The sequence below is a fragment of the Mercenaria mercenaria genome, chromosome 5, assembly GCF_021730395.1.
Source record: "Mercenaria mercenaria strain notata chromosome 5, MADL_Memer_1, whole genome shotgun sequence".
Lineage (NCBI taxonomy): Eukaryota > Metazoa > Mollusca > Bivalvia > Venerida > Veneridae > Mercenaria > Mercenaria mercenaria.
The window spans coordinates 18,301,849-18,373,937 of NC_069365.1; the positions used below are offsets into that span (position 1 = coordinate 18,301,849).

The 72,089-nt window shown below is 34.0% G+C and overlaps 1 protein-coding gene across 1 annotated transcript; it reads left to right on the forward strand.

Annotated features, from left to right (window-relative positions):
• Nucleotides 1-29,676: 29,676 nt before the first annotated feature.
• LOC123558166 (G-protein coupled receptor GRL101-like) lies at nt 29,677-60,147 on the forward strand. The gene is made up of 7 exons (XM_053544462.1): nt 29,677-29,947; nt 31,984-32,100; nt 33,975-34,484; nt 35,462-36,509; nt 39,483-40,012; nt 56,065-56,312; nt 60,085-60,147. The coding sequence occupies exons 1-7, from the start codon at nt 29,677-29,679 to the stop codon at nt 60,145-60,147; spliced, it is 2,787 nt and encodes a 928-aa protein (XP_053400437.1).
• The last annotated feature ends 11,942 nt before the right edge of the window (nt 60,148-72,089 follow it).

Here is a 72,089-nt window from a genome sequence, read left to right on the forward strand (position 1 = left end):
CGTTCTATTTTATATTTTTGTATGTAACTTAATGGGGCATGATCAGTCTGGAGAATAAATTCATTGCCGTACAAATACTTTTAAAATTTCTTGACTTATTGATAAACATTCTCTTTCAGTTACCGAAAAGTTCTTCTTTCTTTGGAGTAATTTCTTACTGACATAAGCTGTGCGGAATTGCCCGTCTTCATACCTCTGTAGAAGTGCTCCAACACCAGGATCTGAAGCATTACGTTGTAATATAAAAAGGTTGTGAAAAGTCTGGTAACCGTAGAATAGGTGCTTGTGTAAGCAAGGTTTTCATGAAGCTTTGGCATTTTGTTCCCATAATACGTTATAAGGTTTACCTTTCCTGATTAAGTCAGTCAGTGGTGCAGCAACTTCGGAGTACGATGCTATGGACTTTCCCTAATAATCAGTAAGACCAAGGAAACTCCGTACTTGTCTCATAGTCTTGTTGTTCTTCTACTATCTTTATGCGATCAAATTTATCAATTTCCATTTGCAGCTGATCATTTCCGAATTAATGCCCAGACAATAAAATATTATTACATGTATATCATATGAGACATATTGATGGTCTTAGTGTGAGTTTTGCATCTCTAACTCTATTAAAAATATGAGTGTCCCATGTGCTTGTGTCACCTAAAATATCGTCCACGTAATTGTCAGCATGTTTGCACCCTATCAATAATTTTCGCATCATTTTATTACATGTAGCATATGAATTTATCATACAAAATGGCATTTTCATGAATTGAAAACTTAATTCAGGTATTGAGAATGCTGACAAGTGCCTAGATTGCTTCTCGATAGGAATTTGCCGGTAACCTTTGCTGAGGTCTAATTTAATGAAGAATTTATTCCCATGAAGATTTGACAGAATATCTTCATTTCCCATAGGCTCCGTATCATATTTCGTTACATAATTCAATCGCCTAAAATCAATACAATATCTGTTTGTGATATCTTCTTCCTTCCCACCACGATATGAGAGTTGTATGCAGAGTGGCCAGGCTCAATAATACCAGCCTTTAACATGTGCTGAAACTCTTGATTAACATTGTTTCTTTTTGCATATGGTATGGGGTATTGTCTGTGGTTGTTAGTTCGACCTTAATTTCTGTGAGATTCGTAGTTCAATGACCTTCTGTGAAAATGTGTTGATATTGTTTCACAAGAGGTTTTATTTGACTGGTTTGTTTTTTATAAGATTTCGACCTTCCTATTCTTACACGATCATGCAAAGTTTCGTCATCAACCACCCCTCTCTCTGTACTTTCATATGCCTGCTTCACTGCAACACTTCCGGCAAAAATGTCTTTCCTCATAATTCTTAAATAAATTGATCTGGTAAAGCAATATTTTGTCACTGACCTTTACTTTATGATCCATTTTATTGACCACATCAATTACTTCGTAAGGTCCTTTCCACTGAAGCATCAGCTTATTTTTGCTAGTTGGCAAAAGTAACAGCACTTAATCCCCGACCTTGAAATTTCTGTTTCTGGCACTCTTGTAATGATTGTGTTTATACGTTTCTTGTGCTACATGCAGACGTTCTCTAACTACCTTACATGTTTCATCAAGCCGATTCCGAAAGTCTAATACATTTTCATACGTGTTTCTTGTTTCTGGTGTTTAAGCTTCAGTCCAAAGTTCTGCAAGTACTTGCATAGGTGCTCTGATTGTCCTGCCATAGAGCAGTTCAAATGGTGATGATCTGGTACTTGCTTGTTGAATCTCTCGATATGCAAACAATACTGCTGACAAATATCTATCCCAGGTATTGGCTTCTCTAGACACATACTATTTAATACACTATCATACGCTCATAAAAAACATTGAACATTGAATTATACGAAGTTATTAACATTTGTTTCAGACTGATCAGCTGTGAGGTAAACTGACTTCCTCTGTCACTCAAAATCTCGGATGGAAATCCAGCTCTAGAAAAAATATCTAGCAGAGCTTCGGCTACGTGACTGTTCTTTTTCAATCCTAGGTAATACAACTGCGTCAAGATATATTGTGGCATCGTCAACCACAGTAAGAATATATCGATTTCCTTTTTCTTAAACCGGAGCAATAGGTCCTATCAAATCCACAGCCACACGATGAAATGGTGTCTCCATTACTGGCATATCTACAATTTGAACATTACTAACTTTTCCTTTTGGGATCATTTCCTGACATATATCACACGATCTACAAAACTTTGTGACATCACTAGTTAACCCAGGCCAGTAAAAACTTGTTTCTTTCCTATCAATTGTCTTTCGTATTGATAGTTGTCCTGCAACTATTGATTAATGAGCTAAAACATAACCCTCTTTCTGAACTGAGTTAGAACTACAATTTGTTTCATCTCTTTAATTATATAATATTTTCTTTTTTATGAAGACTGCTTTCCGCCACTGCTTTTCCAGTTAATATCTGGTCTGTCGGAAGCCCCTTTTATATTTTCTTTAACTAAGTCGCAGATCAAAGTTTAAAAAAAAAATGGCTTCAACTTCTCCTATATAAAATGGTAAGTCAACCTGAATTTTGCTGAAGGAACTATCCTGGTAAGTCCATCAATTGCAACCAGTTGCAACTTTAAGATACTTCTTATCTACCATCTGATTCTCTGGTACGAAATCTTTCCTGACAGCTGCCGACTTACAACCTGTATTTTTCAAAACCTGAACTTCTTTATCTACTATATATCTTTTCTTTAACACGAAATTCCTTTCACTAGTTGTTGAATCAATGGTACAGATGTTTGCTATGACCAAAACGGATTGTCCATCTGCTAACGTAAGCCGTCCCTTTTCTATGTTGTATTTTACCTTTTTGTCATCTAATGGCACAGCTGTGCATGAAGCTGACATTCTACTGTCTTAATACTGTCTTTCGTATGCTCCTGCCAACTAAAACGCATTGTCAAATTCTGCCATCTCTGTCCATCGACTGATATACCTGTCAAACCTTGCCATGAACTGAAAAACAGTTCCACCTCGCTCTGGCTTGCATTCTCTAAACTTCAATCTATAACCTTCCTCTGTAGGATAGTCTTTGGCTTGGTCTGGAGATATACTAGTATATACGTCTAGGTATTTCCCTGCCAGTAAAGTCATTCTTACTTTCCTCAAACTTAGAGAATCTCGGCCGTAGTGTTTTACAACTTAGTTGCTCTGTACTTTTATCAGCCCCCAAAGCTCCTGTATCAGCCTATATCCTAAGTATTTCCACCTCATACTCTTTCACAATCCGTTCTTTCTCTAAACTTTCCATCTCGAACAATATTTTCTTTTCTGCATGTTGTTCCTCGTACAGCCGTAACTACTCGGTCTGTTCAAGCTCAAAATGTCGTTTGTTCTCAGCTTCTTTAGCCTCAAACCTACGTTGTTCATCATCTTGACGCCGCCTTTCCTCATCTCGTCTCAACATACGCTCTTCGCGTTCAGTGTATTCCTTCTCTTTCCTATCCACAAATTCTATGAACTCTGTACATGATAAACCCATGCTTTGCCCATCTCAATCCATTTATCCTATTTGACCCAAATTTGACCCTATTATTAACAGCAATTCAACAATAATTATAGCAATGATTGCAGGAAAAACGAGTCAAGCTCTGTAAGTACTTATGTGTAATACGTTATCAATATATAAGATATAAAAATTATTCTGACCGTTACGCTTTAAGTTTAAATCCAAAAGATACCGTAACATATACACGTCTTAATAGACATTTGCGAATTAATCCGATGCCGAATCCGAATCTGACATTGGGTAAATTTTAGGGACTTTCTCAAACCATTTAGCGGTTCAAATGATAAAAAATGGTTATTCGCTAACATTTTAGCGTTGAGCTGTTTTTTTGTCGATTGACTATGTATTTTACTAAACTGACTACCATACTTACTAAGCTGGCGTTCGAATAAATCCGAACCTTTTACTTTTTACGTTAATCATTCCGAAGCTAACAAATAGCTAGTAAATATGATTTCAATACATGTTATATAGGTATATATCTATTCTTAAAGTGTTGTTCAATGCATATGAAACTCAAGCTGTCACAATATTTATTTCATAATACATGGTGAATATACTTTTATTGCCATGATAATAAACATGTTGCTGATTTTGGTTAGACCCACCTACCATATAGACAAAATATTCCATTGCAGTAAATAAGTTTGACTTTAAATAAAGTAAAGAATACGAATTCCATTAATAATTTTGCAGTGTCTGAAGGTTTGATTTAACGTTATGGATTCATTCATACCAACATATTCACTTGTGAAGTAATTGATTGAAAACAATAGATATCGCTCAATATAGTTAGCACTATTCTGACAAAAGAATGGATGCGATCCGTTAAATGTTTACAGTATGATCTGCTGAGCTCATAAGTTATAAAAATGAACTTATAAAAAAGCTGTTTACTGCATTAACATGCTTTAAACTATAGATAGACATCAGGAGATCTGAAGTACATGATGCATGAAAATAGCCGTAGTATAGCTGAATCATTTTCCCATATCGAATAATCTATATGTTCTCTTAATATTTATCGTGTATGGTACCTAGCAGAAAAAATATATGAAAAGATTTAGTACTCTTTTTCATACCTTTGTTTCTTGAAATTATATATTTTATAATGAAATACCGTCTGAATTCTTTCGGACTTACTTACTTGTATAAAAATATATACTCATGAAGTTCGCCAAAACTCCACATTTTCCATAGCCCAAACAGGTAAAAAAAATGAAAGACATATTTCTGCCAAATAATTTTGAAAACTGGACAGTAGATGCAGAGTATAATATTTGTGCCGTTCTGCTTATGACAAAAAGGACCTCAAAATTTTCCGCTCTTGCTGTATTAGGAAATCCTGTTCAGCTCCCTGGCAGTCGCATTCTTTAATGTACCAAATGATATGAATGAATGTGGCAGAGGCTTACCGAAGAAATATTTCCGTGGAATCATATTTAAATCAGTTAAGCAGTCTTGGAAAAGGCGATTCTCAAAAGTTCCGTAATAGTTATAGTCTACATGGAAACCTTCTTTGCCCCTCACGGCGATGTTTAACATGGCCATCCAATGAAACTTTATGCACAATAGCCTAAAATATCTAAAAGATTCGACCATTCTATACAAGTAACTTGCGGTCGGTTTTCGTGTTATGCAAAATTCTCCACTGAACCTTTTAAGAAAATTAAATCTTAATTATTTGATGACGTAAAATTCCGAAGGAAATTCAAAAGAAACACCTCTTATTTGCCCAAGAAAACAACTAAGGTATTTGGATAATATGCAGCCCTTAGTTCAAGCTTTACAAGGAACTAACTTGATAACGTACGACATGATGCCAGAAATAGGAAGGAAGATGTCTACTGTCTGCCCTTTGTGTTTCCTCAGATAATAAGTCATAGCGTCGGAAACAGAATTTCTATCTGATGTGGCTTTTTCTTAACACTTAACAGAATAGTATTAAGTAGATTTCATTGTTGTATAAAACAGTTATGACTAAACATTATGAGGCATAAAAAAGTTGTTTGTTTCCGGTATCCCGACATACCCGAAATTTTTGGCCCGACCCTAAATGTTTTGTGGCCTTGGAGATTTTTTTCAACTTTTTTAGCAAAAAGTTGCAACACTGCACTTTTTACGCTTTAAACATGGCCAGTGATGTTAGAAATCAACTTACTGATACTCTAAAGGCATAATACCCTCTTTTGTACATGTGCTCATTTTTTGACACAAAAATAATTTCCAAAAGGTCCAACTCGATAAAAAAAATCAAAAGCATAAAAAATTACTGACCTACCTACCCTATGTTTAGCATGTTACCGGAAACAAACATTTTTGTTAGGTCTGATGTAGTTTTAGAAAACAAAACATTGAATCAAATAGACCAATACTTAGCGAATATTTCCGATGCACATAAATGTTTTGAGATTATCCCTTAAAATACAGTATGAACATCGGATTACAATCTCGGATTCGGTATCGGATTAATTCGCAATAGTTAGCTGCATAGAACTCGTAATCAATATTTTCGAAGTCGAAAAGGACCATACGCTGATATTTCAATTACACATTACACGTAACCAAGGTGTAACAACGAGACCGACGTGAACAAGGCGCCAACACCTGGGTGATAAAGATTATGTTGAACTTTATTTTCATGAAAAGTAAAGGACCGGCTATCATACGGCAATTTGACATGACATCATATTTGTCTCTCATGGTTCCTTTCCTCAGCATCTGTTTAATGTACGTCGTTTTATATTCTTCTTTATTTAGCCGGCAAACAAATCGAGCCATATTACAAAAGCAAAGTCAAATTATTACGTTTTTGTGTTTTGTTTCAATTTGTGAAAATAAAAAATAACATTATTGCATGAGAACATAGGATATATTCCAAACCTATTAGATGATAAAGAAATCCTTTTTCCATTATAGCAAATTTTTATACATGTATATAATGCAATACCGGCATTTGTTTAGCTCACGAAAATGTGAACATCCAAATATTATGTAAGACCGACTTACGAAATCTCATTTTACATTATAAGAGTCTTTCACTGGTTGTATGTGCAGATTGGAATTGCCGGTCTCGAGGGTTATTGTTTAGGCGGTTACGAGGCTCCATAGGAGTGACCGCGCGAACAGTTACCCGAGAGACGGATATTCCCATCTGCACCTTCAGCCAGTGATAAAATATTTTTCTTGCATACCATATTCAACAAAGAAGAGTAAAAAATAAATTCAAACAAATGATTTTCTTATAGCATTTTTTTCTTAAAGTAGCGTATTAACAAAGCGCGGGAACTTTACATCTGTAAACAGGAAGTACGTTATGGCGTTACAGAGACGAAAACAACGTAAGAGTTCCGGTTTTCTTTTATCATCTGCAATGAAACGTTATATTATTTCCTTAAAATAACGTTTTTCGAATCGAGAAATATGTTATAAGGAACAAAGAGGAACTATCAAGGTATTTAATTTTTATCCCGTTTTACGAAAAACATTATTATTACTACACACATCTTCTGTACACATGTAGTTCGTTATACGTCATTTACAGCACGAGAGTCCCAGTGAAATCACCAGAAGTCCCCGTCTGGTATGCAAGAAGGACATTTCATAGCCATCAGTGAAACAGTAGGAAAAACTCTGTAAAGGCTGAAATATTCATAAGGCAAATAAAAGGTAAATTTTATTTACCGACGCTTAGTGAAACAATGAACATAAGCGCTGTAGAACTGTTTGAGCGACCTTATTTTAAAAACAGTTAAAACTAATTTTATCCTACCTTCATGCAAAATAAAGGCAAAAATCAAGGGGTCAGATAAATTTTGCTTTATCTGGTCAGTGACTAGATAAAGCTTGGCGGACTACTTTTTGGATTATTTTTTAAAACGAGTCCATCTTGTTTATGAGATTAACTGTTCAAAGACATATTTATGCAATTATTTTTATAAACGCGCTTTATTAGGTACGTGAGACCATGTAACAAATGTATAGTGTATGCATACCGTATTTGCAATTACTACAAAAAGTTATTATAACAGAAACGCTCGGAGAAACGAAAAGTGACGTATGCACAGTGTTTGTTCAGGATCTTCAGTCTAGGAATATATTGCATCTGGAATGGAGTGTTATTGAATTAAATCATCAAGGAAGCGGTTTGCCTATTTGTTCTGTCAAGCGGCGTTACGGCGTTTGTATAGGTCACATCAACATTTGCTTGGTGAGGATGGGTATTCCGACATGCAAGTGAACTTCAGACAAATCTTCACTTGGCAGCAAATTAATATTACTCTTTAATGTTCAGCAGAGCAGAAATGTCAGACACAAAGCAAAACAAAGTTAGTCTTCGCTTTTCAGATGTTATTATATAATATATTTATTTTAAAGACCTATTTGTGTAATGGTGGGGTGTATTAATTTTAATTTATGTGCAAGACAGACTCAGATCTAGTTGGTGGTAAATTTTGAATTTTAATTAAATAATGATTTTAGATCAGAAGGTGGAATAAATAGAACATTAGGTTAGTGTCTTATAAATTTAAATTTATTAAGATCGTCTACGAAAAAATAAAAGTCTCGGCAGAGCCTCGGCTTTTATATTTTCTCCGAAACATTTGATAAATTTAAATTTATAATACAGTAACCTAATATTCTCTATATACCTTACCCCCAGCATTTTGTTGGTAATCATTTACAGCTGGGTCCACTGAGGCAATCGTGATAAAGTGCCTTGCCCAAGGCCGCACCGCGATGGGAGCAGCCAAGAACCAAACACGGGCCTTCACCTTCATAGGAAAGCGTCTTAGTCTCTCGATCAATGCGTCACTCAGTTAGGAAACTAAATGTCATTCATTTCGTGGTTGATCCAAGAAACCAGATTCCAGCGAAGAAATAAAATTGCGAGCAATTCTTCGTTATCTTTAACCGTGGAATTTCAAAATTCTAGTGTTCAAATTGTTAGCATCATTCATGGCTTTCAAAGAAAGGAAGAAAAATAAATGAGCACCCATATATTTAAGAACGGAAAAGATACATTGCTTTATTTAGGATATTAACTCCTATTCAGATATAAAATCAAGTAAGATTTAATAATTCAAAAATGATTTCATTTACATTGTCAATCTGATAATTCGTCTAAATCACTTATCAAAGTTGAATTTCACAATAATTGTAGGTATTAAATTTTATTGTATCTTTAAACATTTATTGCACAGTATACTTTAAATTGACTGCATAGATAAAACGCTGCTAGGACGGGATTGGGAGCAGGGTTGAGAAGGAACAAGTTTATAAGAATACACGGAATACTTTGACTATATTCTGAATCTGATTGCATGCATTTATCTAGCCTACATCAAAAGCACATCTGCATATTATTTGACTTTCAAACATTTGTATAAACCTAACATTGAGATGTTGAATATTTTATGTGCTTGTAAAATTTATGATTAAATTAGTTGAAGTACTGTAAAGTGATTCTTATTTGTGTGGACTAGTTTTCTTTCATCTACATGATCCAATACCATCGAAGGTAGTTCTGAACACCTAACTAACGGTACGTTGCGATGTACATTTTTTTACATTTTTTTTATCTGGAAAACTGTTTATAATGCCTAAGTTGTTACAGGGGTAGCAGTGCTAATGTTGAGACTGTATTAAGTGTGAAATAGTCCGACGTACAACATGTAATTTAATTCTGACAATAAATGGATTTAATATAAGATAACTCAAGATGATAAAATAAGAAATAAGCAGCAATGTAAGCACTACAATTAATAGCTTGCAACTTGTGGAAAATTTAATACACGGAACTGTCTATTTTATTGGCTGTGTAAGTGACAAAAGTGACATACAGTTTAAGGGTGTGTCTGACCTTTAATGAATTATATGGTTACGCGCTTTATATACTAAATATGTCTTTGACTAAAATATGCGTGTTGCATCTATTTTTCCAGAGAAATGAAGCCTTGTTTAATTACTACGTATACAAACATAAAAAAAAATTTACTAATGCTTACCAACTTTTGTACGCTACCACAACAGATGATACAATTTTATTTTGTGTGTCTTTGAAGAATTTATCTAAAGATACTTACGAGTACTTACAAAAGCTTTAAGTGACTAGTATTGCTATTCCATTTAGTTGTGTAAATTGTACTTATTACTATTACATTAACTTGTATAAATTGTACTTATATTGTTCTCAAGGTTTTATCGTATGATCTACATTGTTACATATAGTACGTACTTACATTTAGCAAAATTTATACATTTCAATCACCTCCAAAGAAAATAGTAATTTTTCATTTATCCATTTTGTTTCATTAAATACGCAGATCCTAGAGACAAATTGAAACGATGTAGATTGTTACAATGGCTTAAGCATCAAAAATCTTATATTGCATTTTTACGTGGAACTCATTTTCCGCAATAGTTTAAAAATGACATAGGGAATGAATTTCAGAATTTGGATTTGTATCACTCTATTGGTAATACAAATAGTCGAGGTTGCGCAATTTTGATCAGTAAGTCGCTAGATTATAACAAACTAGATGAAATATACAATACAGATGGTAGATACTGAATTGTATGAGAATTATTTTACACTTTTAAATATTTATTCACCAAACGATAAAAAGAACAGAAATTCATTATACAAAGAAATGACCGATTTATTGATAAATTCATACCAAGGAGTTAAAATAATAGGAGGCGACCATAATGATGTCTTATCTCTTAATGGACGTATCTATAAATCATATAATAACAAAAAACAAACAATGTTCCTGTAACAAATTTGATAAAAAATACTTTCAAACGAATTGGGAGCAAAATAGAGATACGCGAAAAATCAATAAACTAGAAATCGAGATTGAATCATCATACAACCTGAAAACTCAGGGTGCTCAAGAAAGATCAAAAGTGAAATTCTTTGAGGAAGGTGAACGAAATTCAAAATATTTTAAAGCTTAGAAAAATCTAGACAAACGAAAAGGTAATAACATCACTTAAAATTAATAATAATTCAATAACTAAAACAGAAGACATAAAAAAATGCAGAGTTTAACTTTTATAATCTGGAAAGTAGATCCCTCGGAAGTACCGAGTACAATGCAAACAGTGAGTCATTATATGAATAAATAACAAGTGTTAAAGATAACGACACTGATATTTACTTGCAAAATGCAATGTCTGATAATGTCTTGAAAGATTAACAAGCTAAAATATGTGATTGTAAATTTTGTCACGAAGAATGGTATCGCTTTGAAAGATATGAAGCTTAATAAAAGTCCAGGTTTAGATGGGTTAACCGTCGAATTTTATCTAAAATTTTGGCACTTAATTGGAAATTTAGTAACTCATTCATTATTCATAGGATACTACAATAGACGACTATGTAATACTTAAAGACAACGTGTTTTCTTGTTTAAAATTGATAGGATTGATACCATCTGTAGAAATTTCTGGTTAGCTAAGGTGATCTCAGGTTATTAACTCTCTCCGGATGTGCAACAATGTTGTGAGAAGAAATGAATCAGAATAAACGAACCATACATCAGGACTGTTCTATTAATATAACAGATGATAATTACTTTTCAAATTCATACATGTTAAGGATATCGTAGTGAAACACTACCCTTTTGCAGGCACACAAATAGTGTTTTTAAACGACGTGTAACAATGCTTTTACATTCACCAATTTTTGTACGTTTAGGATTTAGTAGAACCCATTACCCATAGCTGGGTAAGTCCGTTACTTTCTTTCTATCTGCCTTCCAAATTATGAGAGAGGTTGCAAGTTAGAAATTGAAATTGAAAGACTGTGGACAGGTATCTTCAAAGGTCGAACCTAAATGCAGTTCTGTTGAGTTACAGTGCGTGTTAAATAATAGAAAAGGATTCTGTCGAATGGTACCAATGCTTGAAAAACCAGATTTTCCATATTACCCCATGAAAAAAAAATGATTCCAGGATATCTGACACTACAACACAAAAAATCGAAATTTAGACATTTGTTTGCCTTTTATTGGCCGGAGTTTCGAAAAAAATCCGGCTTGTAGATTGGGTCTGTCCGGGCGGATAGGTGGGTGGATGGAAGGAAATAATGAATCTCATGTTAACCTTTTTTCACACAATATCTAGACAAGTATTTCACCTAGGACCTTGACACTTCATAGATATGTTGGCTTGATGTGTATATGAGTCCTTTGATTACTGCGTAAAAGGTCAAGGTCCGAGGGACCTGAAAATTGAAAATGGTTTCCGCTAAATATCTGGACAAGCGTTTCTTCTAGGTCCTTGAAACTTCATAGGTTTGTTGGTCTTAGCGTCATTTTGCGATTACTAGGCCAAAGGTCAATGGTCACAGGGACCTGAACATTTAAAATGGTTTCTGCCCAATATCTTGAAAAGTATTTCACCTAGGACCTTGAAACTTCATGAACTTCATAAATATGTTGGTATTGATGTGTACATGACCCCTATTGGATTCAGCGTCAAAGCTCAAGGTCACAGACATAAAAACATTAAAAAACAGTGTTTTCTTACTTTTTTACACACATTTATTTTTTTTTAATTTCATTTTCTACCTGTCCATTTCTTTTTTTCCCCTTTTTCTTTCAATAGTGCTTACTAATTTGGAGGTTATTTATTGTATGCATTTATTACAGCTTTAACTAATTATCACCTAATTCAAAAAACACGCCTAAAACGTTATCAGGTGTCAGCTGCTTGTGTACGAAAGTAGAGTAATAAGGCATATTTCAATGCAAGCCATTTTATTTTCTCAATTATGTAAGGACAATCCATCAAAACATATTTATTATTATAATTTACCGATTTCTATCGCTTTTGTTTGAAGTTAAGGTAACACAACCAAACCATAAGAAAAAGGTGGATATTCAAAAGGCATACATACAGACACTTTAACCGAAGTAACAACCTTCACTAAATTATACTGATTGTATATAGTTTAGCATTTAATTTGGACATATTTTGATATCTTAAAAATATTATACAAAAGCATTATTGAAAAGAAAACAATTTTAGCTAAGCAAAGCAATTTTACATACTATGTTGTTTTAGGAAATTGAACACAACTGCTTCAAAACATTATAGTAGACTATGAGAACAAAATACCTTTAATACAAGTTTTACCTCTAGAAATGGGACAATCATGCATCAGTACAACTTATATAATCTAAAAGAACCTTTTGTTTCATCGGACATCAATGTTTGTAAAGATACGGCCATATATTATTTTGTATGTAGTTTTGACAAACACTATTTGTACATATGATACAATGATTGAAAAAGCAGTATATGGAATTAGAATAAAAATATGATTTATTCATAACGTTTACGTGTTATATCTGAAATTTTATATACTTTTGTAAGTAATTTTAACAGCCAGTTATGGTTTCCTTCATCTATTTTTACCAGAATAAAACTATTGTGAGCACATTGACATAATTGCATTTTCTTGATGTTTGTATTTAATTAAGTTGTTAAGAATTAAAATGTTACGAGTCTAATAAATTTATCATATTTTCACTACGTTCATATAATTTTGTTTTCATATACTGGATACAACGCCAAATTTAAGATATCGTGCCAATTAATAAACATTCTATTTGAACAGCTACAATTGTAATAACATCTAAAATACTCTATCATCATTATTTGTACCAAGTAGCGGTTTTGTCTTATTTCACTTACTTTGATGGTAATAATAATATAATCTACAAAATATGATTACTGAGAAAGGTCATTTGATGTTTGTCCTGGTGTGTACATCAACTCGCCATAAGATGAAGTTTGATCTGCTGTTTGGGTTTGAGTACCAGCCTGACAATACGTAACGCCACAGAGATATATTGAACACAACACCAAGAAACGTCTAACTTCGAACGCCCTAATTTGCGACTTGGTACGCTCGCAGATAAAATGTTGCCATGTCTTGTTGCTCCATGAGCTAAAACAAAATGTGTGAAACTTGGTGAAGAAAATGCCCTATAAAATTAAAACGAGTAAGGTGATCTGTGCTTTTTTCTTATTTTTCTTAGAAACAAATGTTCTTCAAGCTCAGAGTATGAAAAAAGTATTAACGTTACAAATAAAAACGATCCTACATCCTTAAACTTATTAGCTTGAGATACAATGTAAATAGTTAATGCAGTCAACTATTTTAGACCAGGTGGTGTCTCTGTGAATGTCAGTTATATTCCGCCAAAATGCATTAAAGATGGCTGACAGTACTCATTCTTCCAAATGTAATTTTCAGACATGACGGAATGACCATTTATCAGTTGTAACTTTCAGCTGTATATTTTAACAGCTGTATTTTTGAGACCTGTACGTTTTACACCCGTTATACAGCTGATACACATGTCCTGTGTTCGTACAGGATGAGCTTATAATAAGAAAAATAACACTATAAAGTCTTCTAATTTTGCTTAGACACAAGAGGTTTAAATATACATTATACTATATATATTTCAGGTATTTAAATTATTATGAGTACAACCTAAAGAAGTTTTCAATACGACACTGTAATAATATTACGGAACCAGCAGGAGTAGACTTAAACAAATATTACACTATTGAAGATGGAAGTAAATTTAATGTTTCCGAAATACTGGTACAAAATGTCGTTCCGGTAGACATTACAGCTGGGCCTATTACATGCAGTTCAGGTAGGACTTTTTTTCTGTTTCATTTTGTAAGACTGTACAGGATCTGTTATTAATAAATTTACCTATAAACATTTGCTCGTACATTCGAATTGCGGAAAACTTACAGTTGTCCTGATTGGTCTTCGTTTTCAGTAGATGCCTGTTCAATCCTTTGATGTATGTCCTTGAGGTATCAACGATCTCATTACTAAATAAACCGGAAATCAACAAATAATCTAAAACAGGCTTTTTTTGTAACCCTCCCAACAAAACGAACAGTTTTTCCTGCCCAGATGTTTCGATAATATGCCTAAGTTGGGCGTTAACGAATTTCTTTATATTGACGAGAGTACAGTATGATACATACCGATCATTTGATGTTTGAATGATTTTGAAACAGAATGCTTTATAATGCACAGAGTGTTTGATTATTAAATTCTCCATCAACCCATTGTGACCGCGTCAAGTAAAGACTAAATTGGCTACCATATTCATAGTGATAGGAAAATAGAAGCATTCTTTTATTGTAATTAAAATAAAGTTAAACATATTACTGTTTAAACACTCAAAATTATTGCAGACAATGAAATATTCAGGCGAGGTAGAAAGAACGTGGAATTTGATTTACAGTAATTATGCCAATTTTATTACGTTTCCTTATGTATATTTTGACGACAAAAGATTAAATTTTAGGTATTTTGTATACAATTTATAGGTAAAAACCTTTTATTGTACCCCACGAGAACAACGTTGCAAGGGGGACCACAAAAGGGCAGTCTCCATAAGGCTGTTTTCCTGGTACAAACAGATTTTGATATAGTTTTGCTAACAGTTAGCCTTATGAATGGGCCTTGCATCCCGGAAATAGTTTGCCAATCGGAGCTTTAGTTTTGAGAGAATTATGTCTTAAGGGTGGGTAGGGGTAATTCCATACTTGTCCTGCCTTACGTAACACATAGGTGGATTTTAATGTTTTTATATCAGCTGAACTAAAAGTAAAGGGGTATAATGTGTACACTATAAACACATACTGACATTATTTTGTGATATGCAAAATAAAAAAAAATAAATGCATAATTCATTAAATATTGGTGCAAAAGTTATGCACCTTTTGTCATATGATGTGGGTGACGATGTGGAACAACTATTTAAAGTTTACATTAAATATGCATTTCATAATAACTCAGCTATAGTGAAAATGCACCAAAATTAACCTTAAATTCTAAGTAACAGGGGGCTTAATTCATGAAAATATTGTGCCAGAGTTATGCACCTTGTGTCATATGATGTGGGTAATGATGTTGAACAATTATTTTAAGTTTAAATCAGATCCATGCAGTAATAACAGAGATAGAGTGAAAGTACATCAAAACTTTAACCTGAAATTCTAAGTAAAAAGGGGGAACAATTTATGAAAAATTTGTGCCAGAGTTATGCATCTTGTGTCATATGATGTGGATGATGATGTTGAACAACTACTTTAAGTTTGAATCAAATCAATTCAGTAATAATAGAGTTAGAGTGAAAGTTCATGAAAACTTTAACCTGACATTCTAAGTATAAATAGGGAATAATTCATGAAAATAAAATTGTGCCAGAGTTATGCATCTTGCTTCATATGATGAGGGTGATGATGTTGAACAACTGTTTAAAGTTTGAATCGAATCGATTCAGTAATTACATAGATAGAGTGGAAGTGCATCAAAACTTTAACGTGAAAATCTAAATGAAAAGGGGGGGGGGGGGGGGAGGAGTATAAATAATGAAAAAATTGTACCAGAGTTATGGCCATTAGGTCAGATGATGCGGGTGATGATGAGGAATAACTATTTTAAGTTTGAATCAAATCCATCAAGTAATTACAGAGATAAGTAGTAAAAAAGAGAGATTTTAAAAATAACTTTAACAAAGATGAGGACGCGGAAAGACGCCGACGCTGACACCAGGTCGAGTAGGATAGCTGTCCTTATACTTCGTATAGTGGAGCTAAAAATGATATTTAGTTAAATACGGTATGATTCGTTCAGCCAGAATTATTTTTACACATGAATGGATTGAAATTCTGAAATAAGAAAATTTGGTATTTTCTGCATTTTTCTCATATCTTTTTTCTGCAGTCAAGGGCAAATAAGTCACTTCATAGGCAAATCACAGAAAAATCCCCATAATTCTGCAATGTCTAGTCATTAACAAGTATTCTCAATAAATGGGATTTGTCTCTCTTCTTGTATCAAGAAATGTTGTGGTTTTCCACAAAGATGGTAGATGCAAAATGTATAAGATTCTACAAAGTGCATATGAAGTGGCATATTTTTGTAAAGGTATGCTGCAGAATTAAATGTCCTACATCATGTCAGTATGTGTTTATAGTGTACACATTATACCCCTTTACGTTTAGTTCAGCTGATATAAAAACATTGAAATTCACCTATTTGTTATGTAAGGCAGGACAAGTATGGAATTACCCCACCCACACTTAAGACATAATTCTCTCAAAACTAAAGCTCCGATTGGCTAACTACTTATGGGATGTAAGGCCCATTCATAAGGCTAACTGTTAGCAAAACTATATCAAAATCTGTTTGTACCAGGAAAACAGCCTTATGGAGACTGCCCCTTTCTCTCCAACCTTGACAGAATATAACGATACTTCTCACACAAGTTATCAGTAACAACAGTTGTTGTGCATGGTGCATGTTATGTTCTTTCAGAAAAAAATGCAGAGTTATGGGACATTGTTTTTCGTTACTATACTATATGCATAGAGTCTGCATATGCAATACCGGTATTGTGCACGCCTAATCTCCTGAACCCATGCACACAGTTGAATGAAACTTCACACAAGTGATCAGTACCAACCCTAGTTGAGCATTGTGCATATTAGATTCTTTCAGAAAAACAATCTGTACAATTATGGGAATTTGTTTTTGTTAATGTACTATATATATACAGTCTGCATGTGCAATCTTGTGCGTGCCTAATCTCCCGAACACTTGCACACAATTTAATGAAACTTCACACAAATGATCAGTACCAGCCCTACCTGTGCATGATGTATGTAAATTCTTTCAGAAAAATATTCTCGACGTTATGGGACTTTGTTATTTGTTAGTATACTATATACACTCTGGTTACTATGATACTGTAGAAGTTAATTTTAATAACGATTTCCGGTAGTCAACGATAATTAAAGTAATTTTTGAGAATAATGCAAGTTCAAAATGCTTAAAAATATGTAATATCATATTCTTGATAACTTTTTCATTCCCAAAAATGAACACAACTTTTGTAAATGCTTCAACTGAGTAACACACTCTTAAACCAGGTAAGTGTACATTGGACACCGGTGCCCATGGGTGAAATTGACAATAAGAGAAACGTTTTAAGGATATAAGCATCACAAACATTTAAGTACTTTATACGTATTTTTTACTAAGTCGGGGACAAATAACACTGTTCCGACTGAGTGAAATCGCAAACAAAACATCAGTTGCACTATTTTATTTAACAAGCATCTAATGTGTTTTGTGACTCTAGGTTAAATATTTTATATAAATGGGATTCAAACTTTTATGCTCATTATGCACATTTTAACTAAGTCAAGGGCCATAACTCTTGTCTTCCAGATTGACATCAAAATCAAAACTCAGGTGAACAAATTCACATGCAGAATATACTTAAAATGGTTTCATAGCTAAAATTGAATATGCAATCTAAATTTTCAATTACTTTATTTGCTCGTTTTACTAAATGAAGGACCATAACTCTAATTTGGCTAAGTAAATCTCCAAACAAAACACCAGGTGAACTACTTCTCATGCTGTTTAACTGCAATGTGTCATACGACTCTCAATCAAGCACTAATTGAGATACATGCGATAAAGGGTATACTTGTTGTTAAATCATAAATCTGTTCTGTTTAAGTGGGCTACATAAATCTCAACAACTGACGTAAATACATGAATAGAATTTAAAAGAAGTAATTTGTGACATGTACTACGTGTTAAGAGGCCACACTTGGAACCCAAAAACACGTAGTTGTACAAGATTTAGCTTACCAAAAGGTTTCTTCTAGCGCATATTAAATATTCTTTTTAAGGGATCTGTTTTAGCATCCATCCTGTTACAGGTGTTTAATAAAACAAGTATCAAAAATGTGTTTTGTTAGTTTACGCGCATTCTTATCCATTTTAAAACATCTAAAGTTATTTCAAATAAACCAATATCTAACTTATAATAATAATTAAACACCTTCTACCTTAATGTTATATCAGCGGACAATAAATAATAAATAATCATTCTATCAAAACATCGGGAATCCTCTGTTGAACCATTCCCTTGTGACAAAGATCGAACATTGGCCGTATGTTAGTCTCTTTATATACTTAAATTTTGACATAGCAATACATGAACAGAAAAGTGCTGCCAAACACCCTTATTTGCATCGCATGATTTATACATCCAACTCCAGAACGAAATAATACCCTCTGGGACCATTAAACGTAACTGGAAAAAGGGGTTATATACGACCCGGCACTTACAATCTAATGTGTCTGAAAAAATGATTACAAATTTACGGCTTGATCCTGATAAACAGCTTATTACACATTTTGAAAAAAAATATAGCTAAATAAAGTGAAAAAATACATTATACAGTTCTGGATAAAATCAAGGGAAGTAATAGAAATAAAGTGCGGACAAGCGAAAAAATTTCGAACTACTCTATAGGTACAGTATGGTTTGATACTTATACATAACGTCAAAATAATATAGTTGATATTAAATGAAATCTGTAAAACGATCCTTTGGAAGCAAAGTATAAAACCAAGCAAAACAGTAGCAGATGGTATTTTTGGCGGAAGTCTATTATAAGATGATGCATATTCATTTAAATAATCTAGATTCTTCCTTATGACAAGTTAGATTTAGGAGTTATATGATTTAACCTATATTATTGTTTCTTGAAGGTCTGTTTTTACGTAGTTGTATTTCGCTAAAGATTGACTTAAAGATGTGTCAACACACATTGGCAAAGAGGATATTTATAATAAATATGCATGACTCCAAGATGGTAGCGCCCTACTTGAATTCGGATGCCTTTGATAATACCCTTGTATCTATTACCTGCTCAGTCAAGTGTGACATGTTCACCATAAGTGTTCCTTCTCATGAGAAGGAACAATAAACACTATATCGTAGCGTGATCTGTCACGGACGTTCTATATTTAGAATTGAGATGACCTAAATGTAACTGAGTCGGCAAAGGTTATGGTAACTGTCACGGTTACTGAAACGGTGGAACTACGAACTCACTATATATCATACGCTTCCTGTCCGTCTTAAGAAGTTGTTGGTTTCCTTTCAGAGTACAATCCAGGCGTATCTGCTGAGCAATTTGATTGTAGAAAAGACAATACGACGATACCGTTGTCAATTGTATGCCTTTATGATGTAGATGCTACAAACTATCTGACCGGATGTAGATCAGGAGGGCATTTGCAAAATTGTGGCAAGTTATACATTATTTATATTGTTAATATCTAGCTGCCTACTGGAAATGGGCGCTCGCTATCATTGTTGAAGTTTTAAAGTATAATATAGCATTTTCAACAATTAAAACTGTGAATAAGGACTGTCTTTATTTGCCAACAGATTTAGTTATTACAGACAACTTAACTAAATAATATAATACTTACTTCCTTTCAAGATTTATACTCGCCTAATACAGAAATTACGTATTGGTATATTCCCCATATAACGTGTCAACAATCCGCAAATTAAACTAAACATAAATGTCGTATAATAAACCTAAGCGTCGTATAATATACGCACACTAGATAACTCTTCAGTTTATTTCCGGCGTTTTTCGTGTCAACACGGTTTTTTTCTCCACACTATTTTCTGAGTTATTTTGTATTGAATTGTTACATTTTCAATTTAATTATTATGGAGAATTCTGAATTTCACGAAAATTTGCCCGTTTTGACTTGAAATTGATTCTCTTAAAGGGAATTCCTATTATAGTTTTTTATGCGCATCTTTCTGCGCAGCCGACACTTTCTATGGAAAACTGAATTGAAGTCAACATTTGTTGAAACATGTGACAGACAACCTTAAATATGAGGAATCTTGAATGAAATAACATTTTTGATAAGTTTTATCAGTAATCAAATGTTGATACTGGTTTATGTTGTATTGACAAGTATCATGCCTGCCAGGTATCTTGCCTTTTTTGTGGTTGTGTTTTCACATCGCATTTTAGTACAAAGACAGTGTTGTTCATATAATGTAAGACAATGGACTTAGTACTGAAAAGACAATATCGCCTTTCAGATTATTTAGTATTCAATTATAGAAAGAATTAAGAATTTTCAAAACTTTTTTTTTTTTTACTTCTAGCAGGTATACATGTTATCAATTTGGTCAGGTTCGCGCGATTTTTCGTCCGAACAGGTGTTGTATTCAAGCGGTCTTTACATAAAATTTAGCCTGGTGACCCATACATTTTTAGCCATTTTTACTCTCACAGTACAATTATTCATACACAAGAAAAATAGGAAAAAATCCTATGAAACAGTTTGTTCAAAATATTCTTCACTATGGGTATTTTTCATTGAAAAAAATTCACAAAAGTGAATCGGAAACAAGATTTATTTTTCATTCGTACCCATTATTGTAAGAATATAGTATTACAAATATGACTATGATATCTGATAAGTATATTATAACATCTGTAAAAAGAATCAACCTTATTGTGCTGTCTTGATGTATATTTTGGTTGGTATTTATATATATAAAAAAAAAACAAAAAAAAAAACAACAACAGAAAATTATGAAAATGTGGAAAAATCGCTGGAAGTTTCAGCAACAGTGGGTGTGTTCAAAACAATTTTTCACAAAAACAAGTCTGGTGACTCATTGTTTTTATTTGTTCATTGTTTTCAGCACCAAATTTCCTATCATATATGTGAATTTGAAAAAAAAAAATATATGAAAGGAAAAAAACTATAGGAATTCTCTTTAAGGGAGAAATGGTAAAATGCTTCCAGTCTTTCGATCTGACATCAACTTTCGGGAATTTTCTTTTTGCTTGGAAATGTTTGAAGTCATTGAACTTTTAAAAGGTAATTTCAAATTCTGATTGGGGAGCTGATCGCCAGGTTTTATTAAGACTTGATAGAGCTTTGATTATATCCAAGTTACAGATCAGCTCACGCGGAAAACCCATTCTACTCGATCCTCGGAGGATGACCAAAACGCTTACCGACGCTCCGACTCGAAGTTACTTCGAGTCAGACAGTTTCCGTCAAGGAATTTTGCTATCTGACTCCGAGGATTTATGTGAAGTCACTCGAAGGAGAACTTTGGAAGGACCCGAAATGAAATCCAATTAGCGGAATACACACCTGTATTGGTTTCTTTTGTTCCCGTGTCACTTGACGGAATTTCTTCGAGTGACTCCGAGACGAATAAATAATTACCTATACAAATTTAATTGCATCTTCAAGTACCTTCGATGACAGGTTTCAGATTACAAGATTACATGGAGCAAGAAGATTATATTTTACATAGTAAAACGCGAAAAAACAAAGTAATTTAATATGAATATTATTAATCATAACAGAATCATTCTATTTTACATTAAAATCAAGCATTATTACATTGTATGACTTTTTGAGTGGATACGGCAGTAATTATTTTCCCTTTTTATTATTCCTTCCAAAGAAATAAATGAAAGACTACAATTATTTTAATAATGAAAATAATGATTTTTCCTAAAATTTTCAATATAATGATCACTATTCTTCAACGGCCATTATCTTAAAGTTTATCTAGCTTTATATAGTTCTTAATTTAGTTCTATTTACATAAATCTGTTTCTGAATTTAATTTGCACCGTCAGAAACTATTTCAATCTGATATTTAACAAATCACTGTTCTTTAACGCCAGTTATTTGGTTTTAGTTTGTTTACTTTTATATAATTCTTAAATTTAGTCCATTTTACATAATTAATTTCTTATTTAAAGAGCATAGTCAGAAAGTATTTCAATATCATACTTAACAATTAACTATTGCGTGTTATTTTAAAGTTTATTAAGTTATGGATTATGCTTAATTTAGTGCATTTTACAGAACTTTATTTCTAAATTTAAATCACAAAGTCAGAAATGTTTTCTGATTTAGTTTTAAAATTCAATAGTAATTTAAAACCACTTCTGCGAGAAGGCATTTCTAAACCCGTTTTTTATGGGGATGTGGTTTACAAACTTCGTAAGATCTTGGGTCATGGTAATTTTCCAAATGTATTTGGAAAGATTATCAAACGTTTTATTAAAAGAGGTTACGACCCAACTGTTTTGAGACATACCGCATGTTTAGTGTTTAACCCGTTTACAGTTGGACACTACGCTTCCCTCTTTGATTGCGTCTGACGGAAGAGGGGGAGGACTCTATGATGAGCAGTTTTTAAATCCTACCAAGACTGAACTGCTTTGATATTTGTCTTCTGGCCTGTTTCGTCGGGCCCTTAAGGGTGTTTCTCTTGTTGCTCTGTCTTCTGAAAAGGCATTGAGAACATACGTTTTTGGTTCTTAAGGTTTGCTTTTTATATATTTATACACGAGCATTTTTATGTTTTACATGCCATGCCTTTTTGTTTCCATTACGTGTGTTAGAGATTCACCTGGAGGGGATTACTTCTATTTACACTGTCCCATGTCTTTGGAACATGGTGGGGGTAAGAGTGAGGTTGGGTGCGCACCATAAACCGGTTTAAGCTCCCCAGTGGTGTTTTTGCCACTGACCGTTCCAAGGCGGTGCCCCACTGTGTTCCTTTGTTTGTTCGTTTTGTCCTTGTGTGTTGACTTTGTGTGCGCGCGTGTGTGTATGCTTATTGTTCGTCTTGTTCTTATGTGTTGGCTTTGAGTGTGTGTGTGTGTGTGTGTTGTTCGTTTTGTCCTGATGTGTAAGCTTTGAGTGTGTGTGTGTGTGTGTGTGTGTGTGTGTGTGTGTGTGGTGCGCGCGTTTGCGTGCTGGGGGGTTCGTTTTGAGGAGGCTGCGCTTTTGGTGCGTGGCATTCCCTGTTTGATATTTTTCTTTGTTTTCAATATCAAAATTTAACAAATCATTTTTCTTTAACAACGGTCATTTGAAAGATTTATTTATATGATTAATTATTTACTGCATATTTACATATATATGCTGCTTAATCTAATTCTTATGGCCAGAAACTATTTCAATATCAAAATTCACAAATTTTATACAGTACAAAGAACAAGCTAATTATATAAAATTCCATCAAGGTAAAGAAATACTGCCTCGAAGTTTCGTGAACTCATCTCGCGTCACTCGAAATGACAAAATAGTTGTTTATTACAGACTCGGAGTGGAGCGGAGTAGCCATAAAATACCGGAAATCATCATATTTTACCTGTATAATTTCGACTCGGATTTCTGTCAAGTAATTTCTCGGAGTGACTCGACGAAATTTCGCTAAAGTAATAAAATTATAACAGTCGGTACTCCGAGTCAGAATAACGCCGTACTCGAGAGGAATTCCTCGCTATGCAAGACTTTTCTTCGAGGAAAAACGGAAAGTGGCTTTTCCACGTGAGCTGATCTATACATTACGTTTGTGTTGTTTATGGTTCAGCAAGAAAATCGAATTTACAAATGTTAGATACCATCTTAAATCAAGGTCTTCGTAATTCTCTTGGTTCATTTAGAACATCGTCTGTTGAAAGTGTATATATTGAGTCGAACGAACCCTCTCTTATCAAACGCCGAGAAAAACTTCTATTACAATATGCGTTGAGGGTAGCTGCAAACAAATATATCCTGCTCATAAAATCATATCTTAACCAAAGTACTTAGATTCATATGAGAATAAACCAAAACAAATCACACCGTTTGGATTCCGCAAGAAATCTCCTATGAACGAAACTGACTTTAAATTCGAAGATATTAAAGAAAATTCAATTTCGGATACTCCACCATGGATCCTTGCTATCCCTACAATTCTTTTTTTATTTGAAATCAGTCTTTAAAAAGTCTGAAACAAGTCCTGAAGTATTCAAATCCAAATATAATGAGATCAAGTCCATTTACAAGTATTATTTTCAAATTTTCACTGATAGTTCAAAAGATTGGAAAATTCAAAGGTTGGCTGTGCCGCCGTCAGTCACTTCATTACGTTTGCCAAATAACACAATAGTATTTTCAGCCGAGGCAAAAGCTATTGATGTAGCATTAAATTCTATATCAAAATATAGTGAAGAAAACTTAACATTTTTTCCGACTCGCTTTCTGTTTAACACTCGATTCACAACCGAAATATTGAAAATGTTTTCATTCAAGATATTCTTCTCAGGGTCCAAAAAGTCTATCATATGTTGTTGGATTCCAAGTCACGTTGCTATTTAAGGAAACGAGGATGCTGATACGGCAGCAAAGAAATCCCTTTTATTACCACACACTAATTTGAAATTACCAAATACATGTACTGATTTAAGGCCAAGTACCAACAAATACATTTTACTTAATGGAACAATGCTTCGCTTAACAAACTTCAATTTAAAATCACTTCTGCGAGAAGGTATATCAAAACCAGCTTTTTATGAGAATTTGGTTTGCATGTTTAGTGTTCAACCCGTTTACATTTGGACACTACGCTTCCCTCTTTGATTGTGTCTGACGGAAGAGAGGGAAGACTCTATGATAAGCAGTTTTTAAATCCTACCAGGACTGAACTGTTTTGATATCTGTCTTCTGGCCTGTTTCGTCGGACCCTTAAGGGTGTTTCTCTTGTTGCTCTGTCTTCTGGAAAGGCATTGAGTACTTACGTTTTTAGTTCTAAAGGTTTGCTTTTTATATATTTATACACGAGCATTTTTGAGTTCCACATGCCATGCCTTTTTGTTTCCATTACGTGTGTTAGAGATTCACCTGGAGGGGATTACTTTTTTACACTGTCCCGTGTCTTTGGAACATGGTGGTGGTAAGAGTGAGGTAGGGTGCGCACCGTAAACCGGTTTAAGCTCCCCAGTGGTGTTTTTGCCAGTGACCGTTCCAAGGCGGTGCCCCACTATGTTCCTTTGTTTGTTCGTTTTGTCGTAATGTGCTGGCTTTGTGTGTGAGCGCGTGTATGTGTATGTGTGTGTGTTTGTGGTGTGCGCGTCTGCGTGCTGTGGGTTTCTTTTTTGGGAGGCTGCGTTTTTGGTACGTGGCATTCACTGTTTGATATTTGTCTTTGTTTTTTTTACAAACTTCGTAAGATTTTGGGCCATGGCAATTTTCCAATTGTATTTAGTAAAGTAATTAAACGTTTTATAAAAAGAGATTATGACCCAACTGTTTTAAGACACACCGCATGTTTGATGTTCAACCCTTTTACAGTTGGACGCTACGCTTTCCTCTTTGATTGTGTCCAACGGATCAGGTGGAGGACTCTATGATTAGTAGTTCTTCGTCACCGACAGTAGTAGGAGCCAAAAATTACATATACTTCAATTCTAATATTGAAAAAGAAACGGCAACACTAAACAAAAATATCAAAAATTTTAAAAACACTTGGAAATCTATGAAAAATCTTTTGCCAGTGCTGTGCTGATTAAGACTGAAAGAAAAAGTAAAATAACCTCCAATATAACAAAAAAAACTCATATAAGAGGTGTGTTTTATTTTAGATTTTTCTGTATATCTTTTTTCTATTCCATACAACCAATTTATTGATGTAAAAGAAAACAAATATTATGTAGCCTTTTAAAAGTAGGAAAGGACAGAAGGAACCAGATTAACCCCTATGAAGCTGGACATGATTAGATCTGCCTATGGGACCATTGTAGATCTTGATCAACCTGCACATCTGTGCAGTCTGATCGAGATCTGCACTTTTCACCATCCAGTTAGTATTTTGATGGGTAATCACCTTTCAAAAAGTTAATAGGTCTGTCTAAATTGAAGGATGGACAAGTTCGTTCCATAAATTATGTTGGGTAGGGGCTAATATATAAACAGAGATAAAGTAGACAAGTGTGAGAATTTTTTTGTTGTTTTTTGAATGTTTAAAATTTCTTTTCTATCATCATTGGAAAAACGCAAACTGGGCTCTGTTGCTTTTCTATTCAAGCAAGAAATAAAACCCCTATTACAAAAATGTATTTGCACATAACATGTACCTATTATTGTTATAATGTTAAAATATTGTTATAATACCTTGTAATCTGTAAGACTACTAGGGGATGTGCTTCGACCCTTACTAGTCATTCCACGAGGCAAATAAATGGGGTCACCTTTCAGTAGGGCCCGAAAAAAAAAAGTAGTTCTTAAATCCCACCCGGACGGAACTATTTTGATTTCCGTCTTCTGGCCTGTTTCGTCGGGCCCTTATGGGTCTTTCCCTTGTTGCTCTGTCTTCTGGAAAGGCATTGAGTACATGCGTTTAAGGTTCTTAAGGATTGCATTTTCATATTATATCTACAAGGGCATCGTTATGTTTTACATTTAATTTACATATCTTCTGTTGCCTTTACGTAGGTTAGGGATTCACCTGGCGGGGATTACATTTATTTACACTGTTTTGTGACTTTGGAACATGGTGGAGGTAAGAGTGAGGTTAGGTGCACCATAAACCGGTTAAGACTCCCCAGTGGTGGTTTTGCCACTGACCGTTTCAAGACGGTGCCCTACTGTATTCCTGTATTTGTTTGTTTCGTCCCTTTGTGTTCATTTTTGTGTGTGGTATGCGAGAGTTGTCGTGTGTGTCTTTGCGGAGGCTGCGGTTTTTGAACGTGGCTTTCCCTGTTGGGTATTCTTCCTTGTTTTCATGATATTAAACCTACTTTAGGTGAATGATCTGTTCGCAGGAAGGAAGTTGTTCTTTCTCGTTGTCGAATAGGCCTTACTCGTTTGACTCGTTCTTATCTTCTAAACAAAGACGAACAACATGAATGTGTACCATGATAAACTCCGCTTATTATTAAACATATTTTAATCGACTGTGTAGTATTCGCTCCACAACGTAGTACGTACTATGGCATTCAATCTTTGAAAAAAGTTTTTGAAAAGGTTACAGTCGGCAATATGCTATCTTTTTTAAAAGTAGATAGGCATTTATCAAAGAAATTGAACGTCATATATTTATATTCACATAATTTGCAATATTATTGTCTACCGCTGACATTTAAAACCTTTATATGTATATACATTTTACATAAATGGTTTTAGACATGCTTTACAATTTACGTTTTAACTCTTTGTATGTTTATAAATTTATTTTTACATCATTGTTTTTAGAGATGCTGTACAATTTACATTTCCCAAATACTTGATTTCGGAGATATATGGCCTTTTGTGTCGATTCGCCTTACAAAACTAACTCACTCACTCATATATTGGAAGAAAACAAATCCTCAGCTCCGGCTGTGCAGGAGAGGGCACAAGTTGGGCGCATTGTACTTCAATCTAGCTCAACCGTAAGGATGCAATTTGTATCACTAGGAAATTATTTCAATAGACACATTTATGGGTCAGAACCTGGTATTGATTATATAATTTCCCTACAGCCAGGACAGAATGATTGAAAACAGTTATTGTCCGAGACAAGTTTGAACGAACCATTCTCATAACTTAGATCCTATTTCTATTCCCAGTGGTGAAAATGAAGATGACCGTTTTCGCAGGTATAATCAACGGTCACAATTTAGCTGGTATGTTTGGTGAGGACACCATTACCAAACCTGATAAACAAGTCAGAGGTATTTCTTTTGATGAAAGTGAGATTAAACTGAATGAATCCTGGCGTTTGGATAATCCTAGCAGGATTTTGGCCTACAGAGAGTCTTACAAGGCATCTTTTCCCATAGCCGACAGTAAGGAAGATTTATTGAAAGATTCAAGTATGAATGAGATAGTGCTCGGTATTCTAGAAAAAAGGCATGGTACTAGGTTTAATGGTGAATCTCAATCTCTGTGTACTCAGCCCTTGAAAGACTAAGGTCAGCACACAGCAAGAATCGGCATTATTATTAATACATATGTTCCGTATAGTCGGTGGTTCTACCCAGGTGCCCGCTGTGATGACATAATGCACGGAGGGGCACCTGGGGTCTTCCTCCACCGTTAAAGCTGGAAAGTCGCCATATGACCTATCATGTGTCGGTGCGACATTAAATCCAACATATGTTCCACATGCAGTGAGTGAGTTGCTGTTATTTCTCACAGACAAAACTCATAAAATGGATAATGATATACAGTGTGTACCTGACATTTTTGCTATGTCTGCTAGAGCCCTTGACCAAGTTTCAAGGTCATGGTAACAGCTAAAATGCAGGACAGAAAACAACAAAAATGTCAGCTTCTAGAAATTCTAGGTTAAATAAGTATCGTGCTAAATCGCAATGACTTATTTAACTAGAACTTACTCAAATACCAAAATTCAACGGTATAAAAAAACCATTCACTCTGCAGAAAATTTTTATATTTTTTTTTTCATTTTTTTATCAAGAAGTCGAAGAATTGTTAAGAAAAGGTTCTATAGATAAAGTCCCTTTTCCGTTGAGACAGGAAGGCTTTGACAGTACTCTGTTTCTTGTTCCAAAGAAAATTAGAGGGCTAAGTCCCGTCATCAGTCTGAGAGCCCTTAACTCGTATCTTCGGAAGCAACATTTCAAAACGGATAAAATGAAACCGGTGCTAAATTTGATAAAAAAAAATGGAGAACACGCCTTTTCCCTGGATCTTTCAGATGCGTATATTCACATACCAATTTTTCAAGATCAGAAAAGTATCTTTGCTTTTGCATTTTAATCCAGACAAATTAGTTCAGAGCCCTCCGATTCGGGCCAACGTCGGCTCCGATGGTTTTCACAAAAGTTTAATCAGTGTTAGCAGCACATCTAAGAAATCAGAGTCTCAGACTGGCTGTGCATCTAGACGACTGGTTAGGTTTGAATGCAATAAAAACAAACCTATTGCAAGATCAAAGGAACATCCTAAATCTCCTTTTAGACCTGGGTGTCATTATAAACAAAAAGAAATCACAGTTGATGCCGACTCTGTCTTTGATGTACATAAGGAGTCATTTCAACTTGCTGAAGGTTGTAATCAGTATACCTCCAGAAAGAATAAATTAAAAACATGTAGATCTACTGGCTGTCCAAATGATTCCGAGGAAAATTTCCTCACCAGAAGTAGACTACTTGACATTACTGGGTCTCATGATATCTTGTATAGAAATGCTTTAGAATGCCAGGCTGCTTATGCGACCAATTCAGTTACATCTCCTGCATTTCTGGCGACCAAGTACCAGAAATCTAAATTTTCAGGTTCCTCTTACCAAGCATCTGATAGGACTTCTACATTGGTGGTTACATACACAAAATCTTTGGAAGGAAAAAGAGTTACAAACAGATTCAAGTCTGTTGGTTTTGGGGCTTATCTAGACAATCAGATTGTTTGATTCGCCACCGGAGAAAAAGATGCATATAAATGCCCTTGAAATGGTAGCTGTATCCAAACTACTGCAACGTTTCCGATCATGTTGTTTTGATCCGCCCGGACAATACCACAGTAGTCCAGCACACCAAAAAGCAAGGGGACACTCATTCTCCACAGCTATGTATTCTGACGTAGCAAATTTGGCAGTTTGCACTTCAAAACAACATTCAGTTGAAAGTAGCATATGTTGCAGGGAAATAGAACATTCTTCCGGATCAACTCAGCAGATTAAAGATTCTGTCACAATCAGTAGTAAACCGAATTTTTCATAAGTCAGGGTCTCCTATGATAGACTTATTTGCGTCAATACACAGCCACAAATCTCACATCCCTTCTGCTCAGATTCCCCATCCAGAAGCATTTGCAGTAGATGCTCTCTCCATCTCGTAGGACAGAATGCATGCATATGCCTTTCCACGAATGTGTCTAATTCCCAGAGTCCTACAACACATGAAACAGTTTCAGTGTACAATAATAACACCTCTTTGGCCAAGACGCCATTGGTATCCAGATTTGTCACAAATGTCAAAATTCCAATCGTCTGGGACCTACTAAACAACCTCGCTCTAAATTTTACCAAGTTTCCAATCTGGAAGTGTTCATTCTCACTGCATGGCTGCTTCAGTCTCTCCAAACAAATGGCTTTTCGAGACAGTATAGACAACTACTCAAAGTCAGATGGCGATCAGGTACACATAAAGATTACAGTGCTAAATTAAAAAAAATAGCTGGTGAAGTTGAAAACAAATTGATGTGTATACAATATCTTTAGCACAGTGTGCATATATTTTAGCAGATCTCTACGCAAATGATTTATAGTATAGAACCATCTCGGTTTATAGATCAATGCTGTCTGCAATTTTACCATTTAACCACCTGCTAATGACAAACCAGTTGGTCAACGTCCATAAATATCTAGAATCTCGGAAGGGATATTTAATAAAAGACCACCAACAACTACACTTTTGCCAGAATGGGATTTCCCTAGGGTTCTAGACTGTCTGCAAAAATACCAGTATGAACCTATGATGAGTAAACAGGATATACCTTATCATTTAGCATCCAAAGTTTTTTTTTCCAAATTTTAAAGACAATAAGTTGTTGGAGGTGATTCAGTAAACACATGATGACCCAAGTAAAAAATGAAAGCACATTCATTGGGGCCTTCATGGGCTTTATACAAAGGTGCATGTCTGAATTCAGTTTTGACAGCTGCGGACTGGGCCAAAGGAAATACCTTCATCAGGTTTTAAAGGAGAAATATTGATGTCTCAGTGTTGAAGTAAATCCTTCAGAACAGGCAGTCCTGGCAGTGTGTACATATCAGTGTTAAGGAATAAATTTCAGTGTAAATAAAATCTGGAAAGTAGATCCCTCGGAAGCACCGAGAACAATGCAAACAGTGAAAATTGCAGACTCGGTTTGATTGAGTCTGTTCATGAGTAGTAATGGAAAATGCAACACTGCCCACACCCCCTAAAGTTTATTTCCGACGGATTCGGATATTATAAATTACTTTAAATGTATTAACTAAGTTACCAAGAAGGATAAACCATATGTATGTAGTTGTATGTAGGATGATGATATGAATATGTTAATAGGGAGGTTTAAGTTTGGAAATATTTTTCTAATTTATACAGAAGATACATGTACACTGTACCAATTTTGTTTAAAACAGTTTATGGGAAGATAGAAAGAAACAGAAATATACCATTTGTAAGTATCTCTTAGATACCGGAATTGCTTGGTAATCTATCCATATGTAATTTCTGTATCAGGCGAGTATAAATCTTGAAATGAAATTATAAAATTTGATAACAAGTTATAATTTTATGAATAGATTTATACTCGCCTGATAGGCTTCCATTCATATCACCAGAATATTTCTATTTTAAGGGGTGTATACCGAAAATACACTGAAGAGTTATCCAGTGCGCGTATATTATACGACACATAGATGTATTATTCGACATTTGTGTTTAGTTTAATTTGCGGATTGCTGACACGTTGTAAGGGGAATATATCCATATGTAATTTCTGTATCAGGCGATTATAAATCTATTCATAAAATATCAACTTCTAATCAAAATTCTATACTGTAATTGTTTTATTAGACAGACCTTACTTTTGTACGATAATATAAATGGTAGAAGCATTCTATTTCAACAAGATCATGATATCAAATGGACTGTAATGAAGTAAGTTGCGAGTGAGATGCATACTGCTATCACACTCTTGGAAGGGGGCAATCAGATGAGCAAATGAAAGAAGCTGAGTGTGATTTTCAGGTAATGTGTCTTGTCCGGAAAATACCGTCAAGTGTCCCAGAAGTTACTGTATTCCTTTACGATTTGTTTGCGATGGGAGAATTCAGTGTCCTGGGGGAGAAGACGAGCATGATTGTTGTAAGTGAAATAACATAAAATGAACGAAATAAAGTAAACAATTGAAATAATCTGAAATAGTAGCAGTTTATCGAACTCATGCAATAATGCAATTATATTGGAAAAATAATTAAAAGTAGCATACTATAACATTATTGTAATGTTCTAATTTCAAAACCCGGACATATCAATATCTTGATATTTCGATTGTGTCTAGCTTTCCTGACAGTGTTTCACTTGTACATTATGTTATTGCATTAGTTTGTTTAGTATTTATGTTAACTGCTGGTCTCAGAATAGAAAGTGTTTATATTTGAGCTTTTTGATCATTTAATTTGGTACATTTAGAGGAAAAACATTTAAATATTATAATGATTATGTTTTTCTTTTTTCCTTTTTTTTTCTTTTTTTTTGAAAACAGTTATAATTTGCCTGAGGAATAAATTGTTGAGTTGCCATTGCTTTGTTTCTCCAGAAATTTGGAGCATGCCCAGGCAAATTTACTACGCCTAAAAGAGGTTGAAAGCGTTCAGTTTTCATGCAATTATCTTGTTTATTGAAAATGCCATCATGGCAGATCACCTCTGTAAATTACCAAAGAGTCTTATACAAGTAGCCTGTTTCAAATATATATTGAGTTTAGCCCGTTTCAGGTTTTCATATAAACCCAGCAATTAGTGTGTGTTCTCAAAAATACGAAGCGGCATTTTGTTCAATAGGGAGAGTGCAGACCTGTGAATATTGAATAATGATATTTCTAATCAAATTCCAAAAAATAATTATATATAAGCTAAACAAATATATATATTTCGTTCTAGGCGGAGAACGTTTGACGTCGTTTAAGAAGGTAGCATCATCCTCAGAAAATGTTTTCTTACTTTCAGTACCGTTTGATTGTCACATTTTAACAAGTATCAGTGTTGATATAATGTGCTGAGAATATAATACATGCTGTGAAAAGAAGATATGAAAATGAACATCCTTGCCTAAACCTCTCCCTATAAGAAAGGTTTCAGCCGAAAATCAATTAGTAAATACTCAATTATTCTAGATTACGCTACTAATATCACTGTAACGTTTTATCCTAATTATAGAGGAATAATCGCAATTTAAGCGGTACAGACACCAAAAGAAGAGAGCATGATCTATCTTCACAAACAGTAAAATACAACGGTTTCATTTTTAATTTGTAAAGATGCATTTCTGCAACAGTTTTCTGATTAAAGTTCATACGAAGAAGATTGTACTGCTTTTTAGCAGTTGATGTTTTAAAATAATTTCCTATAACAACTTTTTGCATGTTGGTCAATTTTCGAGTATTAAGGTCAATGCGTGTCTTTTGGCGCTGCCTATAAGTTAGTTCGAGCTTTTATCATTAATCATTTGACTGTGTTGAGACGAACAAAAAAGAATTAAACATAGTTTCAATAAAATGGAAAATATAATAGAAATAATATAAAAAGTTGTCGATACTATAAACTATTCAAAGGACAAAACTTACGAAGGATACGTCACAGCCGTGATTTTAATATTTGATGCTCTTAACATGGATATTCATTTTTAGTAATAAATAAAAACATTCATGAAATGCAACAAAATGTAATTTTCCCTGTTTGGATTGCGATTTACCATTCTGCGACAATGTTTTATCAAACCCTAATTAAGCTCTATGTTCTGTTAGATGTTATCTTTTTCCCGCAGAATTATAAATATACTGCACACAATACCTCAACACCTCCAATAATAAAAGTGTTAAACTTTTCATAAAAAAAAACACACTTTTAAAATGTACGTTATGGATTACATATTCAAAATTATGTATCCTAATTATATCTCAAAACTTTATCAAATCATTTATTTGATACATGATTTTTAATGTACCTTTTATTCTTTAGATTGTACAGACGCAAGTAGAGAGGTCATTTTACTGATTGAGGACACCTCAGATGAGTCGGAAAGCAAAACTGCTGCTGTAAGCTTAGCTAAACAGTTCTTCACCAGTCGAAGTGTTGTTAGGATACTTTTTTACAAGAGTCAACCTCGCTTAAAGGACTTTACTCTTACACACAGAGTGCTGGAAATACAAGAAGAACGTGTCAGTCAGTTTAAAGAAATCAAATGTCGGTATAAATCAACGGCCAGAGATTTATTACGGAAATTACAGTTTTCAAAAAAACATTCAAATGGTATTGTTTTCATTGAGAGTAGTATGGAGTCGTCTAAAGTAGCACAGTTACTGCTGTCAAATCTTTCGAAACCAGCATTTTCAGTATATAGGATCATTAAGGACTACAGTCGTTCGCTAAATAAACCAAATTTCTACAAGTTTGTAAAAGATGTTCACATCAGCAGATGGGACTCATTATTGTCAACAGGATACAGATTATTTCCAGAAATATGCACAGGCAAGTGCTTTTCAAACATCTTATGATCAAAAGTCCTACTCGTGACTTTATTATTTACGCGGAGACAATTTAATATATTACGTACAGCTCATAACTCAGTTAAACCTGTACTAACAGTTACCATTGCTATAAAAGCCATAAAGATTTTTTATTTAATGTACCTAAATAACAACTGACACATTTCAGTGAAAGTGGACACATTTAACTTGCATAAAAACCTGAACTCAGCTTAAACGCCAATGGATATTCTCCACAAAACAGATTGTCAGAAAAATACAAAAGCATGTATAGACTAACGGACAACTGACCGGAAATACTTTTGTCTAATATGCCATCAAGCAATCAAATAATAATATTATACATTTGACGACGGGAGAATATGTGCCAAAATGTCTCCGAATCATTTTAATTGCTTTAACTGGATGTGATTTCTAGTTTTAAATTGATGAAAAGTAGAAAACAAAATGTAATGAAATATTTTATCGTGTTAGATAAAATACGGTTTTGAGAAAATATTTTTGTAGTACTACTGAGTTGAGATTTTTCACCTGCATAGCAGTAGAAGCCAATACCACTGTAAACCAATGCAAAGAGCTGCTGTGCTTATTTCAGGTGCAGCAGTATTTATGTATTGCTGTCAAAATAATGCTACCTATCAGCCATATCTAGCTACAATAACATCTAATGTGGGATGCAATAGTCTGCATTCTACAAAAATACTATTGTTAATTACTTTTTGAAATTAACCATATAAATCATTTTACTTTAGATACAATTTCACCTTTATATTTTGGCAAGATTGGAAAACAAAATGCAAACGTACCACGGACTTTACTGTATTATATAAAATGACGAAGATACATATACATATTTCTAAACGATAGCTTAATGCTTAATGGGTTTTAATATAAGATTTTGGTTTTAAAAAGTCATGACGGATTCCCTTCTTATTTCAAAATGTTGCCCACTCATTTCAGAGGCTTCGCAAGTTCCCTGTTTTGGAAGATACAGGTGCTCCTCAAGCAAGCAATGTATACAACTGAAAGAAGTATGTGACGGGGTCGTGCACTGCAGTAATGGTGATGACGAACGGCTGTGTGGTTTTGTCTGTCCACAAAAATGCAAATGTATTGGTCAAACAATCAACTGTCAGGGGAATGACTTCAACATGACTGATGTCAACACAATGTCGAAACACACACGAAGTGCAGACTTAAGTAGGAATTCTGGTATTAAAGATATTATATACCGTGACAACTTAAGCTTTCCTTTCATGTTAAGACTTAATATATCTTCATGTGAAATTCAAAAGGTAAATAGTATGGCTTTCTTTCATATAAACAATCTGTTAACTCTAGATATAGGGAACAACAAGATCAAAGTCCTACCAGAGAATGTATTTGGAAATCTACACCATCTTGTGTTCCTAAATTTAGACGGCAATTTTGAGTTGACAGTAGTATCATCGTCAGCATTTCGAGGTTTAAGAAATATCAGAAGTTTGAGATTATCAGGAACAAAACTAAAAATTATATCTTCTTTGACATTCTCCGGCTTGAACTTGCAAACTATAGATATTTCTAACAATAGAATTGAGGAAATTGAGAATTATGCTTTCAATAACACTTCGGTTCAGAAGATAAACTTCGAAGGTAACGACGTACTCAAATTTGGTAAATTTATTTTCAATGATGTGACATCGCTACAAGAGCTACGTACGCCCGCTTTTAAATTCTGCTGCATACGTCCATGTTACATTGGCGAGGATAAGTGTTTCCCTTCAAAGAATGAATTTTCATCGTGCGAAGACCTTATGAGAAATTCAGTTCTACAGGCAGTGTTATGGCTTGTTGGGATAGCCTCGTTATTCGGAAACCTTGGATCCATTACTTATCGACTTGTGTACGATCGCGAAAGACTGAAAATAGGTTATGGAATATTTGTGACGAATTTAGCAGCAGCAGATTTCCTCATGGGTGTGTATCTGATCATAATAGCGGTCGTCGATTCGCTTTACAGAAACAGGTAACGTACAAATACATGAAGCAAACTTTTGTATCAAAAACAGCACCCTACTATTTGTAAAATTTGTCTCTGAAAACACATCCGTATTTATCATGCAAACAGATTTAAATAGACCTGTCACAGGAGTGACTCATACCCCCACCATACGGTCTTGTCACAGAAGAATGGCAACCACAAGAAATGTTAAAAATACTTAGAATAATACAAAAATGTCAAAAAAGCTTAATACTTACAAAGAATTTTACTCGTCTTTGGAGTACTTCACCCTGGGCTTCCACATATAAGTAATACCAGTATAGTAATACTAGTAAATATAAAAAAATCTCTAATATTAGAGATACACTAAAAGTGAATACAAAAAAAACCTTCTTACTAACCCATGTTACCACAGAAATAATTATTTACTTTTTGCATAGGACTTATAATAAAAAAAATACAAAAATACCTAAAATATTGAAAATCTAAAAATAGACTAATTCCTGGAATTTAAGGGAAAGAAACTCAGTACAAAAGTTAAAAAAGGTTACTTCCCTTTGGCTCTAAGCCAATCAGAATGAGATATAGTGAAATTACATCAAAATTAACCTTAAATTCTAAGTAAAAGGGACATAATTCAAGAAACATTGATGTCAGAGTTATGCACTTTGTATCACATGATGTGGGTGATGAGGTGGAACATCTATTTTAAGTTTGAATCAAATCCATTTAGTAGTAACTGAGATATAGTGAAAATACATCAAAATTAACCTTAAATTCTAAGTAAAAAAGGGGCATAATTCATGAAAAATTGGTGTCAGAGTTATGCACCTTGTGTCACATGATGTGGGTGATGAGCTGGAACAAATATCTTAAGTTTGAATCAAATCCATGTAGTAATAACTGAGATATAGTGAAAATACAACAAAATTAACCTTAAATTCTAAGTAAAACGGGACATAATTCATGAGAACTGTTAATTCATGAAAAATACATCAAAATCAACCTTAAATTTAAAGTAAAATGGGACATAATTCATAAAAAAAATGATGTCAAAGTTATGCACCTTGTGTCACATGATGTGGGTGATAAGGTGAAACATCTATTTTAAGTTTGAATCAAATCCATTTAGTAATAACTGAGATAATAGATTTCGCGACGCGACGCTACGGGACGCGTGTTGGTGTCTATACATAGTATTGTCTAGAGGACAAAGAAAGTGTCAACCGAATTATGGGGTTATAAACACTCCGGGTAGCTGATATTGAAGCCAACGACAAAGAGTGATGATCTATGCGCAGATTTAACTTTCAATTTTCAAGTTGGTATTGTATTTGTTTGTTTTGCATTGTATAGCTTGTCTATGTTTTGTATATATCCATAATGCAATTTAACAGTGTTATAAAACCTAGGGTTTGCATCAAGCAAGTCCCTCCTTTCCAATCTTGCAATAAGAAAATTACTCGAGATATTTTCAAAATACTTTGTTTACAGCTGAAAGGTACCAAGAACATTATTATTTCATTTCGTTGATAACACAAAGAATATTGCCTTTTGTAAAAAAAAAATGCACAAAAATACATATACCGCAATAATGAGAAAAAATGATGCAACCACGTGTGTTAGGCGGAGGTTTATAAAGATATTATTTTGTTACAGAAGTAACTCTGACGCTAAGTTGGGACCTTGTTTCTGTATTTTTTTTCAGTCTGGTTGGGTATATGTGAACTTTTAGTACTACATTTATAGAATAAAAGCCATTATTCATTTCTTAAAACATTAATTTGTTTGGGTTTCTATCAATGCTTTAGCTCGACTTTTCGATCACAAAGTAGAGCTACTGCACTCGCCCTGGCGTCGCCGTCGCCTTCGCCGATGATTAAATGTTTTGATAAAGTCAAATATGTCTGTCAAAGCTATTGACTTGAAACTTAAACTAGTTATTTACTATCAAAGTCTACACCAGGAGAAACAATCGCCATAACTCTGATTTGAATTTTGACAGTTATGCCCCATTTTAAGGTATTATACCCGGTAATGGAGTACCTCCTTTTTGAGCAGTATTTAATTCCTACCATAAACCTATTTTGACTGTCAAGACTTATTTAATACTGATTTATTGTAAAAAAGTGGAAAATTTTCATTTGATAAGCGATTTCTTGCTGTTCAAAGTGACTTTATCTCTGAAGCAGTTACTTGCAAAGCTCTAATTCTTTTCTTTGAAATACATATAAACATTTCAGGGGTATATCATTTTTATGTAGATAAATATTGAAATATATTTTGTTGCCAAATTATCATATGTTTGGTTATATTAAAACTATATCGATGTCACTTGTCAGGTTTGGCCAGAGTGGGTAGCTCTACTACTGCAATAAACACTTAACAAATTAAGCACACTTACCCTGATATCTAAGAAAATTCAAATATCTTTTAAATAAACTTCTGCCAAATATTCTATCAAGTCTTTTTAGGATAAAATGCCATGTCCTCTAGTCAAAAGTCAGCTCAGGTGTAAGCTTATTCAAAAAGACTCAAATCACCCACTGATTGGTTAATTATTTACAGGTAAAATTCACTCAGGTGTGACATTATATGGTCAACTAATCCAATAATCTACCTATGTATTAAAATACCAAGACTTTAAAAGTACATCAATGCTTAATCTGATAATTGTAGCATTGCCTTTAAAAGAATGATAACAAAATTTCTTGATTTTGTGATAATCGAGGCCTTAATTAATTCAGAATTTTTAAGTAATAGTTTTGCAATGCTTACTGTAAAAACATTCCATTACTCTTTCAAGAAAGTAGGTCATTCTTTCTCTATAGATGTGATTTCCAAGATGTATTATACTGTTTTTACAATATTTTCAGTTGAAAATTAGGATAAACCGTTCAAAAATTTGCAGTATCCCTGCGATGAGCATATAATGTAACAGAATATATCCGAGTTACGTTCAATTTCAGTCTAAGCCATATATATATTTCTTTACAGATACATTTTTATGGATGATCAATGGAGGAAAAGCGTATGGTGTACCATTGCTGGTGTTATGTCGACCGTGTCTTCTGAAGCGAGTGTCCTCTTTCTTTGCCTGATAACATTGGACAGACTCCTGGTCATTAAGTATCCTTTTGGAACAATACGATTCGGACCACTGAAAGCTTATATTTGTTGTGGGTTAAGCTGGATAACTGCCATAGCCCTTGCAGTCATTCCAACCATTTACACTAGCTATTTTCAAAGCAGATTCTACTCTAAAACAGGCGTATGCATTGCATTACCTTTAACGCGTGATAAGCCGCCTGGCTGGATATACTCTGTGTCAATATTTGTTGGCTTAAACTTCTGCACGTTCATTATTGTCGCATTTGGACAGGTATCTATTTTCACAGAGCTGCGAAAAGCTACATACGGCATAAAGAAAACCCAAAAGTCAAGGAGGCGGGATTTACAAGTTGCCAGAAATCTCATTCTCGTTGCAACAACGGATTTCCTTTGCTGGTTTCCAATAGGAGTAATGGGTAAGATATTAAAAGTTTAATCTAGGTTCAGTTTTTAGTACGTTTTTGAACGGATGGTATATACAATTTGTCTTGCCCTTTTATCAAATACATTCTTTTGAGAAATAAAACAAAAAGATGACATAATCCAAGGTGTTTCAAAAATTCAAAATCATTACACCACAAGCGCTTGAAGCCTTTAAGAATGATGTACAGTCAAATCTCGATATTTTGACTTTGTCGGGACCAAGAGAAATGCTCGACATATCGAAATATCGAGATAACCGAAGTTAGGTCAACTCTGGTTGGTAGGTGAGGTAATGAAGTTTTGCGTTGATGAAAATACGTTTTACGAAGCAAAATGTGTATATTTGTATATACAGTCCCTGGTTCGCAGATTTTTCAAAGTCCGCGCTTCCCCGCGATTGGACCCTAGCGCAGACCATTTCCTGAGCCGCGGGGATGCGCGTTTTTTCAACCATCTCCGCAGCGTCCGCCTCGACCAGATGCAATAAAATCGATTGCGGTGTCCCGTGATGATGGTCGCGGCGCATCGCGATGAAGTGCCGGTAGTTCGCGATGAATCGCCACGATTTACAGGTAAATGCAGTGGCTTGTTGGTATATATACAGTTAATTTAAAATTTCAACACATATACAGTTAATTTAAAATTTCAACACTGTGATGGGATAAGAAATGAAGAAATTAAACAATGTTTTGTACTTTTGAATCATTTATATCTTCTTAGTTTTCTATTTCAGGTGTTATTTCCATTAACTCATATAATTTAATAAATGTAAGGATTATATTTTTAAAACATCAAAATAGCATTATGTTTTTGAACTCGTATAATACATGTATATAATATGTACTACTGTATAATTTGTTAATTCATTTAGACAAGATAAAAATAAATAGTATTTTGTATTTTTGTATATTGTAACTATTCTATTTCAAGTATAATTACCATTAAATTCTATCATTTCATAAATGCACAAAAGACTTCATTGCTTTTAAAATTTCGGCGTTATGTAATTTCATTGAACTCGTATAGCTATTTCATTTTAATCAGATGATTTTGGTTTTGAATAATATTGCAACAATATTTATTCTAATATGGCTAACAATGCCGCGCAGTTTAATCATCACAACGATGGTATGTTGACGTCACGTTAACGTGATATTTAGCGCCATGTACGCATCAAGAAATAGCGCTTTCAAATTTCATGAAATATTTTACTTAATAATATGTTTTAAACGAAATGTCACATTGCACAAATGTTTTGTTTAATTTATACACATACTGAATTAGTTATTCGCTTTGTTGAATAATTCGCAATAATTTTCGCTCGAACTGAATTCTGCCGCAAGACGTAGCACCGTTTCCGATCCAGGCGTGTTTTAACAAATACTTGCTATTGGCGCCATGCTTTCGCGAAGAAACAGTTCCATCATATTTGATATAAATTTTACAATAAAGAACATATTAGAATCGAAATAATTTTTAGCAAAACAGTGCTTTATCACTATTTATACACGATGGACGGTTATACGTGGGGCGTAATAATTTCACTCGGGCGTTAAGCATTAAGTACACGTGAAAATTAAAGACATGAAAACAGTCATTGTTCAACACAGTTGTGATATTAAAAAGTAACCTATAATGGCACTTCGTCAACGGACTAATCAAATTTCGCATTTTCTTGTGAAATACTTGTGTGACGACAAGAAACAGATCAGGAATTGAAGGACTTATTACAACTAACGATTAGGTAATTGAAGATTCCACTTCATTATCTTGTATCTTATTATTTTCCGGGAGTTTTGCATGATATGAGCCTCGCCTTGAGAAAACCAACAAAATAGCTTTGCGACCAGCGTGGATCCTGACTAGCCTGCGCATCCGCGCGGTTTGATCAGGATCTGTGTTGTTCACTAACTGTTTCTCTTACTGCAGTAGGTTATGAAAGCGAACAGCTTTTATCCTGTCTAGACTGCGCGGCCACAAAGCCACTTAGTTGATTTTCTCATGGCGCGGCTAATTTATATAGTTTTTTTTTTTTTCAGATATTATCAGATTACGAGTTTAAAAAATCATATGTTTACAGCTTTCTGTAATATTTTAGTGATCAAATCTGCTACATGTAAATAAGGCGTTGAAGGTGTTACATAGTGAAATTTAAAAATATCGAAAATGATTTTATAATGTATATAAAGTATCTGCATTTAAAACGGAATTGATTTTCCACCCGATAATGTTCATGAAACTTTTGCAAGAATAATGATTGATTTAATAAAAACTAGAAATATAGATCATGATAACAGATACATTTTTCATGGATACAAAATAAATATCATAAAAATATTTTTTAAAACTTTGCTTTAAACCCCAACAGAAATACGTATGTTTTCATTATATAAACTAACTTTAAATTTTATGAAATTAGAAAAAAAAAGCGATGCATCTATCCATTTTATTGTCCTCGAATTGCCACTAAATTAGGAGCGTTAAAACAACACAGAGATATACAACACTGATAAGCTATAGATGCGCTTTGAATATAATTATAATGCCATTATTGTTTTGTTATATTTATTTTGGAAACAGTTTGGTGAAATTTGTTACGTGACGCAAGAAAAAGACTGCCACTGCTCATGAACTAAGTCTATGCACTACTACTTTATTTACTTACTTTAAAACCTTTAAAATATATCAAAACTTTAAAAACAGCTTTATAACAACAATGTATTTACGTCCGATACCTTCCATTCACAGGTTTATTTTTAGATTACACGCCACACCTATATTATCTGAAGAAGCTTTCGTGTGTACGGGCCCTCCGTAAGGATTTTAATTTACCCAACATACAAAACTTTTTCACCTATATAAGAATACTGTTCGGCAACAAATGGAGGTTTAAAGATCGGTCGTACAAATCTAGCGGTGTGCCGTAACCATGGAAACGGCTACAGAAGCTGATAATCGCGGAAACTAAAAAACTTCCTTTTGTCATATTTCAAAAAGCAATGGTATCAGAAACCTGATTTTTTCATATTTTTATTAAGTTATGAATACCTATTGTTTGCAGTGATTATATTTTAAATATCTTAATAAGTTTCTTAATTGTCGCCAGCACGTGCAATTTTAGTTATCGACACGTGCATTCAGTTGTGAACCAACAAGGTACCTCTTTTAATCAGAAAATGTTTTCTGGACTTAATTACAACTATGGCTGATTTTTGGCTTGAAAATGTAATATAATTACGCATGCAATTAAAATTCTAAAAATTTTGATACGTCAGTTTAACACCATTTCATATATCAATGCAGCGGATTGCAATTGCATGCCATATACGTTATTCATTCGCTTCCTTTTTCAATACACATGGACAATGAAGTTAGGGAAAAACTCGTTGAATCTCGGCTTGGAATATTTAACATATATAATATGAAAAAAAAAAATGATTATCAAATTAATTGTTGGAAAACATGTGAATAAATTATGTTGTTTTTGTGACATTGTTACCTATCAGTATTGTAACAGATACGGTTAACATATAATGCATGCATAAAATTGTTTTTTGTTGTTGATATTTTTGTTATTACTGTTACGAATTCAGGTATTTTAGATTTCATATTTCTATCACTTTAATAATTAATCATATAACCGGACTTCTCTCCATAATTAAGTACAATAATGGGAGTTAACTAGGCCTGGAGTAAAGACTTCCAGTGTGTGTAAAACGGTTCTACCAAGGTGATGCTAACGTACATGCTTATATGGAAACCTGGTACGCCATGTTATTTGTCAATTGCTAAATATCAGATAACAATGCTTAATGCCAAACACCTTATGCAAAATGTTTTGAAAACGAAATGACATTTATTAAGTACTATGGAAGGCTATGGAAAGCCGGTGTGCCATGCTAATTGCCAAATGCTAAATGACAAACTGTTATTGCAAAATGCTATTTGCTATATGCCTAATGTCAAATATTGCCTATGAAATGGTATATTTGTAATTGTCAAACAATAAATGATAATTGTTAATTGCAAATACGAAACAATAAACGCCAAATGCGTATTGCTAAGTACTTATTCAGATAATAAGCTGAATATATCAGTGTATAAATGCATCCTGTAAATTTTGGCCTTTGTAACATAACTTTGTCTCTATTAAAATACTTCTTAATATTTTAGAGTGAAAAGTGTCGATCATGTCATCTCATAACACTAAGAACATGTTATTGCTTCAAATCAGGCTGATAGAACTTCATATCTTTTCACGTGATTAAAAGTAACATTCATTAGTGTAAGGGATACAGATTATTAACTCACAAAGTTAAAGCATTTGACGAGTAGTATTTGTCAGTTGGCAATAATTATAGGCATTTAGAACAAAGGATAAGGCATATGGCATTTGATATGTATTGAAGGCCAGTGCGCCATGAATATAGCCAAATGTTAAATGACAATTATTTAATGCAAAATGCCAATAACTTTATGCTAAACCCCAAATACTTAATACTAAATGCCAATCACTTAATGCAAAATGCCAAATAGTTTATATAAAATGCAGCATACCAAATGCGATATGCCTATGGAAGGTCAATGCGCAATGGTAACAGCAAAATGTTAATGCAAAATGAAAAATGCTATTTACGAACTGCTTAGCTTCAAATATTGGCTTCCGAACGGAAATTGTCAATGATAAATGCTTTTTTGATAAAACAACAAATGTCAAAATGCTCACTGCTAAGTTTCCATTAAAATAAAGTGCTGAATATATCAGTTATATAATCATTGCCCTTCGTTACATAACTTTTTTCTCTGTTACATATCTTAGTCCATTATATGATAAACATTTTACAGCAAGATGTTTCGGTTCCATGTCCCTGTAACATCTACAACGTTATTGCTTTAAATTAGACAGGCAGCACATTTATTTCCAAATGAGTAAAAGTTACATTCATTAGTTGAAGAGATAAAGATCAAGAAGATTGATAATTTGAGAATTACCATTTATCATTTGACAAAAAGAATTTGTTTTTATCTTCTTTTTCTCGTTCGCAACTACATTGTCAGACCAGTAGCCTTGACGAAACTTCTGGTTTGCCGCAGATCTTCAATGCCCCCCATACAGTTTCTGGTGCATTGAGGTATCTATCGGCCAAGTCGCAGCTCGTTCATAGTCATGCTTTTTTACATCTCCGAAGTATATGCTCCGCAGTCTGATCTTCCTCACCACTTGAACAAGCTGGCGATGGTGCCAGTCTGTATTTCTTGTAAATGTGAGCATTGAGCTTGATGTGCCCCGAGTGAAGCCTGACCAACATCACTTGTTCAAGGAGATGAAAATCATCTTTTTCTATCCTTGGTCTCGTTAGTGCCTTGATGATGGTGACTTTCTCCTTGTAACTCACAGGTCTTGTTGGTTGTTCTGACTGAGCTTCTAGCTTAGCCAGTTGGTCTGCCTCTTCATTGCCTGCAAGTCCACAATGGATGTAATCCACTGAAGTGCTACTTTGCAGGTTATACTCAGGCTCTGCATTCTCCTGGCTAGTGCGGAGCTTTATTGTTGATCACAGCTTCCATAACAGACAGTGCATATGTGAGAGAGACGACTGAGGAGCTTTCTTCTGCCGAGTCTTCAAACCATTGAGACGGCCTTTATGAGTGCTTCAGTCTCTGCCTTGTAATTGCTGCACTGTTTTCCTGTGACTGCATGTAGAGTTTTTATGACATTCAACGTTTTGTATACGGCCTTTAGTATTTTGTATGTAGCATTTAGCATTAAGTATGTGACATTAACATTATCTATTGACATTTAGCATTAACAACTTCTTACTTAGCATTCGGCAGTTAGCATAGCGCATCGGTCCCCGCTAACTGCGCAGGGACAATGAGCCCAAGTGTTACGAAAAGAGAAGTTCGCCAAACATGTAAGATGATGTTAGATGATCTGTTTTTGCTATTCAAAATGTAGTTCCATGTTGTTGATGAGATCATGTATATGAGTCAGATAAGGATGTGACAGTTATAGCTTTGGCTTAGCTGTATTGCTTATTGTATTGAGAAAAGATCTAGATCACTTTCACTGTGAATTTCCATGTCTAGGGTTATCGCTAAATGACAATTTTCATGGGAGTATTTTCAGATGGTGATGTTTTTCAGACAGATAATGTTTCTTTAATATATGTAACCTAACATCTCAATATATATATTTTTCATTTTTGGTGAGAAGACATGTTATATTTAATGGCTATATATGTGTTTTTATATCATTGAAACGCTGTAAAGCACTGAAAATGAGGTCTCAAGATTTAATTGTTTATATGAAACAAATGAAGAATGTAACCTTGTACCATTTCGGTATTTTCCCTATAAGCAAATTGATTCTAATATAGCGTGTATATTGATAAGTACCGGAACAGTCGTACAAAATTGCAATAAAGTATAAATCCTAGACGTCTCAGTGCTAGGAGTTGCTCAATTTGAGTAAGTGGTAGTGCGTGGGGGTGGGGGATCAGGGGTTTGGCCATCCACAGTTATTCAATTACCACTTGAAATTCGTCCTTAATTATAGTCCTATACTTACGTTCTGTTTGCTTTTTAAAACTTTTAAAACAAGATTATGGTATGTGTATATATGTGTACTCTTTCAAAAACATCGTATTTTTATTATAGTACTTGATAACATATCGATGGTGTTGATATCTCCGGAAAGTGTATTGCATAATACGAGATTTCAACAGAGTAACAATAACTGACCCGCCCCGAAAATAAGAAATACGCAACACATTATTATTTTTTGGCAAATTTCATCGTACATTTTTTCTATATGTACATTAGCATCACTTTGGTAGAACCGCTCTACACACACTGGAAGCCTTTACTCTAGGCCTAGTTTACTCCCATAATGGTTCCGGTGAATTATGGAGAAAAGTCCGGTAATATTATTAGTTATTAAAGAAATAGAAGTATCAAATCTAAAATACTTGATTTCGTAACAGTAATAGTAAACTATCAACGAAAAAGGGAACAATTTTGTGCTTGCATTATAATATGTTAAGCGTATCTATACAATACTGACAGCTAACAAAAGGCAATGTCACAAAAACAATTTATCCACATGTTTTCCAACAATTAATTACATAAACATTGTTGTTTTTCATATATCTAATAAATATTCCAAGCCGATACTTAACGCATTATTAATTAACTTCATTGTTCATATGTATTGAAAAAGGAAGCGAATTAATAGCCTATATGGAATGCAATCCGCTGCATTATTATATAAAATGCTGTTAAACTGACGTATCAAATTTTTTAGAATTTTAATTGCATGCGTATTATATAACATTTTCAAGCCAAAAATCAGCAATAGTTGTAATTAAGTCCAGAAAACATTTTCTGATTTAAAAAAGACACTTTGTTAGTTTACAATTGAATGCACGTGCTCATTACTAAAACTGCACGTGCTGACGACAATTAAGAAATTAAATAAGATATTTAGAATATAATCACTGCAAACAATAGATATTCATAACTTAATGAAAATTTGAAAAAATCAAGTTTCTAATACTACTACCTTTTGAAATATGACAAAAGAAAGTTTTTCGAGTTTCCGCGATTACCAGCTTCTGTAGCCGTTTCCATGGTTACGGCACACCGCTAGATTTCTACGACCGATCTTAAAAGTCAGTTTTTACTTTACTTAATTGTTTTATCATAGTAAAAAAGTTTTGTATGATGGGTAAATTAAGTATGGCATATATTTTGAAAGATTCCTCGTATATATGTCATATCGAATATCTTACACCACGTACTATTTGCATTATGGTTAGCAATTTCGCTTTACTGTATGTTTTTAAATTGGCGGCATTTTTTTTAAATTAAAGATTTTTTAATTCTATTGTTTGCCTTTTCTAGCCGAAAGTCCAAATTTAATATCCGCATTCAATTCATTTACTTTTTAGACATAATAGCTATTTACGACCGCGCTGTATGAAATTTTACCGGTAATTTTACGGAAAATCGGCCGTTTTTATGTAATTTTGTTTAGTTTAATGTTTATATCTTAATGAAAATGCCCTGAAAATCTAGCTGTATCTATCAATGTGAAAAGTTTGAAGCAAATCTATTGAATAATAAAAGCTCTACACACATTTCCTGTGTACGGGACACCTCAATTTCGCGGTATAATTCTTAGCTAAAATTTACCTGTTTACTTGTTACCTGCTTTCGGTTACCTGTCGTCGTCTGCTTGTTTACTGTACTTCCTTACTACTGGATTTTCCTATGGTGACTTCTTTCTTATACCTAATTACCCTGCTCTGTATGTTCTTATTACGTTTGTCTCTATTCTATGTAAAACATGTAAAAATTGTGTACAATTTGGTTAAAACTTTTAAAACTAGCTAAAATTGAAAACGATAAGACTCTTATTTCTGATTTTTATTGTGCCTAAAGATTTAATAAAACTTTATTATAAAATTATATTTAAAACTTTGTAAAGACAGGTGACCATCCTTGCCGAAATGTAAAGCGGTTTACTTAGAAAGTATTTAAACAACGATTTCTTTATATATTTTATATAATATTCTATAAAAAAAGATGCCTGATATAATGTCTGTTGATAATACATATCACATTGTGCAACTGTTACTTTACAAAAATAGAAAAGTGTCAAGTGTCAAGTACGTGTCGCATACAGTATTTGACTTAAAATATTGATGAGAATAAACAATTTGAAAAGTGACACTTCCTGCAAGTGTGAAACGGGTCAAATTTTTGTTTCTCTAACCATGACATGAGACAGTTTTTGTGAAATGCTATATATAACTTATATTTCTATTTTATTTTGCGAATGAATATAAACATTTATCCTCTACAGGAAATCATTAAATATTAACTTAAAACTACAAAATTGCGACACCAAGCCCTACGTGTAAATTTTGAAATTTATCCAAAAGGTAAGATAGGAATAAATTTTAATTTGTTAAATACTATAGATAAATTATTAAACTAATGGAATGATTACATATCAACATTAATTTTATTTACTTGTTCTTAAACCCTATTATTTGTCCATTTTAACAGAATAAACTAATGCAATTATACATGTAATAAAAGTAGACAGTTTATATGTATTTAACCTACACAATTTACATTGATTTAGCGGTGATTGCCGGTGGTTCACCGCGATCAATCGCAATTCACCGCGACCCGCTGAGATTATTCCTCGTGACTCGCCGCGGGCATTTAGTGACACTTTTATTGCGGTGTATTATATAATCATCGCGATTTTTCGCTCTTGTCAACAGCCGTTCAATGTGAGAATCATCGCAATTTTCCATTCAAGGCAAATATTCGTGCCGGTGGTAACGCGGAAAAAGCAAAATCGGCGAGCCAGGGACTATAAATATTATGTTTTACATATTGATTGGTCATTACTTATTCAAATTATTTATTCAAAAATCCTTTTTGGCGTTTGTTTCATGTTAATTTGTTTCATTATACTTTAGTATAATCTACTTCCTGGTTTCAAAACCTCTTTCCATCATCTTGCGATTTGTGAAACTGAAACTGAATAATTCAATGGCGTTGTGCATAATAATAATAATAATAATAATAATAATAATTTTATTAAAACAAACAGTCATGACCGCACCCTGTCTGAGTAAATAACTGTGTTTGTTGTTCTTCGCACCAACGGCGGCAGACAATAATTGAGCGAATATCAGCATGTGCAGCTTTTTTCACCTGCCTTTGGCAAACAATAAATGTCCACTCGAGATAACCGATGTCTGAATAGAGTAAATTTCAAAGTTGGGGACTGAAAATTTAGTCGAATATCGAAATATTCGAAATAACCAAATCGAGATATCCGAGATAAAATAAGAAGGGAAAATCGGGACTAGGAAAATCCATTCGAGATATCGAAATAACGGAAGTAGAAATAACGGTTTTGTACTGAATATGTTATTCCTGGTTTTGCAAACTGTAGATAAAATTCACGAAAAAACGGAAAACATGAATCAAACGGGATTTTATTCTTTCATGTCCTATAATATGAATATGTTCATATTCTCAAACTTCCAATGTGCCGAATATATTCCAGGAGCATAGAGAAACTTTGTTTGTTTAGAGAATGTTTAAGCGTTACAATGTCTTATGTGAGAAAGCAACCAAGATTGGATATAATTACAAGTAAATGTTGTTTGAAATGCATATTCGTTACAGTTTTTCGGTCATCTTTTTACTAGTCTACTACTCTAGTTTTACACTACTTTAGCAAGTTTATCAATTACATTAAAATGGGGATAAATAACCTTTTGGAAACATTTCTGGATAGTCGCAATAACTAATCATTAATCAAAACCCTTACGTTTCAGGAATAATGGCACTAAATGGTTATCCAATTTCTGGCGATGTATACGCATGGACAGCAGTGTTCATATTGCCCATCAATTCTGCACTGAACCCGATTTTATATACATTGACTGCAATTATTGGGAAGAAGGTAATCGATTATTTTCTACTTCGTTACATGACTATAACACGTGTGTAGAACCAAAATGAGACCGAATGGTTTTACAAATAAAACTTTACTTTTCTTAATTACCTTTGATATCTTAGAAATAATGTGTTTATGCAGTCTAACTACTTGCTGATGTCGTTAACTTATTTTATTGTCACGTTATAAAGCCAGTGTCCTAAACAGTAGTCCTGCCAGTAAAATGTTTACCAAAGCAAATATGTTGTGAGCCATAAGGTCTCACATCCTCGTTTCCGTGAAATTGTCTTGTACTGCTGTTACGGCCTAACATAAGTTTTTTTTTTTTTTTTTTTTTTTTTTCTTTTGTTTTTGATTTCATAATTGTTTGGCTATTTATCAGCCACTCTTTAATTAAAGTTCATTTTTTTTGTAACATATTTAGGTATTGTCAGATAACTAATCATATTATTAAATTGTTGTTTATACATTCCAAAATATTAGGTCACGTGTTTGTTTCAGTTAGCGAAACTTTAATTGTAGCTTTCGCAATGACACTGTAAAAGTACGCAATGTTAGTTTGAATTTTTCAACAGTTCAATTAATAATTACTTGTCGTATTCAATCAAATTGACGTTTTTATTTAATGTTCATTGTTGACTGTGTATAGATTGATAAACATTTATATCAGTCGAAAACTTGACTGTTGTTAAACATCTTGGAATTTTTGTACTTGTGCACCGGGTGACTAATCGCTAGGCGGACCGAAATTGCTCTATACTCTCTAGAACTAGAAAAAAACATTTATTATCAAGTATTTGATACTTAATAATTGGTATGTAGTGATGTTTTGCAACAATCTATATTATTTTCTTTATATATTTTGTCCGACAAAAGTTGGTTTCACTTATTTAGAGGTTAATCTCAGCCTTATTTATATATATGGAAATGTTTGGGTTCAGAATAACGCCATGGTTGGCCGAAGTAAGTTCGTAGCTTCAACTCGGTTACGGACCTGCCTAGGTATTTCCGACTTTGGCCTTATTTAGATTTGCGATTACATCCTCATTTGTATCAAGCAAATTAATTCTTAGAACTTATGAATCAGCACATTGCCTCCGTCGCTCGTATTGAAAGGCTGCTAATCAGTACTCTTATAAACATTTTAATTTTTAATTTTATAAATTATATAAATTGTTCGTTTAAGAAATGAAATGTTTTTTTTTTCGGTGTTCATGCCGATCTTATTCTGTCGTTCATTTCGCATGAACACCGAAGAAAATAGTTTCATTTCTTATATTTATATTTTATTTCCTTTCCATTTGTAAACTATAAATTGCATATAATTTCTAGCATTTAGCATTAAAATCAGCTTCCCGGCCATTCTGTTCGCCAGACGAAACAACTGCGACGTCATCTAAGGAACGTTCTCCCTGACTATACGCGGACGTCGTCAAAACAGCTGTCGGTTATCACTATGCAGCGATGACGTAACTTTCGCGCCTTTCCTTTTGCTGTTCATACGAAATGAACGTCAGAAGTTTCAAGGGAAAAGATTAGGGCGATTGTGAATATATTGTTGTAACTTCATGGTTCTTATTATTACTCTATAATATAGTTCCGGTCTTGGTCCGCCCGCTACACGACTGTTTGCCATATTTCATTACTGATCTTTTTATTCCGTCTTTAGTTAATAGTTATTGTTAAGGCTTCCATAATTCCCCACTCACACATACGGTGCGGATAGCTACGTCTAGTCACGGATAGAAAAGTAGCAATCCGTATCGATTCGCACCTAAGCCACACCTCAAAGTAGTAATCTATATCAATCCGTACCAACACTTGGTCAAAACGTAATATGAAATTAGGTGCTACCTAAAAAGCAGAGCTCCCATGAAAAATCACCAGTGCCCGTTAAAAATTAAAGGAGTGGTGCTGGAATTATCTGGAATTATGTATTCGTTTAGAAAGTTTATGTTCTTTAGATCTATTAAAATTATTAATGATAATTCATGATTTCTGAATGCATGTTTAAGACTGCATCAAGATTAATTCTCGACATGTGAAAACTCCACAAATATTCTGTATATAATCAAAAGAAAGTTCGGTATAGATTAACATCTGCACAAAGATAAAGAAAAAAAACGTATTTGAATAATTTCTGTTATTCTTATTACAACGTCACTGCATCAACAATTTTACATAACTTATTATCATACTGGAAACCAGTCACAAAATGAAAACTGCTTCAAATTGAAAAGCTTGAACTTTGAAAATTTCAAATCTAACAGAATCTCATTAGGCCAACAGCCAAAGGAATTTTGTGTCTTTGCGTGTGAATGTTGGGCATAGAGGACTTAATGTAAAAAGTTAATGTTCCAATTCCAAAGTTAATAGAAATTAGAATTTACGTAATCCTGGAAATGACTATTGTAATTCTTTTATTTGTCATTATTGTCAAATTTTGTTTTTTTTTGGAAGGAAGAATGTGTCCCAACTTTCAGTCAAAAATACTGCTATAACAGACGCCTGGTATGAGAAAATTACAATCATTTACATGACTGTACACAGCTTGTTTTAAACCCAAAAGTGGTTAATCTTTTAGCACTATAGAATAGGGATGGTAGTTAGAACCTTTTTGATGTTTGTTGATAAGTCATCGCAATTTTTTTTCTGGATAAACTCTGGTCAGTGATTTTAAAGCTAATGGATGAAATATATGCGAACGGGGAGAAGAGCATTATTTGCTTTTCACAGTTTAATGCCTGTATATTTTGATGTTTGTTGATAATTCATCGCCATTTTTTTTCTGGATAAACTCTGGTCAGTGATTTTAAAGCTAATGGATGAAATATATGCGAACGGGGAGAAGAGCATTATTTGCTTTTCACAGTTTAATGCCTGTATATTTTGATCCTAAAGCTTTTCTTTTTTTAAGTTATGTCTACTGACTACTACACAGGAACTACCGTGGAACCTGACATCAAAACTAAACACATGTTGAATTTCACATGAATGACTTTATACAATATTTTCAAAACTCATAATAATACCAAAAAAATGAAATAAAAAAAATAAAAATTTAAAAAAAAAAGTCTGGTCCAGGTGAGATTCGAACTCACGACCTCTGGATTACAACGCGAACTCGCTAACCACTACACCATTGTGAAGTTATGACGTCATAAGACAAACATAAGTATATATAATAAAGTTCAATAATGGCAGCGTGACGAAAGTCGTTTCAAAATGAAAATATTGTGTTTTATTTCTTTATTTCTTCGTAGAAAATGTATTTAGCACTTATTTCTTATTATCAAACGCTCATTTGCATTTTAATCAATATTCAAAGCAGTAAGCGAGACGCTTTTGTCAACCGTTAACAGTAAGCGTCTACTGACGTGTTTACTGATTGATTACTATGTGCATAGTGTACTTGAAAAAATCCGAACAACACCGATTCCAAAAAGTACCACGAATTTTCAACTCGATAGTATACACAGTTAGATCTCTCTGTTCATTTTCTTTTTCATACGTCTAACCGTAATGCGACGCTGTCGGCGCCGCTTCGCGGCGCCGGTAGCTCTGCTATTAAAGACTTATTCCAAACGTTCAAGTTTCTCAAACTTTTGTACATGCACAAAAATTTGAGCATGATTTTAGTCCAACTTTGTTGAAATGTATTCATGCGTAGTTAAACGTACTGAAACGTAGTTATACGTACTGAAAAGTACCTTGCCGTATTGATCGTAGCTGAACGTAGTTATCCGAGGCTGTCCGTACTTAAGAGTAGTTTAACGTAGTTCACCGCAGACCTGTTCACGCGCTGGGCAAGTTTCCAGGCGCAGTAAAACGTAGTTCAACGTAGTACTTATTCGCGTCCTGTATTTGTTTGTTCCCCGTTTCTCACCATTTTTACTAAGACGTACTGCTCCGTATTTACCCGTGTCCGCACCCCCCACAGACCAGTTCCAACCACACCGTAGCTCAACGCAAAGACATATCCGTATGTATGACTGTAGGCTTAAATAAAAGTAATTGAAGCCGACGGGGACGTTATCTGCATTTTATTTGACTTACTTATAGGAATATTTTAACTTGGGAGCTAAAATCCTTTTAACTTCGACGCTAACAATACAGTTATAAATTTGTCACATAATAACTAACACATTGATATTGAAAATATTGAATCATGTTCCATTTCAGTTAAACAGAATTTGAAAATCATCAAATTTATAGGTTCAAATTGCAAGGCTGAAGAAATACATTGTATATATATATATGGAACATAATTCAATATTTTCAATATTAATGTGTTATTCTTCTTCTAAATATCAACAATGATACAGATGGAAACAGGGTTAACGAACTTAACAGAGGGGATGTGTATATTATTTCGAACCTCAAAGACGGATAACAACAATGGAATAGAAAATGGCAAGAACAGTCGCTCTTATCACAAACAGAACTCAACCTTGCGAACGGGTTCTTTACACAATTTTCTTCATATCCAAATGCTTTAATATGCAAATACTAAGATTTACCACAAAGTTTTGAGGGGTCACGATTCTAAACTTAGTTAGGAAACATTACATTAAACGTTGCCTACAGACTGGTTAACAGGGCATCTACCTTATTCATGACAAGAGCAAACTTCTACAGCAGTTTTTACATGCCCAGCAGTGCAGGCAACTGCCGCACACTTCATGTGACCTTTTCTCTGTCATTTGCTGACATAAATTCTCGTTCGGTCTAATTGATAACTGTGTCCTTTTTCAGAGTTTTAACCCAAGCATTGAAGAGCAGAGTAGAACTGAAGTCCAGAGAGGTAATGCAATTTTACGCTAAGATACTTAGACAATTTATTATTTTGTTTTAGAAGCTTGCTACGTGTTAAAAACGACGGAGGTTAAATTCTTCTATATTACCTTAAATGCATTCATTGTATTCATTGCATAATATTGACATTAACATTTCAATGATTCCTTAGCTACCATTGATTTGAACGCAACGTACCATAATAACTATATGTATAAAGTTACTCTTTTTATGACCTTGTAACAATAAATTTACCATCTGACACTTAAACAATTTCAAATGATTGCGTTGGCACAGTGTTTCCTAACATTTCTTATTTCAATTCATGTATTACTCCTCATTAGATATATCACATCTTGTAAACTCCGAAAATTGAAAATAATTAAAAAAAGTTAATCCTGTGAAAGTTTACAAATTGCAAAACACATCGACGCGAACGATCAAGTGATGATAATACTAGATAATTTCCAAATATCAGACGAAGCTAATAATGCTTAAACATTCCAGCCGCGACGCGTTCTTAATATTTTTCCTGTTGTATACTTATAATACTAATAATAATAATATGCAAAGGGTACTGATATATTTTATTATATAAAGCAGAACATGTGCAGCTAGACTCGAAGCTACCGACATATTAAATAGTTTCTTCCAATTTTGAAGTTCTGTACCTTGGCATATTATAACGAATATGTTCGTTGAAAATGGTGGAGTTAGATTCATTACAATCTAAGGCAAATTTCAAATTCAAAATTTCAGAAATTGGTTCGGCAATTTTACAGTACAAGAATCTGAGCTCATCTGTACGGATGAAACGAGAAGCCGTGTCATTTGGTAAAACACGAAGCATAAAAGAGGTACTGAATGGGGATGGAAAATTGCCAGTTGCCACGGTTACAGTAGTGTCCTGGAAACTTGCAGACTTCATGCGTCTGTTACATGAGTCGTATGTCGGTATCGAGCAAATATCTGAGACAAATACTTATATTGGGGTTGATAAGAAAAAGGTAATTCTGAAACAATTAAATTCACTGTAACTATTTTCTGTAATCAAATAACAGTGAAAAATATATTGGTGATTTTTTAAATTAACAATAAACATATATTGCTCATAAATTAGTTCTATATGTTTGCAGTCATATATGCCAATTTTTTAATCAATTTGGTCATACTTTTTTATTTTGAATTTCGTATCCCACATGAGTCTATGATAAGCACAGGTAAATTAAATACACACAATGTAAGCATGCTAAAGTACAAAAAGCAGTTGAGACACCCGCAGATGTATTCAAACGGCGATGAACATGGAACCTTCAATGATACACGTGTTGTGGCGTGTAACTCCACGAAGAGCGGCGTTTGGTCCCCAGATAAAGTAAAGGGTTTGCCCCAAACGAGAAAATAATGAGCAGAGCTTAACAAACTGGAATTTAGGAAGGAGATCTGAGGTTATGGAGCCTGCATATCACAGGAAATGTCAAAAGACAAAATTAAAAAGCAGGCGCCATATCCAAGGGGTAATTATACAATACCCAAGGCTATGAAACTGGGCGTATTGGAACCACCCAGGCCGAAATGGTCATGTTGAGAAACTAAACAGTACCAATAACACAACATAAAAGTCGTGCTGAACGATCTGAGAACATTGAAATACAACAACCCTGATTGAATGTACGGGGAGACTTTTTACGGCCGCCACACGGCACAAACAAAGCTGCTGTGATAAGATTGGCGTATTTGTAATTTATTCAGGAACAGGTTATGAGGCGTCTGTTTCTTTTACTTACCGTTTTACTTATTGTACATGGTTTTCAAACCTCAAACTCCGAGCTCTACATTTGAAAAGGTTTGTCTTAAAATCATAATTTTAACAATGTTCGAAAAGGAGTTATTTGATTGGTAAATTTCGGCGGCAAAAACTTGAGTTGGGAGTGACCGATTGTGATACAACTTGGTTTAAAGGTAGTTTGCTTCTATAGACACAGTTCAGAATTACATATGAGGCCACTAGGGTCAAGGTTAAGGTCACTGTAGGAAAACGGATTCCGCACAAGAACTTTGCATTGATGTATCGAAATCACCCTTGACCTATCGGTAGCTTATAGAAAAAACATGATAAGATTTGTATAAAGGATACAAGATCAGTATAACATATTTAATCTGGAAACTGAGAGAAGTACACCCTTGCTCAGTGGTCTATAACGTTTGACCAAAACCACCTGTTGTGCAGTTGCACGGATGAGTCACGGTCCAATTCCCAGTCAAGGACTAATCCTTTTGTGATAAAAATTCTGTTTAAATTCCATCAGATCAAAGTCAAGGTCACAGTTTACATAGGTCAATTCGCCGTAAAACCCAACTCACTCACTCGTTCAAAAAACAAAGACAAATATCAAACAGGGAATGCCACGCACCAATAACGCAGCCTCCTCAAAACGAATCCCACAGCACGCAGACGCGTGCACCACACACACACACACACACACACACAAAGCCAACACATTAGGACAAAACGAACAAGCAAAAAAACACTATGGGGCACCGCCTTGGAACGGTCAGTGGCAAAAATACCACTGGGGAGCTTAAACCGGTTTATGGTGCGCACCCAACCTCACTCTTACCCCTACCATGTTCCAAAGACACGGGACAGTGTAAATAAAAGTAATCCCCTCCAGGTGAATCTCTTACACACGTAATGGAAGCAAAAAGGCATGGTATGTAAAACACAAAAATGCTCGTGTATAAATATATAAAAAGCAAACCTTAAAAACCAAAAACGTATGTACTCAATGTCTTTTCAGAAGGCAGAGCAACAAGTGAAACACCCTTAAGGGCCCGACGAAAAAGGCCAGAAGACAAGGCAAATATCAAAACAGTTCAGTCCTGGTAGGATTTATAAACTGCTTATCATAGAGTCAAGGCAAACCTTTTATTTCAACTGGGGACCATACGCCGCTTTTCATGGAATTACACATGTATCATTGAAGGTTCTATGTGCACCGCCGTATGAATACGTCTGCAGATGTTTCTAAATTGATTTTTGAAGTTGCAGCATGTTTAAATGTTGCGTTTTGCTCAACCCGGGGCTAGAGGGCGTGGATGGTAGCATGCATTTCCACTTCAGTTTATAAATAGGCTTAATCAAACCGAGCCATCAACATTTTCGGGGTTTTTTTGTCGTGTTGAGCGACCTGTGGAGTTTTTTTTTTATTTTGTCTGAATAATCAACCCTGGCAAATAATCAATGTTCTTATGTTTTATCATTTACGGTTATATCCAGAACAGTCATTTCATCAGTCTCTTCATGATATTTAAAATGTCTTAGACCAGTAGCAAAGTTCTGTTGTAAAGCTATCTGTTTTAGTAAAATAGAAAAAGTGGAAACTCCACAGGTCGCTCAACACAACAAAAACGAAAATGTTGCAGGCTCGGTAAACTGCATATTTATGCTTCTTGGTTTGATAAACTGAAATGAGTTAAAGCTGTGCATGACTGCTTCCGAGGGATCTACTTTCAGGATTTTATTTAAAGGTTTTTACTTCAAAATCATTTCGTGAAAATTTCACACAATCGGAGTATCATGAATGTTAGTATAGGCTACAAAAATAGATAACTATGGTGGAATCATAAATGTGCGTGCGTGTAATCTACTTTAATTTTATAAACAACATATAAACTTGACAGACGATTTTACAAGTCATGTTATAAGCCGTTCTTGAGCATATTTTAACATACTGGCCTATTTCATACGGTATATTCCTAAAATATTTAAATAAATGATCGAATGGTTAGGTATAACTCTAGTTTAAGGCACTTGTTGAGGACTTGAATTAATTTTGATACTACTGTTTTGTTCCTTACACAACATCTCACTTCTTAAAATACAATGGTCTGAACTGTTCTACCCTTATCAGGCATTTCATGAATGCCGAGATATAACATTGGAGACTTAAGGTCTACTTTGAAAAAGAATAAAACATACATGCTTATTTCACATTGATGATGAAACGCGTTCTTTGAACTTTAAATCATTTACAACGACCATTAGTTATCCCCGATCGTGCTTCGCAAACAGATTTGTTGGTGTAACTGTAGGTTGTTGTAACTGGCTTTAAACTACCTTTTCACAATTTCTCAAAGGGATTAATGAACTGTGCTAAGCATTTCTATTTAGAAAATTAGCTAACGGACACACGGTTAACGGATGTAGTGACATCAAGTAATTAGTCATTGCCATCCAACGAAAATCCTTGGGAATTTTACAACGAAGCAGACTACCTTTGCAAAGAAATAGATAAACGATATATAGTTTTGCGAACAGGAACTAGATACCACACTTTTACATAAACACATATACATTGTATTTGTCATTTTAGTCATATTACTCTCCTCTAGGCAAGAAGACCAATAATCGTCATCGATTCAAAAATGTCGCCAGTTGCGGACGAACGAATGATGAAGGAGAATATTCATCAATTCGGAATTCTTCTTCGAAAAATGATTGCAAAATGTGATGTGGAAAGAAAAACAATATAATGTTATATGAATTCGAGCACAGATGTCGGTTTATAAAACCACAAAATAATGCCACTGGCTTGGCAAAGAAAAGAACTATTGAGAAAATTAGCTTTATATATTTAGACGCTAGTTTTATCATACTCTGTATGTAAACATATTTGGGGAAAAGAGTTTTGCTTATAAGTATTTTATGTGATGTACCGGCTTATTGTTCCGCCATGTTTGATATTACACAGTTTATAATGTGTTTTTTTTTTACAGTTTATAAGGGTAATTCATAATTTAAATGTATCACATCATTCCAGTAAAACGACAGTAAGATAAAAGAAACAATTAATATTGATAAATATTTAGATTTCATTGTTCGCAGATTAACTTTAGACATCTTTACTTAAAATAAACCACCTTGGTTTGTACATTTCTGTATGATGTCAATATTTGAACTAGGTTTTGTTGTTCTCAAACTACTGAGATGACCTTTTAATATTTTAGATAGATGATAACACTCTCATTGGGCTAATATTTCTCAATTAGTGTTCTCATAATTTTCTCAAAATCTGAATATTCCAGGCACATAAATGAACAGAAGCTTTTGTCTCTTCAGTCTGTAACATGCAACCTAATCAAAGGTTCTTGAAACTTCTCAGACAAATCGGTCTGTCTGTGAACAATTCAAGCACAAGAAATGCCACAATTAGGTGGTAAGCACAACTTTTCTTATCACATAAATGTTTTATTTAACTCTACATTCTCGTTCCACCTCATCTGACTCAATACCTTACAAATTGTGAAATACTTACCCAATTTCATTAAATGTATAAGGAGAAAGGGGTGTTATTATATTGATTAAAGCGTTTTATCTATGCATTATGCCTAAAACTGACATCTTATTTTTATTTTATCAAACAATATATCAAGAAACTGAAAAAATGTAAATTAGAAAAAGCATAATTTCGTATTTTAATCAAAAGTGTGGTATTTTTATACAGGTGTAATAGTTAATTTAATAGCATTTTCGACAGTACGGCAGTTCTGTTGCTTTCTGTAATTTATTCCGTATTAATCTAGTATCGATGAGGTCAGAAATCTACAGTCGTAGAATAGCAAAAAATGACAACAAGAGCACCGCCTTGCAGGGTGCTGACGCTCATCTGATTTTTTTGTATAATAGAAATATTGTCCTACCCATGATTTTCTAAGTCTAAAAAGGGCCATCATTCTTGCAAAAAGCAGGACAGAGTTATGTTTCTTGATGTACAGCGTCCGCTTATGATGGTGATAAACTGTTGCAAGTTTTAAAACAATAGCTTTGATAGTTTATGAGAAAAGTTGACTTAAACATAATACTCAACCAAGAAAATGATTTTCTAAGTCCAAAAGGGGCAATAATTATTGCAAAATGCAGAATGGAGTTATGTTGCTTGCGGTACAGGGTCAGCTTATAATGGTGAACAAGTGTTGCAAGTTTCAAAGCAATAGCGTTGATAGTTTAAGAGAAAAAGTTAACCTAAACATAAAACTTAACCAAGAAATCCGATATTTTCTAAGTCCAAAAGGGGCAATAATTCTTGCAAAAAGCAGGATGGAGTTATGTTTTTTGCTATACAGGGTCAGCTTATGATGGGGAACAAGTGTTCTGAGTTTCAAAGCAATAGCTTTGGTAGTTTAGGAGAAAAGCTGACCTAAACATAAAACTTAACCAGGCAACGTCGACGCCGACACCGCTCAAGTGATGACAATAACTTATCTTTTTTTTTCAAAAAATCAGATGAGCTAAAAACGATCCATTTGACATAAACTGATCATTACATTCTGTTCATGTTGTTTTAATAGTGTTATTTGTCTTGTTGTCTTGATGTTTTATGTATTTTAAGTAATTATCATGTATTTATATTGTTGATTTATTATACTTCCACCAAGCCTTCGGGAAGGAAACAATATAGAATCACTACTGTCAGGCATGCTCCGTGCCATTTTTTCGTGCTCGAATTGCTTTCCTTGAGTACTCCCGAACCAAGACAGATAATTATTTGAAACTTAAAGCATCTTCAGATCTTTTCAAACAGCAGCTCTTGTTCACTTGTAAATTCCTGGATATTGGTATTCCCTTCAATATTTCTGAAATGAATGCGTAGGATTGAAACTTTGCAGAAATCTTTGAGGTAATAAAACAAGTGTTCAGATCAAGTTCCGTAACATCACATTTCACTTCGAAATTATAATGTAGTCCTCTTTTTGACCTGGAAAATGTGGCAAACGTGTTGTTAATTTTTAATGTCAATGGAGCGAACTGACACTGTTAAAGGCTCAAATAACAAGTTTTGCTGCACTTTTAACTTTGTAAACTTCTGGAAAATGTGATCACTTATCTTGGTTTTCTTAAATAACTCTTAAAATGTATATAGTTATCGGCAAAACGTAAAACTATTTCGGCCCATTAACGGATAATTAAAAAGGAATTGTGTTAAGGTGGTCAAACAGCCCTGACATTCACACGCATTTCATTGACATTAAAAGACTTTGATAGGCAATGTGTTGTCTTAAAACGTTTAAACCTATAAAGCTAAAATGGCTTTAGCTTTTAACATGTTACATGTTCATTTCTTGTCATAACATCTGTAGAACCCCTGAAAACGCTGGTACCTTCGCCTTACCGAGTTCAGGCACCAACCATTCCATCGGGATTCTGCAGCTGTTATAATACTTAACACAATTGCATATTCTCTACATTATAAACTAACTTTTTAACAAGACTTTTGCAGCCCGCTCGTTTAGCTCAATAGATAAAGCGTCAACGGATCGCGGAGTCGCAAGTTCGATCCTCGGGCTGGGGATATGTTCTCCGTGACTATTTGATTAACAACATTGTGTCTGAAATCATAAGCCCTCCACCTCTGATGTGTGGAAGTTGGCAGTTACTTGTGGAGAACAGGTTTGTACTAGTACAGAATCCAGGAACACTAGTTAGGTTAACTGCCCACCGTTACATAACTGAAATACTGTTAAAAAACGGCGTTAAAACCGAAACAAAGCAAAAAAAAAAGACTTGCTGAGGGTATGCACCAGCTTTGATATTGTTATTCTTGTTATGGTAGAGGTTGCTAAACCATATGTTATTTACAGGTATTATTCCAATGTATTGTTTTGCTGAGAACAATGTTTTATGTATATGCATTATATCTGTTATTTTTTATCTAGATCAGCTATTTTAACCAAGCAGACATGTTTAGTGCCGTTGTAAAAAAGAAGTTATTCTTACGACTACTTTGTGCTAAAAGATGTTTTATCCAGTTACGATTGGTTTGGTGTTTTTGAGATAATCGTTGTTGTTAATGATGAAGTTACTGAGTGATTATTATGGGAATGGTGGTTCATATTAAGAAAGGGTTATGTTCAGGATGTTATTTTCGGTATAATATCGCGAATAATAATTTGCCATTGTGGGGATGATTATATAAGATATATATACTTGTATATAACAAATTGGTTTTATTATTAAAGTTAATATGTAAATAACTTTGTTCGAAATGCAATTGCTACTATTATACATGCAGATTTTCATCAAAAGAAATGTACACAAGTCGCATCAACGGACTAAAGTCGATTTTTAAGAATGTAAGCTCAATCAACCATTGTACCGATGAGAGTTTGTAAAATTGCCAATGACATTATTACGTTGTTGTTTTCATTATTTTATTATTATTATAATTGTAGTTGATATAGAAGTTTTGTAGATGTTGTTGTCATTATATTTCCCGTTAATATTTTCCCTATTACAGATATTCAAAATCGTCTGTTCCAAACCTTTAAATAATTTCATAAACAGTGTGTTACACGCAGAGACCTTGTTTTTGTTTAATTTTAAATCAAATTGTTTTTGTGCCCCCGAAAGGAGGCATATTAGTTTTCAACTGTCCGTCCGTCGTTCGTTTGTTCGTCCGTTCGTTTGTTCGTTCGTTCGTTAGTCACAACGTTAACTTTTTGCATGAAGGCACTTTACTCGCGAACCACTGCACCCAGGACCTTCAAACTTCATATGCTGATAGTACTCATTAAGTACAAGACCACTATTGAGTTTGGGATCTCCAAGTCAAAGGTTAAGGTCACAGGGGCCAACATTAACCTTTTGCATGAAGGCACTTTACTTGCAAACCACTGCACCCAGGACCTTCAAACTTCACATGCTGGTAGTACTAATTCAGTATATGACCCTTACTGACTTTGGGGACACCAGCTTAAAGGTCAAGGTCACAGGGGCCAACCTAAACCTTTTGCCTGAAGGCACTTTACTCGAGAACCACTGCACCCAGGACCTTCAAACTTCACATGCTAATAGTACATATTGAGTACACGACCTCTATTGACTTTGGGGTCACCATGTCAAAGGTCAAGGTGTTGCGGGAGCATTCGTCACCATTAGTGACAGCTTTTGTTGAAAATACCTTGCCTGAATTTAACCCGAATAGTTAACACACTTTCTTACATCAATCAAGATAATAAAAAAATATCTGTTCATCTTTTTTTAACATTTTATTTCATATGATATAAGCTATTACTTTTTTAAGCCTGTCTACATATATTGTACAGTCAAACCTGTCTATAAAGACCAACCTTGGGGGAGCCGAAAATGTGGCCTTTGTTTCGAGGTGGTCTTTATTCACAGGTTAAAATACACAGTAAATGTTAAAATGAGAAACAAAAATGTGGTCTTTAGAGCCAGGTGGTCTCTGTTCGGAGGTGGTCTTTAACACAGGTTTGACTGTATATTAAATTTTGTATATCTGTGTATTTACGTCATGTACCGTCTATCCTGCTTAAGTTTGAAAAGAATGGAACAATTTAAAAAATTTCATGATTATTATGCTTTGATTTTATGACTTTAATTTCAGCTCTTTTCATAATGTGTATCACTTTTTGTTGTAATAAAATCTCTTAGAATAGTTTCGTAGTTTTTATTGTGTTTTAGACTAGTTTGAATGGCTCAATGATGATATCTATAACAAAAATACCATGTTGATATATATAATTATTTCATATGTGTTACAGGATGGACGTACCGGGGACAATAACTACCAAAACAAATCAACACCCATTACAGTATTTACAAATGTATTTACAGAAAATGATTATGTACAATGAATAAATGAAAAGGCGGAAAAAATCCTTATTGTAAGACAGGATGAAGCAAAAAAAAAAAAAAAGGAAATCTGAGCTCAACAACGAAATGTTTAACGTATGTTTATGACAAAGAGTACTGTACAATTATCATGTTACACAAATTTTAGTACAAACCTTCAGTTTATATAAACGAAATATTTTAGATAACTATTTCAAAATAGTTGGAAAAAAAAGTCTGAAAAATTTAATGAATTATCCTGACATACCGAAACTAGCCAAAATCACATGCCGAAAAGTAAATGTTACAGAATTCTGTAAAATGACCAAAAATTTACTAAATAAAGATCGTAATTAAAAAATTATACAAAAATCTAACAAATAAACTTCTTACCCCGATCGAGCATAAATTTCTACCAAGAAAAATCAGTTTGACGTAACTTCGTCTAATGTCGAAAGTGGTGTGCACTAGCCATATCTAGACCTAACGGAACTTTGCTTACTCTACCCTTAGCTATAGTATGTTGACATATACTACATGACTGTCGGTACCTCCTAACCTCTGCCATTACTCCTGGCCAGTAAAATGCACCTACTACCCTATCACTAGTTTTCCTTACTCCTAAATAACCTGACAGTAACGAATCATGTGCAACTTGCAGCACAGATTCTCTAAGACATTTAAGTACAACCAACTATCTACTTTCGTCTAAATTCTGGGCGGTATGCTCTCTATATAACAACTTATTCCTAATCACAAACCTAACTGAACCCTTATCTCTACACTGCTTAATCGTACCTTCCTCGGCATTCTTTCTACACAAATCTAAAGTGCTATTTTTCTGTTGCTTTTCTAAGCATTCCTCCCTAGATATATCTAAAATCTGAGACGGAACTTTAAGCTTTACTTGCTTCTTAACTAGGTAGGATTATCTACAAACAACGGCTCTACTGTACCCTAGAAATACGGACAATCAATATTTACTCAAGCTACACCTAGCTTGTGTTTACTCTCATCTATGTACTTACATCTACGGGTTTTCTCTACAAATTGACTTGCTTCTACTAAGTCCCGTTTCACTATCACACATGTACAACCTGTATCTCGCATAGCGATTATATCCCTACCATTACAAGTACCGGGTTCTATAGGACATATACTTACACTAAGCATACCTAACTCCTCAACTATAATACTATTTCCACTCTCCGACCTATTTGACTTACTCCTATCTTTATCTACATTTCTTCCGCTACCTCTACTCCTAGATCGGTCACGGCCTCTGCCTCTATATCTATTTTCCTTACTATTTCTTTTCCCCCCTCTGCTACTTTCCTGTTCCTGCTCTACCTCTACCTCTGCTGCTGCATTATCACTATTACCGTACTTTCCACTCCTACAGTAATATGAGCTATGCCCTATACGACCACAATTAGTACACTTCAATCAGTACACCAAAGGGTTGATAACCTCTACCTCTATTTGCACCATTCCTACTACCTCTTTTACTAGTGTCTACATTACGACTACTAGTTTACTGTCTCTGAGGTATTTCATATGGTTTATGGCTTCTGTTGGTTCGATTCACAACATACTTGGGACCTCCACAAGTCTTTGCAATCAAATCTGCATCTTCTGCTACATCCTTCGCTTTCAGTAACCTCTTACTACTCAAATTCTGATACAGTTCACTGTTACATACATCTAAGAATTAGTCCCTAAGTATAAAATCTAACAATCCTTCGTAAGTTTTCTCTACCTTACTCAATCTAAGCCAAAAATCTAAATATCTACTTATTCTAGCTAAAAACAACACAAAGGTCTCATTATCACGAGGCTTTTCAGTTCTAAACTTTTTCTTATAGTCATCGTCAGTGAGTTCGAACTGACGTAGCAAAGCGGCATTCAGTTTATCATAGTCCTTCCGTCTTCTAACGGAAGTCTATCAAAGGCCTCTCGCCGTATCCTTTCAGAAGGAATGGTAAGATTAGTGACCATATATCTTTATCCCAATCCTTCGCAACAGCGTACGTTTCGTACACATTGAAGTAAGCATCCATGGAATCAATTTCCTCATCAAAGGGAGACATGTTAACCTTTACCTTTTTCTTACTCATTGTTTCTAAGTCTCCCTTAAACTTATGCTCTGTTTCTAATTTCCTACTTTCTGCTTCCTCCTCCTCTGTTTCTAACTTCCTAGCTAACATTAACTTCTCCTTTTCCATTTCTAACTTATCTAATTCTAACTTACGTTCATACTCCATCTTTTCCTTCTGTAGTCTAGCTTCTAACTATAACCTTTCTCTATTTGCTTCTAATCTTTCCTTCTCTGCTTCTAATCTACTTTTTTTTCATATTCTATCTTTTCCTTCTTTAACCTAGCTTCTAACTTTAATCTTTCCCTATCTGCTTCTTCTTTTAATCTCTCTGCTTCTAACCTATCTTTCTCTCTTTTTCTCTCTGCTTCTACTGTTATTTTTGTGCTTCTAACCTATCTTTCTCTGCTTCTAATCTACTAAGCCTTTCCTCACGTTCCGTAACCTCTCTTCCTTAACAAAGTTACGTAACTCCTCTCCTTCATAACCTAACTCCTGTCCTACCTTCGTTAATTCTACTACACTAGTCATGTTTAAATGATTACACTATGTTAACACTATACAACACTATAGTACAACCGCTACTATAACAAACTGAGACACTAGTTAAACAATCGTGAGGGAATACTAGACTACACTAGTTTACACTAAGGCTCTACAGTTACTACTGAAACCAAAACGAAATACTATACTCTACGTGTATACTACACAAACGTGCTCACTAAAATAATAATACACTAAGTTGCGCAATAGTACTATGTGTAAATCAAGGTTGCATAGGCAACAATCAACAATGTACAGTGACAGTAGGCTGTAAAAATACCCTAGCCGTGTCAAGTAATAATCAGCTGTAACTAGTGTTAACACTTTAGTGTAACAAATAAAACAAAAATAAACCAAAGTGCTTTATCATATGGTAAAGTGTAGGTATAACACAACTGTGGAGCACTAAAACAAATGAGTAGGTTAAAAGTATATGCAAGTAACAAGCTTGCGAACACAAACAAATAAAAATACTGTATCTAGTATGTATACAATACACTAATACATAATAGGATCACAGGGAGAAGTAGGGCAATGCACAAGTAAGAGTGAGTAGGATAACTCTTCTTGTCAAGGGCGGTCATTCTCAGCCTAGATATATGGTGGCTTAATCATAGAGTGACCCAAAATAAACTTTGGCATCTTTTGAATTTTCTGTTGGCAGCGAAAGGGTTAAGACGATTCTGTTACACGGTGATGCCATGAAATACTTTGTCTTGATCTGCTAGTATGTTGTTTTAATTGAATAGTTTAGATTTACTTCATAAATGGCCAGTCTGTACTTTGTGCTATTGACCTGTGTATACTTCAACAGCAAAACATATTTTCTTAAAGTCAAAATTTAAGAATAAAGATAGGAAAATTTATTTTATGTTTTCCAGTGTATTATAGAGTTTTCTCAGTGAAATAAAAGTGATGATCCATAGTTTTGAAATAGTAGACTATCATTTTTATTTATCACTGTTTTAGCCGAACTACATGTAGTTCCGGTTCTCCGTCGCAATTGAAGTCAAATTGTATACCGAGCGCTATGAATACCGGGAACCATAATGACGATGGCGTCGTTTAAAATGACGTCATTTGTGTTATGCTTTCTGTTGATCTTTCCCGCGATTTTCGACGTTTTATAAAGTAGAAATAAAAAGAAAATTTGTGTCAGTGAAATATCAATTTTATTTCACTCGTGAGTGACAAAAAAGTCATTTTCACTCATGGCTACGCCACTCGTAAAAATATCAGTTTTTGATGTTCACTTGTGAAATAAAATTGATATTTCACTGAAACAAACAAATATCCTTTATATAATAATTATTTTGATACCATGTATTAAAACGAGTCCTGAATGGCCTGCCGGTCATTAGTAAAAATATTGGCCATCGGTCTTTCTGTGTTTGAGCAATAATATGGACTGTTGATCTGTATAACTGTAATATATCTATACCCTTATTCTATAAATTGTAGGCATAAACATCAGATTAAATTAACGTTAAATCAATGCTTATATTTCTTTTCGTGTAGTATAACACTTAACTTGTCATTTTTAAAACTGACTTGGAACGGGATGTGGCAATCAAATCTTTTTACATCGGCTTTTAGAGCTAGAAATACCAAGATGCGTCAGAACTGAACTGGACAATAACCATGTCATCGTTGCATGAATTAGTATTTGTTTAAGTTTCTTAAAGGCGAGGAAATGGTTTAGATAGATTGACCGCCAGTGGACTATTTCAACATATAAAACAAAGATCATAAACAATGGTTTGTTACCGTTGACAAAATGGCTTGCAATGTTGAATTTACCCCGTGGGATTCAAAATTAAACGATGGTTCAAATAGAATTCGTAGATCTAGTTAACTTATTTACATTCTAAACATGCTAAAATACCAAAAATCTCAATATGGATTTTAACACCATGACAGAGGCTCATTCACAGTATCAAAGGCAAAATAGAAACCATGTAGACTGGAACGTCCAACCCTAATACGGTCAAACATGTCTATAAAGATCACTTTTGCGGAGCCAAAATTCGGTCTTTATTGAGAGGTGGTCTCTTTATTCGCAGGTTAAAATATACTGTAAATGTTTAAATAGGAAATAAAACATGTGGTATTTATCGGATATCTGATATTTTGAAATGAAGAAATAGCTTCGGGCAAGCACTCCTAGGCAGTCAGTTCTCCGCTCTTCTGTTGAATGTAAATTTTGTTAATCAAAGGTTTTCTTTGATGCAAAATATAAAATTATGACTTGTACAGCGTAATAACATGTTTCTCGAATCGTTTATGATCTGATTGGAAAGCTATGGCATGCTTTTTTGTACTTTTAATTAAATTCAAATGTAAATTCGTCAATTCTTTGATAAATAACAATTTTGGTCGACTGAACCTTACTTTTTAAGTTTTTATTTCCAATTTTCAAGTTAATGAAACATGCCAATTTTTGGTAGTTTTTTTTGTCAAACATTGTCGCAGAAAATGAAACAAGTTATAAATGGTATATTTATCGGCCGGTCGGTCAGTACATATGAAGTATGTCATATAGCGGATCAGCATATTCAAAATTATACATCACCCAAAGGAATAATGTACCTTAGATGTTAATTATCAAACTTTACGTAACTGAATTATGCTGTCTTTTATATAAAGAGAGAGAACATGAAGGAGGGAATAAACTTGTGTTAGTTACCGTGGTTGTCTTAAATTCACCGAATGACTGATTAATTATGATGGTGATTTAATATAATGCTGTCTCTTCCTGGTTTAAAAGCGGGACATCTATTTGTTATATTAATTTTGGTATTAAATACTGCAGGGTTTATTATTTACTGCACATACTTTTCAATATTTTAGAAGGAAGACTCGAATGGGAAAAATCCAGCTAATGAAATAACTTATCAGTATTTTTACCATACAGTTACAACGTTGTTTCGTTTAACTTGTGTCATACAGGTGTTTAGATAAATGCAAAGTTGGATTACATTGTGTCAATAATTTATCTCTGGTACTTCATCTAAATTGCTTTTTATGACTGACTATGACACACTTTTGTAGACATTGAGAAGATTCTAGTCGTTATTGGGTAACAATATAACGATTGCTATTTCTTGTTCCAGGAAAAAAAGAAAAACATTCATCTTTTTGCTGCAATATGATGTTAAAATGAAGGGAGTTACATGTATACATATGTAGTATATCAAGTCATTATCTTTTCATATATGTATTATTTATTTTTGTCCAATAGTTATATTAGTTAAAAAAAAACATAAATTTTGTTTCAGAATTACAACTTTTGGCAGGCGTAACGATGAATGTAACGATGGTATTTTAAGTATAAAACAGTGATATACAAATGTAGTTTTATTCTTACTTGCTTGTATTTTGCTGAGCTCCTTCCGATAACCTAGTAGCAGAGCCCACCTCAGGTGTAGGGTTTACGACCGCTTCCAGAGCGCTTCATAACAAACTCTATAAAATCCTTTGCATTTAAGCAAACTAGGCTAATTTACTCTATTAACAAAAGACAACGAATGTGCAACAGGACGCGGAAACTGCTATCAGTAGCTCCCTCGCTTTGCACTCGGCTTTTAAAGGAAGGATGAATGTAAAGCTTGATCATTCTTCCAGCTTACTCCAGCAAAAGAAATATAAAAACATGTCTTCCAGGCCACAGATAATTATGTTTTAATTAAATATGAGTGATAGAAACAGGCACCTGATCCATTGAGATGTATATGCATTTTGTATAATTATTCAGTTGTTTTATTTTTATAATCTTAAGTAGCCTTCCGATAGAAATGTATTTTGTTTATAATTTAAAATATCCTTAAATTCATGAGAAAAAAATTGTGTTGATTCAATTTTGATCTTTACCGTTTGAAAATAAGTTTTACCTATTACAATTCAAGGAAATTTTGGTGTCCAATTTCTAATGATGTTCTCGAACGATCTCACAATCTCGCGGAAAACGCCACCCTAGACATTATTCCAAAAAGAAGTAGCTAAATACGAAAATAAACGTTTTGTTTAAACTTATCTTTCTATACAAAACATAAAGTAAATGTAAGTATTGTAATTGATAAATACATGGTTATAAGTAATTGATGCACCCTCCACAGAGTAGTTTCTATATAATGACGAATTATATTATATTGTTTCAATACCTCCGTTGCCTAGGAAAATGTAATCGTATATGATTTGAATCTGAATACTTGCCAAATAAGAATGTAAATCATCTCGTAAATTATGCTATTAGAACAGTGCGAATTGCAAACACTTCTTGGCGACTAATCGATGTTACGTCTGGCTTTTAAGTTAATTTTTGTATAACTCAGACAAAGAAACAGTCATAAAGGCTGTCCAGTTTTACTAAGCATATTACTTTTCTTTTCTACAAGGACTTATGTACGCAATCAGGAATAGATATTCGCAGTAATTATGTATAACACGTTATCTGTCACAAAAACGGCTTATCTCTTGGCCGAAACTAAGAAAGAATTGGTAAAAATTATGAT

Bases quoted from the DNA above. Each gene is read 5' to 3' on its own strand.
- LOC123558166 (XM_053544462.1), top strand. From the start codon at position 29,677: ATGCATATAAATGCCCTTGAAATGGTAGCTGTATCCAAACTACTGCAA. The intron at 34,485-35,461 runs GCAAGTGCTTTT...CACTCATTTCAG, and splicing joins ATTTCCAGAAATATGCACAG to AGGCTTCGCAAGTTCCCTGT. The intron at 56,313-60,084 runs GTAATTCTGAAA...TTTTTTTTACAG, and splicing joins TTGGGGTTGATAAGAAAAAG to TTTATAAGGGTAATTCATAA.